Below are 69,423 nucleotides of genomic sequence, written 5' to 3' on the forward strand. Positions count from 1 at the left end.
GCAAATGAACTCGAACAAAAAGACACAAATAATTTAGATCCTTACCTGCAGGCCGTGCTCTCCTGCGTCATATTTGTTGTCGCCATCTAACTGTTCAGTTGCAACATAATCTTTGAACGACTCGAAGACTGGAAATAAACAGAAAGCAAAGATGAGATCAAGAAAAAGGCCATATTGGTAAATTCAGAAACAGGTCTTGTATACAGATGGGAGTTAACAGCAAATACAATATATATTCAAGGAATGACAAAATGTCAGAGAAAAGGAATGTTTAAACCAATTCATTATATAAAAAACTGAATCTGCTGAAGCACCACTGATTCATTGTTGGAGAAAATGAAGTGAAATGAAGGTGCTGATGTTGGTACTCACTGTTCTTCTTTCCTTTTATGCTTAGCTGGATGTCATAGTAGTCCTCTATCCGCTCTGACCGGTATTCCACATGCTTACACTGGATATATGACTAGAGAGAAACACACACGTCAGATTGTACGATACAATTGGCAAGTCAAAAATTTCTAAACAGGGTCACGTCTTGATTTAACCTCAGTCTATTCTTAAACTGGCCTTGTTCCAGGCTGCATCCTGTACTAAGTTAGACCACTTCACATCAACTAGATGTACAGCAATGTTTACATAATGCATGCTGCGCTGGCTTTACTGTGTACTCTGATAAATAAACAGCATCAGTCTCACTAAAAAGTTAACTCACGGTGGACTTTCACAACTACATAAAATGTGGCTGAAACCAGGAGGACAAGTCAGACAAGAAGAGCTGGAGACAAAGAAACATACCACCATCTTTCCTCTGAAGAGTTTGGGGATAGTTCCCTCAACACAGGTGCCTTTCATTTTGTTCTCCACATTGTCCAGGAGCTGAAACACACACACACACACAGCAAGTCAGTATCTATTCAGCATGCATACACACCCACATTCTCTAAGGGCATATGAGAGAACTCACCACTCGGCACAGCTCCTGTACGTCATGTTGCATGAAGCTATCTAGTGTTTCCCATCTTCACATAAGGAAAAAGAAAACACAACAAGGTAGTTAGATAAAATACTCACAGATCAGGAAAGATGCGAGGCTGGTAACCATTTAAAATTATACTAAAAATAACATCCAACGCCGTCTTTAAGTGTGAAAAGGCATCTGGATTTCAATGTTTATAGCATTTCAATGCCAACAAGAAAACACAGATATATTACAGCATCGATCTGTGCCCCTGTAAGATAAAGGACAGGTGAGCCGCCAACAAAGAAAGTCTACACTACCCAAAGGACTTGGTGAGTTTCTTGGTGCCGACGGGTTTGTCGCTGTGCTCCAGCTCGTAGAAAACCCTCTGCAGAGCCAGGGGAACGCTCTTGGAGGAGTCGTCTCCCTCTGTGGGCATCATGTACACCGCCTGGGGAGGAAGTCGAGAGGATTCACACTTAGCTTTGGACAATAACACTCTTATGTGGAAGTCACTCATTTTCTATATTAAAATGTGTTATTTTCATGACAAGTAAAATTCATTTCTAGAGCTCCTTCTGGAAAAAGCAATGCCGCAGCAGTGACACTACGGCTCATTAAAGGGATCCACAATGCAACCATTTGTTGCACAGTGCTCATGAATTATCTATCTATACATACATATACATACATATACATACATATACACACACACACACATCATGTGAACCACCAGGAGGGAACAAGTGTGTGTCCCGTCCAAACAAACGTGTAAAATACACAGAAACTGACACACAGATGCAGAGATCAAACCATACCCGTCGCAGCTGGTTGGTGAAGAACAGTGTCTGTAGCAGGCTGTTCATGTAGCAGGTAGCTCCCTGGTTCTTTAGTCCAACATAGCCTGTGTGTTTCTTTGAATCCCATCTGGTTACAGAGAAAAAGATGATGTTACGTTAGAAAATGAAACCTGGGACTATTGTAAAAACCCCAACCCAGAGAGAATCAGGAGCTACGTACGCCACTCCATGTGGGGCATCTGCCTGGACATAGACTTCAAATGTGACTTTGTCATCATCGACGAAGCCCCTCTCTGGATCGGTCACATCCTGAAACACAACACCACCAAAACAGTTCATATCAATATGAGTAGATGGCAGAAAACGCATTTTCTTACTCCTATTTATGAATAAGAGGTCCACAATGTGCAAATGCATTATGCTACAGCAAAGCCTCTTCTGTCCATCAAACAACAACTAAATGTATATTGTGTTTCTGCCAGTGTCTCTATCAGCATCTTCAACAAACAAGCCAATATTTCTCAGTTTCTGTACTTACACTCCAGGACATGAAGTTGGAGAAGCCCCAATCATTCTCTTTGTGGAAGAACAGGTGACTGATCCTGCGGCTGAAGGACTTCTCGTCGTCTTTGTAGTTGATGATCTTCAGCATGGCCTGAGCGTGGCACGACCATGACCTGAAACAACAGCATCCAGAAAACTAATTAGAAAACGACTATCATCTTTATTTCACGAACAAAGTAATGATGGCATCATGTATCCCATGAATGTTGATGCAGATCTGGAGCTAGTTACAGATTTAACACATTCTGTTATTGGGGAATTCTGCAGCCATGTTGTGGGAATGAGCCGTCTAAGTGAGCGTTCACTCGTTAAGATTCTGTTGAGGTTCGTGAAAAACTATAAAACATTAATAAAGATTTAATATTCCAAAAACAAAAGAACATGGAAGTGAATGGTGAGCTTGATTTATTGCATCTATGATGTAACACAAAACAAACCACCTGTGACTAAAAGGCCTTTGAGGCAAAGTACTTGACTAGAAGATCAGGTCATCAGGACCGCTGTTGGAAATGAATAAAATCGGCTCAATATAGAAATGTCTGGACTGACTGAACACCAGTTTTGTAAAAGGTGTCCTCGCAAAAAACTATTTATAACTATGGAAATAGTTCATTTAATGTTATCTAAAATAACGCTATTCGTGAACGAGTACCAGAGCAAGCGAGTTGAGTGGAGCGTAAAGTGGCAATTTAGTTTTATGGGCATTTTTTAGGGTGACGTCATCATAAAATATGACGACAGACATTTGAAGATTCATCTGAAAACCTCAATAGAAGCTTTGAATGTAAGAAATAAAAGATATCTGGTAAAGCCATAATTAAAAACACACAAAGCTTGTTTCTATGTTTGGAGCGAGTGAGATTTGAGTGCGTTGGGGTGAAAAGAGCTATTTCTCACAAGTCCCAATGTGTACCAAGAACCAGCAAATGTTTCAACTGTGCCCGTGCATCTCTGCAATGTCCCCCAAATCCCTCGTCCCACCGAGACACCTACGTGGAGTCGGACTCTGCGTTACACTGCAGGAAGAAGCCCACGCTCTTCTGGTGTGGCCGGTCGGGATAGAAGCGCGGCATCACCATTATCTTCCACGGAAGGTTCCGGACGAAGCAGGACGGGCTGAGCACGGACTCACTCAGGCGGCTAAAGCGCTCGACTACGAAGCGGAAAGTCGCCTCTGACCGCCAACTGGTGTCTGTGGAAAGATGGAGTTTTGACAGGTGGAAAGGTGGGATGGCGAACAGATTTCAAGACCAGGTGCAACCGGTCAATGGATACAACTTAATGAGAGACCAACAACCCCACAGCCAATTAGCTGACCAGTAATTCATCGGATCATGTGAAACCTGGATCATTAAAAAGGACATTTACTTCCACAGCACAAGCTTTGAAACAAGCTCTTTTCATGCAGAAGTGCTTGGAGTTTGTAATGTGTTTGTTAGTGCAAGTGCACATCATCCTCACCATCCTCCATGTCCTCCTCTGTGTTGTTGTGTCCATCTGCCATGGCCACGTTACCATTGATCACTGGGTTGGCCGGGATTCTTGGAGGGTCGTCTGTGTCTCCAGCTGTACAAAGAGAGGAACAGTCGAATAAGACTGGATGGTTCTAGCATCGATAGCAGGCTAGAGACCTTTCTTCAGTTGGAGGAAAGCTTGCCGATGCCGTCGCTGAATGTGTGACTTCAGCAGCTCAGAAACAAAAACGGATTACCTGACCAAGGTCAATACAATATGGAATGAAGACTTAAAAAATAAATAAAAAATAAATAAACAAACACTACACACACACACACACTGTAATCCATGTTTACCAGTCAACAGAAACAACCATTTAAAGTTTAAAATTGAGCTGGATTACTTTCTTACTACCATTGGAGCATTTTATTTCCAGAAATGTGAATACCGTACTTTTCGTACTATAAGCCGCTACTTTTTACCCCACGCTTTGAGGCGTCTGCTTATAGCCCGGTGCGCTTTATATACGGATTTTTCCGTAGCTTTTCTCCGCCACAACAACAACCGCAACTTCCGGTTCCGGTCTAACACAACATTTACGAGCTCCCGACACAGAACAGCTGCTACCAGCAACCCCTCTGCTACCAGCTGTTACTGACAGGGTCGAATATGAATATGAATATATATATATATATATATGAATATGAATATATATATATATATATATATATATTCGCTAATGCTAATCACGGTTAGCATTTCCCCATTGGCCGTAATGTTAAAATTAGCTTAGAAGCTAGCGACATGTTATGATGTTCATAGAAGACAACTTTAGTACCGTTAAAAGCATCTTGCTGTTCAAAGGGGACACCTGCGGCTTATAGACCAGTGCGGCTTATCTATGTACACATTCTTTTTTTTCTTTTAAAAATCAGCTGGTGCGGCCTATGTACCGGTGCGCTCTGTGGTCCGAAAAGTGCGGTATACAAATCAGAACTCTTACATCTTAAAATACCAAATGCAGTTTTGTCCCAGATTGTAAATTTTGGGAACATTTGGGATGAGATTAGACAAGAAATCTTATTTTGCCAAGTTGCTGTGAATGTGTGCACCTTTTAAAGAGCAGGACTTAAAATCTGATAATTACCATAATTTATTACATAAATACAGCATCAACCCAGATCGGACTTTTTTTTTTTTTTAAATCAACTGTCTCCATATTTATCTCCTGCATCGCCACATTTCATAGAGATCCTTCATGGCCCCTTTCATACATTTCACTGCTGAGACAGCATGGCATGTCGTCTTTCCCAGTCTGTGTGTGAGAGCGAGAGTGTGTGTGAGACAAAGACCATGGGACATTACAGTAGGCTGGGTAATTATCGACACAATGCAGGATTAGGCTGCCAGTCATCGCTCAAACAAAAACACACGCGCACAGAGGACAACAATGATCCTTCCGTATCATGAGTCGGCTCTATGTAGTCTCATCTATGGAAACGCATTGATAACAGATGAGCTTGGAGTAGACTCCAAGGAGTGATTGAAATCTGCCTGCATCCTGTGATGACAACAATAATGCAACAGAAGCCAGACTTATCCGGAACAACAACATTGATATAACTCAGGCACATGTCTCCAAACATGTTGATGTGTCAATCTGCCGCTTACACTGTATTTCACGTGTATCTGGGAGCCTCGTCTTCCTCCGAGCTGACGGCTGAAATGGTGTCAGTTGTGTGTGCGTCTCCAGGTAACGTTACTGGCCGAGTCCTCCAGGAGACTGACCTCGTTTCCTCAAGTGGATTACACGGTGCTCATGGGGTCTGTCAGTCAAATCCATGACAACTTCTTGTCCCGCCCACTGTGCCGGTCTATCCAGAAACCTCTGAGAACTACTTCCAAAATTTATCAGACCCTGCAATCTGCACAAGCCGAAGCTGGATATGGTTCCAATAATTTTATATATACGACAAAAAATGCCACACTCAAACTACACAGGTGTCTGGAAGGTGAAAATCCGAAGCATCTCAACACACTGATTTATTTTAAACACATTGATTTATTTTAAATATTTCCAAGAAGCATCTCAGTATTTTAACACTTGCTATGATTACACTACAACTTTCAATTTCAAGAGCGAAGTGCCAGCAAAGTATTCTAATCTTTCCTAATTTTTCATTAACGGTAATCATCACAGAGACAGATTTTCTCCTGTATTCTGGGCAAACAGAAAAACAACTCCAGGTGTGCGTTTAACCTACAGCAACAAGGTTATAAGAGCACAGCCGATCCTGCTACACTTCCTTGGCACGAAGATGCTGAAATGCTGTTTGATGCATTAGACTAAGTAACTTGTGTTTCTGTCTGAATGTGGACCGATGCAGTAAAGGTATGAAAACATCCCCTCAACAATCTCATGACGAACTGTATGAAGCCTCACCAAGGAAAGGTGTTGTGTTTATTATGTCAACTTGTTTTCACTGCAGTGCACTGGGAGAGAATCAAACATGGGTGAACCAGCAACTAAGGGTGAGGAAGTCTGTGAGTGCACCTGCTGCTAGGAAGACAAATATTAAAATAAACGATTGAAACATATAAATGACGCCTGGTGCTGGTTCCACTTGCTCATTTCTGCAATTATATAAGATAAGCATGCAGGAAAATAACAAGTAACAAAGTGTGTGCGAACAGATCATAAAATCACTGGGACCAAATGACGCAGTGATGCTGAAGGCTCTCGCAAGACAATATCCTGTACAGAGTTGACATTTAATTAAAAAAATGCATGAAATGGTGTTTAGGTCGGGTGTTCTGCGTGTAAAACGCGTACTAAAACGGTAACATGGGTGGCCCTGGCTACAAAAGCTTACGAACAATAACAGAGATCATTAAAAATGGCGAGCTCCATGCCGTCTGGTCGTCGTCCATACAATGAAGCAGCAAATCCCCGCGCTGCCTCTGTGCGGGCCTGGCTTACCGCAGCGGCGACTACCGTCACTAGCCACACGTTTCACCTAAAACGCTGTCAAACGTCAAAGTATAAACTAACTAAACATCAACATGATTTACATTTACGTCCGCCGGATTGTCATCTGCTCTGCTGACATAGCTAAACGTGTTATCCCCACAGTCAATTTAGTAAACCACGATCGCCGCATCTGCGTTAGCGCTAGCTACCTAGCAAACACGAGCCATTTATTCATCTGCAGGCCCTTATTAGCTGGAATCATAAGAGCTAACTAGCTACCAGAAATCCTAATTTAAAAAAATAAACACCCAAAGTATGAACTTTAAAACGGTACACAGCCATTAGAGACAAGTGGAAAAACTCGATCGCGTGAGGCAAATATTCAATGTCTAACATTTGAGCAACATCTGAATCGAACGTCGCAAAATACAAGCCGCCATTTGGAATGCCACACACCCCCTCCGTGAGTGTTGGCGGATCAGCTAACTAGCATGCTAGCCAGCGAATGAACGCAACGAGGTGGGCCTCGAAGCTAACGGACTAGCTTATAATTAGCTTGTCTCGCTAGCAATGTACATTTGCGTTTTACCAGCGTATTGAACACATAAGTGCAAGTAATACAGATACCCGGCAAACGTATTTACAACACAGATTATGCAATTAACGCATTTTTGCGGGCAAACGGACATCATTTACCGTGTAATGTTATTCACCCGGTGTCGTTAACGCACTCTGTAGGCCCACATTTGATGTACGAGCCATCAGACACGATGCTAACACACTATATTTTGGCTTAACGTTACATGCCCAACGTTAATTAACTGTCTATGTTTTCACGTCAATGACTCAATACATTTTTTTTTTTAACTCACGTTAGAATTAGTTCGATTGCATTAACGGCTACACTTTGACGAGGACCGCAGGTGCCGATAACTGTCAAGAATCAACCCACAGTAAAGTCAAAGCAGCAGGATTAATGTCCTTAGCGATGGTTCCACGTTAATGACAGACTAAGAGTCTGTCATTAACAAACGTGTTTACAAACGTGTAACGTGAGGTTATCATCAACCAGTGAGTTTCATGGACGCAATGTGGACTCACGATTGCGATGATTTGGTAAAAATGCATCTGAGAACTTGAACAAAAACAGTATATTTATTAAAAACAGTGCTCGATACTAATGAATGATTAGTGTGGCTAATATCTGACAATGTGGATAAACAGCTCATTTGGGGTTATGTTACGGAGAATTTAATATTTGGAAGCATACGGAGAGAAATACCAGCTCCAGTTCGGTTATAACGCAAACTGAGGTCAGATCCACACAAGTGTGCTGCAACGGACGCACAATCAGCAAAAAACAAATCGGCTATCCTGGCTAGCGTCGGGCCTTCGTGTTTACTGTAGAGTTGAGCATACAACTTAATGCATTTCTCGCGCCGCTGTTAAATTATGAAAAATAGGCTGTTACGTGTAAGTTCACCCTTCTTCGGACAATTTCTTACCTTCCATCTCCATGTCCTCTGGCTCGCTGAGCTGCTGCTCTCCGGCTTTCTGCTGCGTGTGGTGATGGTTCATGTCGGCAGCTGTTGTTGTTGTGGTGGTGATGCAGTGCTCCTTTCTCTTACTACCCTCGACCTTCTCCAGGGTGGGCTCGGCGGTGGACCTGGTTCTGGACTGCTGGTGAGGAGGTGTGGTGGTAGGATGCGGAGGAGGTGGGGTGCACAGGTCGAGCCTCGGCGGCCGGGCCTGCTCTGTCGCGACCTCGGCCTTGTCCGCTGTCAGCGCCGGGGAGCGAGGAGGGGAGGTCGGCGGGGGAGCGGGTAGAGAAACGCGGACGTATTTGCTCGCTATTCGCCCAATCTCGGCGCCTTTTGTGGGTGCGAAGAGTCGCTGGTTTTGACGGTGGAATGGATGGGCCGGGGCCCACTGAAATTAGTTTTAATCAATCCGGCTTTTACCACCGGAAAATGTGGGGCAAGAAGACAACGCACAACACGACTTTGCCCCTTTAAGGAACAAATACCCCGTTTATATAGCTAGTGTTTCGCTACCTGACACTAGGTAGCTAACTGGTGATATAGGTACAACAATGAAAACAACGGTTCCTTTGCTATATCGACACACATTCAACAACTTTGTCTGCGATATCCCCAGTCCGTGTGCTCCTCCGATTGTCCCTCGTCTGGGGAAGAGCGGAGGAAGAAGCTATCCATTCAAACCAGCTTCCACTACGGAATAGCACGAGTGTTGATTTGGAAGTTCGCGGAGACGAGAGTTGCAACGGCCCGATCATAAAACCCAAATCACGCACAATGGCTCCTAACACAATACACGGTAAAACGCGGCACCTCTTTGCATTTGCAGCTCGCCCTCTTGTTTCTCGTGAGGAATGTGCCCGGTCATACAACGTTAGCTGGCTCTCAAACCCCGCTCCTCCCGTGGTTTGTGATGTGTGGAGTCTGAGGTAAATCTCAAAATGGCGGTCGCGCTCTTCTCTGAAATGTCACATCCGCATGGATATCTTCTAAACACTGGCCCATCCCCGGTTCACATCCATGTAAAAGGATCGGGATCACGCGTGTGCATCGGGCACGGGGGAATAAAACATAAATACCAACAACAATTAGCAGATGAATGGAAATTATAGGAATGACAGGGCCTGGCATGCGTGAGACTGCACGTTGGAACACCTCTTATTGTTCACCACTAAACTGCAAAAATTCTTAACTTTTTTACTGAGTAATGTTGAACAGCTGCAGTTATGCCTGCGAATTAAAATGTTGTATGCAAAACATGAGCAATTACGAGTTTTATGGGCAAAAGAAACAATGGCCCTGCAGCATATTAAACTAAATATAAAAATAAACACAAATTTGACTGTAGGGTCATTCTTCAAGTAATGCACAAATGCAGGATTTCTACTCCAATGCAATATTTTTACATTGTGCTGCAGAATGTATATTAGCTACTTTCCTCTATAACGGACCTGCACCTGATGGTGGTAGCACATTGCTGCTTTTTGGCATCTCTTCTAGATTTTTCATCTTAATTTGTTCTATTTACTTATTACTTTTACTTGTAAAAAAAAAACAACTAAATTGCAAAAATACAAGCTATCATGCAAATGAATAAGGCCATACAGCAGGGGTCGCCAATTGGCGTCTGGGTCCGGATCCGGACCCAGACGCCGTTGTATCCGGACCCAGGACCTAAAATCGTTTTTATTTTGACAGAGCGCTTCTATTTTAACCGGCGCTGTGCAGCTTTTTCAGCCTTTACGGAACTCGTTCAGCGATGCAGGAAACGCACCGACCAATGCGTTGTAAATCACAACACGTGATGCAGCTCAACGAATCAAATATGGGTATTTAGAGATGTACACATGTGGAAATTGAGCCTGTTCCACAGCGAGGAGGCCTGACCACGTGCCCAGCTGCTTTGTACAGTCGACACGCTGCAACAATAAATCTACCAAAACTGGTTTACAATTAAAAGGAATTTAATCCCACTGATGCAAGTACGATTACAGTTACACAATGGCAAGGCAAGGCAAGGCAAGTTTTTGTATAGAACATTTCAACAACAAGGTAATTCAAAGTGCTTCACATAAAACCATTAAAAGCATCAAAACATAAGGCAAAAGAAAAGGAGATTTCAAAAACAATTAAAAAACAGTGTAAGAAATAAAATGCAGAAATGCAGGAAATTGATTAATATATTAATTGAACGTGGTTCAATTAAAGGCAGCAGCAAACAGAAAGGTCTTCAATCTTGATTTAAATGAGCTGAGGGTCTCAGCAGACCTGCAGCTTTCTGGGACTTTGTTCCAGATATGTGGAGCAGAAAAACTTAACGCTGCTTCTCCATGTTTAGTTCTGACTCTGGGAACAGAAAGTAGACCGGTCCCAGACGACCTGAGGGGTCGGGATGGTTCATAAGGCAGCAGCAGATCGGAGATGTATTTTGGTCCCAAACCATTCAGTGCTTTGTAAACCAACAGCAGGATTTTAAAGTCAATTCTTTGTTGGACAGGAAGCCAGTGCAAAGACCTCAGAACTGGAGTGATGTGGTCCACCCTCCTGGTCTTAGTGAGGACTCGAGCTGCAGCGTTCTGAATCAGCTGCAGCTTTCTGACGGACTTTTTACAGAGACCTGTAAACACACCGTTACAGTAGTCCAGTCTGCTGAAGATAAATGCATGGACACGTTTTTCCAAATCCTGTTGAGACATAAGTCCTCTAATCCTTGATATATTCTTCAGGTGATAGTAGGCTGATTTTGTAATTGTCTTGATATGGCTGTTCAGGTTGAGGTCTGAATCCATAACTACACCTAGATTTCTGGCTTGGTTTGTGGGTTTTAACATCAGTGACTGAAGCTGAGCGGTGATTTTCAATTGTTCGTCCTTGGTACCAAAAACAATTACTTCTGTTTTATCTTTGTTTAATTGAAGAAAATTCTGGCACATCCAGTTGTTGATTTGTTCAATGCAGTTACCCAGCCCTTGTATGGGATTATAGTCCCCTGGTGACATAGTTATGTAGATTTGTGTGTCTTCTGCATAATTATGATAACACACTTTGTTGTTTTCCATAATCTGAGCTAGTGGAAGCATGTAGATGTTGAACAGAAGAGGCCCCAGTATTGAACCTTGGGGAACACCACATGTCATTTTAGTCAGCTCTGATGTGTAATCAACTACAGACACAAAGTATTCTCGGCCCTTCAAGTAGGATTCAAACCAGTTAAGTGCGAAATGAGATGAAATGAGAAAAATATAATATTGTGTCAGTTATTCTTCAATCCAGCCCTTATTGTGCTTGTAATTAGAAGAACATTTATTCATTTCTATGTATTCTTTATAATCCATCTAGTTAAATTTGAAAATTGAGACGAGTAATTGTTAAAATATAATTGATGTGTACTTTCTTTATTTGATTTGACAGTTGTTGACTACACAGAGACGTAGGCTAGGCTTCTTGAATGTATTTATATATATATGGCACTAAATAGTGCAAGTTAGATATTATTGGAATGTTCCGGACCTTTGGCCGAGGAGATTTTCTCAATCTGGACCTTTTGGAATTTTAATTGAAGACCCCTGCTGTAGACCATGCGATTATCATACAAGCATAAAGTTATGCATTATTTATTGCTGTAACTTAGTTTTCTTTTTGCGTTTTACATGTAGCCTACATCAATCTGACAGTGGTGTTTCACCAAAGTGGCAAAAACATTATAAATGTTGCTGTTTTGCATATAATCCACACTGTAAACAGTGTCATTTTGCTTTTGACAGAAGCCATTTCACTGAATGGTGCACATTGTTTTACATATGTTTTACATGTATTATAGATGTCCACCAGTAAAATAAGCAACTCAGTAATTTTACTGTTAGTTTAAACTCCTTGGTCACTTTGTTCGCTACTATATAATCTAATACAATCCACTACAACAGCTCAGATATGAATGTTTACTTTTTGTAAAAAACTTTCACAGAGGTGTTGATTCAACGATGTGTTTATTATTGACGTTGAAGTTTGCAGTGCTGTACATGCATGCATCTATGCATGAAGCCATTCATTCACACATCGACACACACTTACGGAGTCAAACACATATTCATATCCTTTAATCCAGACCTTATTTCACTTTAAATGAGAAGAACAGTTGTTTATGTATTTCTAAGTATTATTTATAATCCATCCAGTTGAATTTGAAAACTGAGAGTAATAATTTGTTAAAATATAATTGATGTGTACTTTATTTGATTTGACAGTTGTTGACTACACAGAGACGTTGTTACTACTATTAGGCTTCTTGAATATATTTACATATATATGGCAGTAAATAGCGCGAGCTAGATATTATTGTAATGTTTCGGACCTTTGCCCGAGGAGATTTTCTCGATCTGGACCTTTTGGAATTTTAGTTGCAGACCCCTATCGGAATCAAAGATGAATTAAAACGAAGGTTTGCAATAAACACTTTACTCACTGGTGAAACGTACCAACTCTTATATAATTGGGTATTGCCACTGTGCAGGACAACCTCCGTCCAATCAGGATTTTTCCCTTCACCAGAGCAGTGTTTAGGCTCTAACACTGGTCTATGTCTGCAGTGCTGAAACCAGACCGTGGGGTCTGGTTTCAACACGTTCACGGATTTGCCTTCAGATTTGAGTAAATGGCACCATTCAGTGGATAAAAACAGAACTACAGCAGGACTCGGCCTTGAGTACCGTAGCAGTTGGGTATTTTAAAAATGACTCACGCACTTATGTGTAGTGTTCTGTATTAAATAATAGTTTGCTTGTTTTTTTAATTTAACATTTTAAAAACTCTGATCGAATGGATGGCTGGCTGTTGTCGAAAGATGTTTATAGAATAAACTTGTATGATTAATAAAGTCCATTAGTCAGCTCACAGAATATTATGACGATAAAACAATATTATATTATATTATATTGTAGTTTTCACGACAAAACTTGCAATCTCTCGCAAGCTTGAGTAATGAGGAATTTTCACTGTGGTTCTTTTGTGTCAATGCTGTGACGTACGTATATGACAGCCAATTAAATTCCGAGTAAAGCTCTGAAGCCCAGCCTGCAGTGCTCATGTGGCCAATCATAGTTGACATCTGGTCTAGTAGGCGGGATGTAGCGCAGACCAGGTTAGGCTGCGTTATATATATCTCGACGTCGGCGACTAGGAAAAATAGTTAGCTAAGCTTATCTTCACAGATGGTGGTAGAAATAGGGTCCAACGTTATACTGTAGTGCGAAATATTAAAAAAGAAAACATTATTCATGGCTTTAATCACATCCTTTTTTAATATAGTGTCCACATAGTCACATATTAACACTATTATAAGCGCATTTTAGTTGAGTTTAGGGTGCATTAAATGGAGGAGAAGAAGGAAGACGGAGACTCGGAGATACAGGAACACGGACCCGAGCACTGGTTCTCAAAATGGGAGCGGCAGTGTTTGTCCGAAGCGGAGCAAAGGGAGCCGAGCGAGGAGGAGGCCGACAACGACCAGGATAAACTGTGGCACCTCTTCCAGAACTCCGCCACCGCCGTGGCACAATTATACAAAGGTGCAAGGCAGCTTGTTCGTCTAACTATAACGTTACTTATGTAGCCTGTAACGTAAAGTGTTTGGCTTACTGTAAACTAACGTTCTCGTCACTGTCTGTTCGCTCACGAGCTAGTTAGAATGCTAACTAGCTCGTGAGCGAACTCGCTGGCCAGTACCGGGTGTAACGTTTACAGCTGATTTAGCTAATGCTAAATTTAGCTAGCTGTGTTAGCCAGTTAAAAAAAAAAAAATAGTTATGAACTCTAATCCTGTTTTATAATACACCTGGTTCGAATGTTAAGCAGCCACACATCTAGTTTCACCGACATAATTAAAGTAGCTTAAAGTTAACACGAATAGCTTTGTCAATGAGATGGGTGTTGACACAAGTTAGAGAAGCTAACGTAACGTTGGCCCGGCTAGTTACAAAATGGCGACGGTAACAACAATCGTAGCTACGCGACATTCCCAGATGACAGTCTCTTGTATACTCAGTGTTACCATATGTTACGCACTGTTGACATATGCTATACAGTTAACAACACTGAACTTGTACCTTTTAAACGCCCCGTTTGCTGCTGAGTGAGCAGTTTGTCTAGCAACGCGTAGCTAGCGTTATAATCACAAAATGGCGAGGATAGTATTGGTTCGCTGTGGAAATAATGGTTTGTGTACAATAAGATACAACTGTAGTGCCTCAAGACTTGATACATTTGTGTCCACGCTGACGGAGCGCGACGTGTTATGCTTATTCTTGCTCGACATGGCTTTGCAACTTTACTGCTGAGAGGGCAGATAAGTTGGTGTGTCGGTGCTGGCCATCTAGCGCTGGCTGACAGTTATTTTTATGCCAAACCCTGACCCTGCAATTGTAGATGCAGAAGACAAAATGGCGAATGGAAATGATCTTCACTTCAACCATATAAATCGCCATGCTGTTTGTTCCTCCCAGATTGTTGTCCCTTTTGGTGACTTTAACTTTTTAATTCCAGCCAGTTATGGTATAGAAACCAAACATTGTTTCCCTTTCTCCTCCCACAGACAGAGTATGCCATCAGCAGGGTCTGTCATTGTGGGTGCCATTTCAGAACTCTGCAACAGCAGTGACCAACCTCTACAAAGGTATCTAACCACATCCTCCTCTCCAATTGTGTGCCTTTGAACGGGGTGTATTGATCTGCAAACTACTACACCTACTGTTGTTGTTATGCTTCATTTTATTAGTACAGACTGTTGCTGTCTATCATTGTACTTGTGCTCATCCAACTAATCCATCAAATGGTAAACAGACCTAGTCCTCATTGTTATCAGCTCCATATTTAGCAGCCTGTCACAGGGCTTGTAGGGTTTTCTATGACAGTGAAAGACATGTTCACTGCAGGGTTAAAGAGAAACTATACTACACCAGGCAAAACAGAAACATTCTCAATAACAATGTCAGGAATTCACCAGTAAAACAGAGGTGGTTTGTTGTAGTAAGAATGAGATTGTACTAGACGTAACTCCTAATTTGTCAGTTTAACTCTCCAAAAACGGGGAAGTGAGTGGTGAGTAGTTGGCCCCATTTGGAAGTAATGCTGCTGTTTCAAAGCTGCCAGTCTTGTTTATTAAACATACAGAACTAAAGCTGTATACATTAGAACCCATTATACTAAGAGTCCCTGAGGATTTCTGTTCTTGGACTAAAACATTTACCCTGTTAAAAGTACCATGCCTATTTACTTCCCTTTGGACTTCATGATAATAATGAATATTTTTTATGATGTCTTTCGCCTTCACAGAGAGTGCGGAGGCCCATCAGAGAAGCTTTGATCGGGGCATCCAGATAGGCCACCAGCGCCGTAATAAGGTGGGTCTTGTTCCTCTGTTGCCCTTTTGTTAGGCACCTCCTCTCTCGTATCTGGACAAACTGTGATGTTACACCTCCCTGTCTTATTTGTCTGACATTTAGGAAGCGAGTGCTTACAGCCTACATTAGGTTTACATAACAGGGATGTTGAAGGGGAAACAACGCGTTCGGGTTGGTTGAGGGAACGTCATGTTTAACTGACGGATGATAACACTTTTATTGGCTTGCAGGACATGTTGGCCTGGGTGAAAAAGCGCAGGAGAACCATCCGTCGTGAGGATCTTATCAGCTTTCTGTGCGGCAAAGCACCACCACACAGGAGTAGCAGGGCCAACCCCCGGCTGGCCATGATGGCTCCCAGCCGGGCGAATTCACCAGCTGAGACTGGCTCATCTGTGGAAACAGACCTCCAGCCCTTCAGGGAGGCCATAGCACTTCATGGTGAGTAAAGTGCAGGCCCGGCTCTCGCCTTACACACCACAATCAGATATGTCACAACCCAGGAGGAAGCTACGTTGTTGGATAGAAAATCAGTGACAGAGTTTGTGTTTGAGGGAGCATGCTTGTCCTTCAGTCGTGGTCCTCTGCTACATGTGGCACAGAGATAAGGGTGTGTTGTGCTTTTGGCCAATGGTGAGAGAGGGCCTCACCTTCTTGGCCTCCCCCGTGTGTGTGTGTGTTGAGAGGGAACATTTCACTTAAGCAAAAGCAGAGTATTCTGTCAATGACCCTGCTTTTTAAATAAGCAGCTGTTCCTGTTTGTTATTCAGCTTCATGACAGTTCGTTGGCGTTTCTGGTGAGCTGTCGGTGCAATTGGATATTTTAAAGGGTTTCTGAGGTTAGGCTGGAGGATGTTCGGCATTTGGTGGTTTAGGTTACAGAAACACAAGTTCGGACAGTGTCATGAGGTTTCAGCACGTCCCCTTTCCCAATTATCGGATGCCATTTGCATTTCACGACTTCTGTTTGAGTGTGTTGGGACAGACAGTCATTTTTATTACATGGCCGGATTCACACTTACATGGCCGGATTCAAATATGAATCACAAATAATGAAGTCATGTCAAAGAGCTGTTTACTTGCTGTCACCTTCTGTCTCAGAGAAAGAGGAAGTGGTATGATCTTTACATCTTTAAATTATATCTAAGATTAAAGTCATTTCTTTCTGCTTTCAACCGTGAAAGGAATAAGGACAATTGCTGCTTTGTACGTGTTGTGGAGGTCCCTTAAACGTCGGAATGCCAAACGCCGTCATGTCTGGTTCATAATATTGTTCAGAGGAGCTCCGTGGATTGTATCGAGCTGTATTCACTGTGTCTAGCAAGCACCGGTCGCTGTTTACTACAGCTGTAGGAACACAAAATAAACTGATTTGGCTGTGATTCAACGGCAATAAACCGACAAAAAGGGACTCCGAAATAACGACGTAATGATGCCGATTTGTAGGCTACTGGTCTTCTCAATGGAGCTCTGATGGATCGGTGCTAGGCTATGCTAACATCGTAGCAGCTCCACCAGCACTCAATAACGTCACGTAGACGTAAATACGGCAGCGTCTATTCATTGTTTGTACCGTATGGTTTACACACACACATGCATACACATAGTTTGGTCCGGTCTCTGTTGATATGAGGTATCGTAGAGCTCTGGGTGAACACAGACGGCTACAGGATTTATTTCGTGATTCAACAACGGCAGGAAGTCAGTGATGACAGGGGGAGCAACTCAACGCTGATAGGCTATCGCGCCACAGCGTCACGCGATTATTTCACAGAAGTTGAAAAATTTCAACTCGCGCGTTGGCGATTTTGCTATTGCGTTGGACGCCGCGCCATCGCAAAATCGTAGCGCGCCAGTCTCATCGCGTCTGTGCATAGACTTTGTATGTAAACGACGCGCATCACAGAATCAACGCGACCGGTGTGAACGCAGCATTAGGCTATGGCTGTCTAGTTTTAGGTAACATTTAGCTCGTGGAAGCAGTGCTATATGCAGGTATAATGCGTATAACCACTTCTAAATCCTCTCTGATGGGCATCTTCAGTATGCATTGTTTAAAGGAAGTATGCCAGTACGTAGCTCTTCAGGGATTGAAGCTTTTATTTCTCTCATTTTAATAATGTAACTGGCAACAACACATTAGTTAAGGTTGTAATGACTGTGGTTGTGAATAGTTGTTGTTTTTTTTGTTTAAAATGTGGAATTATAAATGTATGGGTTATAATTGTCTGGTACTGATTTTTCGGCTAGTGGTAATCATGTCACATCTGACCCCTTTTCACTTTATATCTCCCCATAAAAGTTATCTCTCAAACGTATAACGCAACGCTATCAAGACCGAGACAGAGAGGAAAATAAATCATTCAACCGTTACTTTAACGTCTCCTCCAAATTATCCATCCTTGTAACGAAATGAAACTGCACACTTTAGGATCGTCTTATCATTGGAATATGCACATTACTGGTTTGTAAGAATGTCATTTAACAAAGTAATGCTGGCCAGACATGAGCCACATGACGTAGAACATATTCCAACGACGTAATCCACCAAATCACACCTCGGTATATTCTCTTACTGATGAATAAATTCAGAGGATGATTCATCAGATTAAAAGTCTTTTTTTCTGATCCAAACTATCGTTCTTATATCGGCCTTTAAAGCCCAGTGTTGACCTTTTTAATACAGATGTTGACTGTTGGATTAATGCACCAATGATGTGCTTACTTGGTTCGTCACGGTTGGTCCACTCAAAAGACCCTGTTGATGTACGTGCAGCCTTCGTTCTTGCCACATTGGTAAATAACGGAGACTGATGGTTGCAGCTGCTACCAGACTTACTGTTCATGTGATCAAGATTTTCATGCCTGCTTATATCTTAGTTCTGCATCTGATGCCCCTCTGTGTGTTTCTGCTCCCTCCTCCCGGTCCTCTCTCCTCCTCCCCCCACAGGTTTGAGTGGAGCCATGGCGAGTATCAGTGTGCGCTCTGGTGCTCCGGGGTCTCCCACACACGTGAGTGGGAGCAGCAGCAACGGAGGCGCTGCTGGCGTCGGCGGTTCCTCCGGCTCGGGGCCGGTGTGCCGCAGCCGGCGCAACGGCCTCCAAGACGTCGACCTGAACACTTTCATCTCGGAAGAGATGGCGCTGCATCTGGACTCTACAGGCTCCGCCTCCACCGGAGGGGGAGGAACCAGGAAACGAAACTCCACCCAGTGTAGTGACGTCATCACAGACTCTCCTACGCACAAACGCAACAGGATGATCTGATCTGCTGCCTGCCTATATGTATGTGTGTGTGTGTGTGTGTGTGAGGGGGTGGGGGGGAAACGCCTTCCAAGGCGAGGAGAGAGGGGGCTGGATGGGCTTATGTGGGACAGACGGACAGACGCACAGACATTCGGATGCCTGGCTGTGCAAAAGAAGCAGAGTTGAAAATGAAAACAAGGACTGAAGATCTCAGTTCGCTGTATTCAAATGTTGAATGAATTCTATTCCTTGTCTCCTTTCCCCTCACTATTACTACAAATCACTGATCTGCAATCAGAACACCTAACGAGAGAGAGTGTGTGTGCGTGTGTGACTGGGAGGTCTGGACGACATCACACGCTCCTCAGACATCGCCGCCCTGGACAGGAGACAACGAAGGAAGTCACCAGCTGATTCTGGGGCTGCGGACGGTCCTCGGAAGGAATGACGAACGCACTGTGCCGCTCGACAACCCACTTAACCCTTGACACGTGTGTGCCCCTCCCTTAACCTCACCCATCCTCACCCACCACCTTAATAAGGAAGTGAGGGCCATGATCAAACCGAGTTGCAACGCCAAATATCGGACCCAACTCTACGTCAGAGACTCAAAACAACCCACCCGCTCGTTCTGTTTCTTCATCATCGCAGCTCTCAGTGGACGTTGCCTGTCGGTGGAGTCGCCCGGTAGGAGCACAGCTGTGGCTTCATCATCTGCCGCTCGTAGCCACTCACACTCTCTGGCTATTGGTGGCATGTAACTTTACTCTGCTTCATCAGTGGCTTACTTTAGTTCAGCCAGTCGTCCCTTTTTTTTAGTTTTGTAGTTCTTCAACCACCAGTGTTACAACTCTAGGTTTGTTGCCACTGTTTGCGGCAGTGATAGCAAAGTTGATTTTGCTTCTTTCTCCACCTTTTGTTTTGTTTTTTTGAGGATAATGGAAAAGGAAATTTATTTTCTTTGTGTATACAGCTTGTCAGACAGCCCGTCTGCCGCCTCCCTCTTCACCCCTCGTCTTATTGCGAAAGCAGCTGCTGTTTCATGTGATCTTGTGATTATTCTGATGAGTTGCAATAAGGCTTTTTGCACTTAGCATTCACCTCCTAACTCGTGCAAACAAATCGGCTCTTCCATCGTGCCCCAGTTGTAGCCTCGTCCAGCCCACACATTACTCGCAGGTCGCTGCTTAGAGAAGCGAAACACTTGATGTGACCAACAGCTCTTCAGAAGCATTTGATCAGCGTTTCTGCGTGTGAGCTCTGCTCGTATCAAAGAGTCGTTCCTCGTCTGACGAATGATTTAATTTATCTGAAGATATTTGGTGCTGTAAACGAAGCATAAATCGCAGAAATGTTTACAAAAGTAGCGTTTCTCAACACCCCCACTACGCATGGCAGCCAGTGCACACGAGGCTCTGAGTGTGTGATTGGGTGTAAAGGGGTGTGTGCATTAAAGAAAACGTGGATGGGTTTGATTTTACTCGGTACAGGATGATGCAACTCGGGGCTTGTTTCATTCTTGAAATGGTTGTTTTCTTGCCATCCTTCTGTAACAGAGAGGAGGAGACACTGACATCACACGAGTCAGACATTTGGGTACATTTAGCCATTTGTAAAGTCGTATAAACCGGTGCTGCTCAGATTTAGCGAGTCTTTAACGACGGATGTAAGCGTGTTTGTGGGCGTAATAAACTCAAATTGTTGGATTATGCTTTCATTCAGCATAGGAAGCTAACAAAGTAAATCATTAAATATTATAAAATCTTGAGTTGTCTAGTCGTCAAACATGGATACCCTGCCATAGTAGTGCTGCAGTAAGCTATCAGGCTGTAAACCTGTGATAGCGGCTGTAGCTGACTCGTGAGATGGCCATGGATTCTTCCTTGTTTTTATTTCCTCTTTGTTGACTTCTTCACGTCCTCTCGCCTTCATGACCTGGAAAGTGGGTTTTCTTTAGTTGTATAAAGCATGCCAGTTTTTAACTTCTGTTACATTTTGGTCACAGATTTCATTTTTGCGTTTCGAGGTTGGTTTTTTATATTCGCACACGATTGCTGGCTTGTCGGTGAAAGAGGAGACCCGGGCTGAGATTCTATTGCGTCTGTCAAAACGAAGAGTTTAAAAGTTTGTTCTAGTATTCGAGTGAAACCACTGAATTAGACCTTTTTATATTGGAAACGGGAGACTGGATTTGCTTACAGTGAGCCTCTGATGACTGTGAAGGAGTTCACGGGGAGGATTCATGTCTCCTTTAAGTTCTGGGTAGCTTCATCTAGCGAATAATGTAACATAGGAAGGATCCATGTTTCTTTGAATAGGAACCCCCCCCCCCCCCCCCCCCCACTCTGGGACTCTGCAGAGTGCTCATGGAGGGATATAATGGAGTGAATCCTGACAGCTTGGCACTTTAATCACTGTCGTGTGTCCAACACTCAACGTCCGGAGCACTCGTGACTGAAACCAAATGGCGCTTGTTGTTACAGATTAGTAGTTCTAAAACCTCCCAGTGTTTCTGTTGCATGACAACTCGTCGGTTAAAGGGAAGATGTGAAAAATAGAGTAAAATTCAGACTATCAAAGGATCCACTGAAGAGTTGTGAGCAGGATCGAGCCGTCTTTATGATGCAGCGTTGACCCCCGATGGTTGGTTATAATATTGGGGGGGGGGGGGGGGGGGGGCACTTAGTGTTTTCTCTTTTCTTCCCCGGAGCCAATCACCGGCCTTCATCCACATTGTTTCAACAGGCTGACTCATGCCACGTGTCTCTGGAGCCAACACTATTATCAACAGTTTATTGATACTTATTTGTTTAAAAAATAATAAATGGCTAATCTATATACTTAACATTTAATTGTTGGTATGATATATGTGGTTCACATTGTAAAATAAATAAAACCATTCAGTTGAAATTGGACTGTTTCATTTAAAAAGGGAAATTTGGTTGTTTTGAAATTTGATTTGCTTAATATTTAAATATTTAGGGTTCTCTATTAATAAACTGGGATTTATATCTGTTTCTTTGCAGCTCTTTAACTTTGCAGAAGTCACATTTACTTAAATTATCAGTTGAGAATAAAACAAAGCAAACATTTTCAGGCAAAGTAAAGAAGCTTAGTTCGAGGTTGTGGTGACTTTAGAAGTGATCTTCATCGCCGCCCTGCTGTGGCTGCTTTAGGCCACTGGGTGGTGCCAGAGGACCGTGTTAGAGAAACTTATTCTACTGTCCTGAGTCTACGATGAGGACATCAGGCTGCACACTTTGTTACCCTGTTTTTATGTAAACGGCACAGGGCAGCTTTAAAGTGATAGCTAGTGATAGTCTAATAACTAGCACAGTAAGTGGAGGAAAAAGTAGAAGATGGCAGCGTTTTAGTTTTGTATTGTCTAACACAAGACAGAGCCGAGTCCACATAAGTTTGTTTTTTAAGCATTTGTATTTATTTAATTGCTGCACTGTTTCAGATGTTTGCTTTGGATATTATATGCACACAGAAAAATGACACAGGGGTCAGTTGATCATTGGAAACATAACAAAATAAAAATCCACTGTATTAAATAAGTTTTATGACAAATCCCATAAGCCAGTGAAGGAGAAAGCAAACAAGTTCATCAACATTAGGAATAAAATGACTGACTAAAACAATACATTTCACAAATCGTTGATTTAAATGTGATGCTCTGTTTCCCAAATGAAATGTGGACATGAATGACGCACATGTACAGCCAACATCCTCAATCACAGCTGCTTTTGTTTTGGTCCACGGGTGTCATACAGTATATTACAAGCTGTGTTCATACACCTGCACACACTCCTTCCTTTCATAGCTCCTCCCCTTTCTCATCTTCACCTACAGCTGCTGTCAGAGAGCGAAGATTGTGATACTTTTCAAGACTCATTGCAATCGCCTCCTGCAGCTATAAACTACTGTGAAATCATATAAATGTTCTTAAAAGGACATGTTTGTCCTCCTTGGGGCAGAGAAAGTCAGGGCCTTTGTGAGGTGAAGGACAGACGGTGAGCTCTCAGAGTCCATTTCTGGTGAGAGATCCCGACTGGCTGGAAAGGGTGTAGATCCTACTGACTGTTTGGAGGCAGGACTCAGATCTGACTGAGAGGAAGGAACTTCTGGTAATAACTCTTGGTTACATCAATCATGAGGTCCTGCGTGCACTCTGGGAGCTCTCCCGAAAAGAGACCTGAGAGAGAGAGACAGACGAACTCGGGTCAAGGACATGATGGATGAACTCGGGTCAAGGACATGATGGATGAACAGAAAGCGGAGGAGTCAGGTGCGTGTTTGGGTGCTGTAGCTGACCTGGGCATCCAGAGAAGACGGTAAAAGGCGGCACCACGGTCTCAGGAGGGAGCACGGTGTTGTCTAAGATCTTGCAGCAGTCCTTCAGCACACAGCGACGACCCTGAACACAACACCAGTAAACATCTGCGACTGAGTCTAATGCTTTAAGTGTTGTCTTCATTCTGCTTATTGCACCATGTGACTGTTTCCCCACAGGCCAGAGGAGACACTGCTTCTGTTTATGTCCTCTCTCTCACTGGGGCTTTGTCTCCGTCATGTTTCATATTTCTGCTCGGTTGTGTGTGTGTGTGCTTTCATTCCACTCACTATGACACAGTTCTTGCCAATGTGGACGTAGGAACCTATCTGTGCCGCGTTGACCACACAGTCCTCCTCGATGAAGACGTGGTCTCCGATGTGCAGCGGGAAGAACGCCACCCTGGAGGAGAGATGGAGGTGTGGAGCAGAAAGAGGTGAAGTGCAGGTGTTTGTTTAATCGGCATGAAGCAACCATAAATTGAGAACACAAAATAAATATATTACACAAAGGCAGTGCCCTGTTGTACATCAGCTGAAAGAAAATCAATCTGCTACATTTTGCCAGTAAAGAAGGATTCTTTACCCTTTGCTGAACTTTTTGAATGGTGGTCGAATGACGCTCCGGCTCTTCACCACACAGTGTCTGCCCACCCTGACGTTAGCCAGGTCTCCTCTGATGATGCAGTCATTCATGACAATAGTCTGGAGGAGAGAACACACGCATACAATGTAAGCTATCCCACAGAGGACATTGATAACAACATAATTCACTGTCACTTAGGTGTTTCTTTACCTTGCCATTGAGTACGATGTTTTGACTCCCACACAGCACTGACTGTCGGCTCACTTTGTTGCCAGAAGCCTAAAAAAAACAACGACAGCTAGGGTTAATAATTGTATAAAAGTGTGCACCAGTCGTTTAACTTTAAGCACAAACACAATGACTTCAGTCATCCAAAGCCCAACGCCCTGTTTAGCTACAGTTAGCCAAATAGCAAGCGACTAGCTAGCTAACAAGGGATTAAAATCAAACATTACCGTTTCAATGTACTCTGCTTTGTTGTAAAGTATTTCAGACAACTCCATGGCTGGCAATAAATACAATATATACTAAAATATTGAAGACAGTTGTGATAATCCAGTACTTATAACCCTCTATCTGTTTTGCTCTCTGCTCTGCTGTCAGCTCTCTCAGCTTCTTCTTCTTCTTCGGTCGATTTGAATGTCATTTCAGACAGTATGAGCTGAGTGCCGAATCGTCGATGGAATTCGTTAAGCCCAACAAATGGAAGTCCACTGGTATATTTCTTATATTTTAGTTGTATCATATAAGAGTTATACGCGTATATGAAGTGTTGAATTATTCTGTATGAATTACCTAATTACCAGCAACTATTCCGTAATGTGATTCGGTTATCGATTGTTCTCCTCTGGGCCGAATCCTCTTATTTCCTCTTCAATTTTCTGTTTTACCTTTTATAAAAGTCAATCTTAATATTTTTTTTGATAGTCTGTTTACTAAATAACATTGACGACAGAGCAAATAAAATTAAAAAAAATGCAAAAATTAAAAGACCGGCTTGAGTTGCGCGCATGCGCACTGCGGAGCCCTTGACCCGTTTCTTCTTCGCTTTGCACGCTGGGAGCGCTGCTCTTCCAGTCACTTCTTCTCCGTCATGGCGGCTCGTGTCCTGCAGCAGTGCGTCCGCACGCTCGCCCGGCCCTCGCTGAGGCTTTCCACCAGCCTGTCGGTCAGAGCCGCTGGCGCTCCGTCAGCATTCGTCCACCGACCTCTCTCTTTCTCCGCCGACAGCCGGAGAACGCGGTGGCTCGTTCCTACCCGGGTAAGAGTCTGCGGTAACATTGAACAGTCGTGGCCTAGCGTTCGCTGCTGTGACCTACCGACGCCTTTCAAACCTGTCAGGCTAACCTAGCCCGGTTAAAGTTCACGGTAACATGCGAGTAGTTTATTTAACCGTGAGTTAAAGTCTGTTGGGGTGATATCCTGCCCGACGTGCACACAACCCTGTAACGTATTTTTTGATTACACAATAGCCATGTTTTGCTTGCTGGCTAGCTAGCTAGCTAGCAGGTGAGTTCACTTAGTGAGTTCACTGACCAACGCTTGTGTTGTTGTCGTCCCTGTCTCACCTTCAGTCTAGAGCCATGTGGAGGAAACTTAAACTTAATCAACTTATAACACTAAAAGATCATTCTGGTGGAGCAATGGTTGGTGCTTTGCGACATGAAACGTGGTGCTTATAATTTAATTGTTGTGTTGTGTATGATTTTTAGCTTGTTCAATTACTGCTTTTGTTAATTATTATTGTTTATTCCAGAATACTTTCATTAACATGTGCTACTAAGTCAGTTAAAATATTTAAGAAATATAAATCATATTGCACGTTTCATTAAAGGTGATTTATACAGCATTGATATAGCAACAATCCACTACTTGTGTGAAGATAATGAAATCATAAACAGTGCATCAGTACATTCATGTTGTACTTCATTGTAAAGACACAACAAACAAAGAGGAGCTTTATTCATACTGTATGTAATGACACTGGTCAGTAGTTGTCTTGTGTAGAGCATCATTAGCAGTAATCTAGGAAGCTAGCTAGCTAGCTTAGGTAAAATCGAGTTGGTTACTTATGTTAATCTCTCAGTATGTAATTAGTAATTTGCCCCACGTTTCATCAGAGTCAAACAATAGTAAACTTATCTAGGAATTTCACGAAAAGTGAGTGAAATAGTACTTTAAACCGAATGCAGAGCTGCTGATTTGACTGAGGTCAATAAAGTTACTAGACAAAACAAGTATTTTCAAATGTAAACCACACACCTCCTGTCACACATTACAACTGCAGTCAGACCCTGAGAGACAATATAAATGCTCCTTTACCCCTTTTTAAATGGAGGCATAACAATAAAGAGAAGAATTTAAAAAACAAATGCCCACCCACCTAAAGGGAGTGATAAACTCCAGAGCCACCCCAAAGACACACACAGTAACTAATGTTAAGTTTTAGAAAATAGAAGTTTTTAATTTGTTTGAATGTGGTCAGAGTTGGTCAGGAAGTTTGCATCATAGAGAGGCAACCAAAGTAACAAAAAGCACCCACAACACGGATCATCTGAGGGATCAATACTAGACGACCGTTAAGAAGGTGAGAAATGTATTGGAGACGATTGAAGTTGGTTTTGCTTTGCATACGGGGCTAATAAAGTCATGTAAGCACTGGAGTAATGTATTCAGCTTTGCTTGTACACAAACTTCCCGTTGTTTGTCTGCTTAACCCAGGAAGCAGTGTTACCGCGGTGTAACCTGGTCCCATTCATGCAAGTGCATTGATCAATGAAGAGTGCTGAAGGAGTAAGTCCTAAAACCCAGAGTTGAGTCAGCATTTCTCACTTCCAGTTCCTTCGTCTCCAAGTCGATACGTTTTCTGAATGGGTTTCTGTTGGATGCTTAAGATGTTTTGTTCAAAATTTAATACGTCGGTAAATATCCCACTCGTTAAAATAAGCATAAATGGCTTCAAGCTAATTCAAGCGTTGTTATATTTCTCTGTGTGCGTCTCCTGACTCCTCTCCTCTTCCTCCCCAGATTTCCTCAGTGAGCGTGTTGTGCCGACAGTATGGGGATCTGCCCCCCCTCACCCTAGAAACCATCAAAGAGCGCGTCATGTATGTCCTGAAGCTCTACGACAAGATCAACCCGGAGAAGGTACGAGAGAGAGAGAGAGAGCGCCAACTGGCTGACAAACTATCAACTGTGAAATGTCAACTGTTGTGAACAATGCTGTAATGTTGGTGTTACTTCCTGCTCCACAGCTGGACACGTGCTCCCACTTCATGAAAGACCTGGGTCTGGACAGTTTGGACCAGGTGGAGATCATCATGGCCATGGAGGATGAGTTTGGTGAGTCGGCATGTTGTGTAGCTGCAGGTGTGTCTGCACACTTTCCCCCCCCCGCTCTGTGTGCAGTTTTCTAGTTACACTTACAACTGAGACTGAGACTGGCTGTGTGGCCTGTTGAATCATCATTTTTACACATTTAGTTTTCCTTTATTTTTGGTCTCTGCCTGTTTATTCCTCCACAAGCGCAAATACGACATCATGTCTGTTCTGTGAAAACCACGTGCAGTCACAGAACATGCTGGCTGATCTCTGTGGTGTGTTCAAGTGCTGCATCTCTTAACAGAAAACGTGAGCCCTTCTCTGTTCTGTGTTCCTCCTGCAGGCTTTGAGATCCCTGACGCAGAGGCAGAGAAGTTGATGAGTCCTGAGGAGATTGTACAGTACATTGCAGACAAGAAGGACGTTTATGAATAATGTGTTGGTTCACTGCAGAGGCAAGTCTCTCTTCTCAGCCCTGTTTTCTGCCTCTTCACCATCTCTCACACACACATGTGCGTGCTGCTGTTTGCTCTTTTGTTCCCGTTGAGTCGCTCATCAGTATTGTGTTTCTTACAGAGGTTGACCCCAGCGTGACATCACAGGAAGTACATTTCCTACTTCCTCCCCGTCGGCTCTTCTGTCCACTGTTGCATCGTTGACGTCAAGCTGCCGTGTCTCGTGTTTGACTGTATTTAAATGAACATGTTATTTCGGAGCTCGGCGATAAACAAAATATCAAAAATGGCTATAACACAGGTTTGACCTTTTTTGTTTCCAGCTCCACAATGCGTTTCCGATGTATAATTTCTCACAAATAAATACACATGCTGTATAGTTCTGTGAGCATCTGCTGTGATATTTATTCCCGTATTACAGGAGAAGCATGAACATGTCGTTGAGTTACGATTAATATCAAAATGCCAAGTTTAGAAATAAAGACTGTTTTCATATGAAACGTGTAGAAGAGTTAAAACAAGCAAGTTTCAGTGTGAAGGTCTGAAAAGAGCATTTAGTCCTTTCAAGATGTCATGCTGTTGGCTGTGCTGAGACTTCTGGGATATGTAGTAAAATACAAGAGCCACAATAGTTTAATAATTCATTTAATTTACCAAAATCTGACTGATATGTTTTATCTAGTGCTGGGCAACGATTAAAATATTTAATCGCATGGATTTTTTGTGATTAATCGCATTGTTATGGCAAAGTTCAATAATTAATTTAAAAGTGTATTGTGCACTTTTATATGAACAAAAGGGCAATAACATTTGGTTCACGAGATGCAGGTAGCATGGTTCATACTTAATGTGAATATAATTCATAATTTGTTGGAATCTTATTCTGAAAACCGGATGTTCGTCTGAAGAAACCGGATGTTGTCTCACGTTAATGTTTCCGCTAACTTTCAAAGTCCTTCGCTCGCTCCCGATCTGTGAATTTTAAATGAGTTTACCGTGAATGTCAGCATATAGGTGCACTAACATGTAAGTGTCTGCTGAGTGGACCACGGAGAGCGGAGTGTCTGCTGACTTTACCAGCGATGTCCAGTAGAGCAGCGCAAGTCGCCTTTTCTCTACGGCAACCCTGAAGGGACATATCTCCAATACAAAACGATAAACATGAGACAGTCTGACTACATGGATGTTTGCTGGCTTTTATCCCACTGTTCTTGTCATCTTATGTATAGTCTCTTGTCTTTCAATTAAAAAAAGAAAATTATAATTATAATACCGGTACATTTTTAAAATGCGTTAACTTGCCCAGCACTAGTTTTATCATAAAACGGACAAAAGAAACTATGAGAAGCTGTAATGCTATTTTTTAACAGGGTTAGCTGCACTATAACTACCATATTCAAACAGGATAAACATGGAAGATTTTTATTCCACATACACTATTTTTTATTTTATTTTTTAAAAGTGTATGACTTTCTATGAAATACTATAAAATGTATTTTTTTTTACGACGTACTACGTTGTTTTTATTTCATACTATAACTTTATTTTTATGACATGTTTAAAATATATTTTACGATGACTTATGACTTTTGAAAGACATACTAGTAATGAAGATAGTCATTAGTAATATTTCTTCGCAGTTTGTAGTGTTGCTATAAGAAATAAGTCAAACACTCAAAGGGTTAAATTATTTGACATGTTATTGGGGTGGCTGTGGAGAAAGCAGCTCATCTTTGAATCAGAAGTTTGTAGGTTCAATCCCCGGCTCCTCCAGTCCATGTATACGTGTCCTTGGGCAAGACACTTAAGCCCCATTTGAACCCGAGTGCTGTCCCTTCATTGTGTGAGTGTGAATGAAGTCAGTATAGTATGCTGAAAAAGTCATTGTATGTAGAAATGTGTATGTAGTATAGTATGTCGGAAAGTGTGATAAGTCATAGCATAGTATGCCGACCATACTGATAAAGCCATTGTAAGACCTGTCGAAAAATGTCATAAGTCACTGTATAGTACTTCGAAAAAAAGTTACTGTAAAGTCACTGTAGTATATAAAAAAAAGTCCTTGTACAATGTCACAAAAAGTCAGTATATTTAAAAACAAATCATAAAAAGGTCAAATAAATATTTCTTCCTTTTACTTCAAATATGTAACTTGAAGTCTTTTTTTGCTTTAAACATAAATCATTAGGTCACCCAAAAAAAATGGAAGGAAATTGCACAGAAGCAATTGGATTTCATTGGTTGGAGAAATAAGGAGTCCAGGTGAAGCAGCAGAGTCATCGTTAGTCTTTTATTGAGGGTTGTACCCAAGTTTTACAGCTTTGTATGACGGCTGCAGGAGCCAGAGGGTTACAAACAGTAATCAGTATACGAGTACAGCCAACAGAAGACCTACTACTTACTACTCTACACCGTAGCACAGATTCTCTTAAGAGCACTAAAACCCAGAAACGCAGGAGAGAGAAAAATAATACAGAACAAACCAAGCAACAAAGGAGAATAAAACGGATTAAATGAAACCAAACAGAGACAGCATCAGAGGAGACATTCATTATTAGAGCACACTGGAGTTGGTTTTCTATACCTTGTAATATCAGGCGACTTCGTTTTTTGTCAATTTTTATACCCATACAAATAAAGATTGTCCTTCAAAAAGTGCAGTTTCCCCCGAAAGTTTTACGATAAAATCCTTTGATGACCCGACGAAGACGTTTGGAAATAAAAAGGTACTTCCTGTTTTTGTTTGTAAGAGAGGAAGACGTCCCTCTCGTTGATTATAGACACTGTACGTTTATATTCTCATATATATCTATATATTATATATAGCTTCAACAGTCTCCCCAAAGCAATGTGCATAATAGGTTTACAGGTGATCCAACTACACACTGTGGATTGATAGAATCTCTATAAAAAACATTGTAGTCGTGTAAAATTTGCAGTTTTCACCGGCCTCACTCCCCTCGGCCTGTCGAGGAGACACGCTGTGAAAATAAAGAAATGGACTTTTGCAAATCTTAACCTGTCCTCTCCTGCTACAACTGGCCCGACGGTTGGTAGGTAATAAAGGTTTTTTTTTTTCTCAGTTATTATTAGTAGTAGTACGATTCAACGATGGCACGACATGTTTGAGGAATATTATTGGGAATCCCATCGAAACGCTGTTTTTAAAACATTTTTTTCTTGTTTTTTTATTTTTAAAGAAAGCAAAAGAAACCCCACGGTAGACATGGAAACCTGGGTTCAAACACTCCACTGCATAGTCTCTCTGAGCGACCCCACCCCCCACCCACATCTTTGTGCTGGTTAGACTAAAGCTTTTCAGGGTTTTGTTTGTTGTGTATTCATTTAAAATGTAAAATGACAAAAAGACAGCAGATTCTCACAGTTTGTGTGTTTTTTTTCTTCTTTTGTGGTTTTTGTGTCAGATAAAGTAGATAAAGTAGCCTTATAGCGCTTTTGATCGACAGTAAGGAGCCGTTGGGTGTGTTATGATATAATATTATAGCATCTGCTCACAGGATAGTTAAGAGAAAAAACAGCATCACATTATTTTTCTTAAACATTTAAAAAGTAGTAGAGCATCACCAGCCAGCTTCCCTCCTTTCCTTCCTTCCTTTCCTCCCCTCTTCTGGCCCTGTCGGCTAGCTGCTTGGCAGCTCTGGGGATTGTACGTTGCTCGTGGTGGTTTTCACTGACTGAAAAGGTTTTCCTCACATCATCCTTTTGCAAATGACATTTTTTCTTCAAGCATTTAACATTGTCCAGCTTTTTAAATATACACACACACACACACACTAACAACACCCCGCCCCCATCCCTTTCCTTCCCTCTCGCCCCCCCTCCTCGATTTGGCATGATGATGTGTTCAAGCATTCACACACCGTTTCTGTACGAGACTGGGTTTTTACACACACACAAACACACACACACACACACACACACACACACGCACACACACACACAGTAGAGCGAGATTAAGCTGGGAACCAAACAGTAACATCAACACAAATGAGCGTTTTACAGACGTGTCCCTTCTCTTACAGCGGCGCAACGCTGCCTCCCGAGCTGCTGATCGGGGGTCAGTTTTTTGTCCCACTAATTTGTGAATGTAAGGATACTGAGGGGCAAAAACTGCTCCCAGATCAGTGGTGGGAGAGAAGCATTGGCAAAAATCAGAATGAACGAAGTGTACAATAATTAAAGAGCAGAAGGGGAATACAGACTATCCAGAGCTCACTTGCAGCCGGACTTCATGTCAGTTTTTGCGTTCTCCTCTCCTGTAGTTAAGCTTAGGAGTTGGAGAGGGAGAGCTGATCCTGGATGAGTCAGCAGAGAGGCAAGTGTTACCCGAGTCCCTGAAAAGCCAGAAGAAGAACCAGCCAATCACAAGTCACATCCCTGTGCCTGAGTCACGACAAGGCCAACGGGAAGCCCCGCCTCTTTTCAGTCTAGCTCGCTCGTGGTCAGACCAGTAGTCCAATACTGATTGGAATACATACAGCGATGAGCGGCGGTCGCTGTATTTGATATATTTCCGAGTTTGAGGCTGATCAGCTGCCAGAGAAGGCAGATCGAGGCTCCGGACGCCATTTTTATACTTTTCTTTTAAACCGTGTTTTTTAAGCTACATTCTGGCTCGGTTCAGGCGGCGTGGCGAGAAGGTCGCCGCTCTGAACCGGCCGGCCCAGTGAACAGGGAGGTAAACCGTCTCTCACTGGGGACAACAAAGCACCATCTTCTCCAGTCGCAGCGCGCACACACACACACACACACACACACTACCCGGTCACTATACTCTCAGACGCACCACCTCCCTCAGACGGACCTGAACATCCAAACTACACGAGCTAAGCAGTCAGTCAGTCTTTCCGACCGGCCGTCCGTCCTCTAAATCCACCCAAGTGCAAAATCCAACGCTCCTCAGTTCAACTCGTCAGATTAACTGAACTCAAAAATAAATGACAAGCATGGTTCAGATGTTCCACTCGATAACATTTGTTAAACAAGACAAATAAAGAGATATAGTTTCAGCAAAGAGATCTGGAATTAAGTAAACTAATATTTTGTTTATGATTGAATTATTTGGTACAGAGCAGTTCAATACTGGCACACACACACACACCACTGTCAAGTCTGGCTAATACTCAAGGATTTCACTAGTATCGCTTTGAAGTTGTTAAATATTCACAACTGAACTTAAAAATACAACTTAAGCCAACGTACTTCTGAAATTAAAACTTATATTGGAGGGGAAACAAACACACACACACACACACACACACACAGGCTTAACACAGAATAATTACGCGATGAAGAAAAGAAATTAAGGTCCATGGCTTCGCTAATGCTGACCTCTCGTTCGGGCACTCTGAAGCTTTTGTTTCACCCCGATAATTGTGCATCATAGTAACTAAACAATCACTGGTATGGATTTACATTCACGCTGTACACGCACACACACACACACACACCATTCATCAGGTCAGGAACTTATAATGACTACGACCCCCCCACTCAAAGGAAAACAGTACAACAATACAATCATATTCTATTTGTAAACAGGTAGAAGCCACTTGACTTGTTGCATCTTCGGACACAATTAGGATCAAGGCAATGAAATGTGGACGACTTTTGCACTGTTAAAATATTATCTTCAACCAAAACGAACAGCTTTTATGTTTAAGTTTTTCTTCTTTCCTTTTTTTCAAAACACCTTTTGTGGCAATGAGAGCAATTAAAAAAAAAAGAAAGTCATATTTCGCATTTGTGTTGTCCTTAATGAAACATTTAAAACATTGTGTGAGACACGGGGAGAAAGAAAAGCGCCTCAGTGGGCCGTGTGAGAGGCTCAGTATGCATAGAGACAGAGTCGCCTTTCTCTTGGTTTAAGTCCGACTAGACTGACCGTCTCACACAATAAACACTCCCCACGTGTGATCCTTACATCAGTGGAGTGGAGGAAGAGGAGGAGAGAGGGCGCGTTGGGTTTTCCGTCCTCCACCCCCCCCACATTAGGACCCCCCCCCCCCCCCAAAGACAGCATATTGAAAGCAGTGTGTTGAGCTTCTCCAGCTTAAAGCAGTTATTTGGCAGAGAAAATAAAACTTACAGACCTATACATAGTTTTCAGTGCTAGAAGTTGGATTTTCCTTTCCTACAAGGAGTAGTAGTTTTTTGTTTTTTAATTCACCTACACGGGGGGGAAAACTGGCTTGATTTCCTGAGAACCATTGCTGGTTATTTAGCAGACAAAGAGGAATAGTTCAAATAACCAACGCCATGGCCAAAAACACTGATCCGAATTCCCAGAGTTACAAAGCATTGTCTTCATCCTCAATAAGAGTTTACATTTTTTGTAGTTTTTCTATTTCTTTTATACTTTTTTTTTTAAAAGGTTTTTCTGTTTTTTAAATTTTTTTTATTGAGTATTTTCTATTTTTATTCTATCTTCTCTTTAAAATGAAGAATGAACACACGTTCCGCCTCCTAAGTCTTGTAAACAAGAGGTTGCAGTGTGGCACCTCCAAACATTGAAAGCCTATTCTGAAAGTGCTGTTTCCCCCCTGCCCACTAGGGGGCTAGTGGGAGGGCTTGCTAGATAGACCCCGCCCCCTACCCTGGGGTGGGCGGGGCTTGCTAGTCCCAGCTGCGGCTACAGTCCTTTGCACTGCAGAGCTCAACGTTCTTTAGTTTTGAAACAAAATTGGTGCAATACTTTTTAATGTCACTTTTTCTATCACCAGATAATCCTCCAGTCAGCTTTTATTCTTCGTTAACTATCTGTTGATCTTGAACTCCACGACAACGCAGTAAGGTAGGCGTGCCAAGGCAGAGAGGAGCGCACACACACTCATCCACGCACGCAGTCTCACACACACACACAAAGCACTTCCACACACATACGTGCATGTGCATACACACATACGGTAAGGACCTCAATGAGTAAACAGCTACACTGGAAAAACTGGCTGCTCCCTCTATATTGCAGATTATATATACTGAGAAAAAACCACATTCAGTGCAAAGTTAAAAAAGCTCATACTCCAACATTGTCAGCAAACAAATGCAAAAAAAAACAAAAAGAAAACGTTAAAAATGAAAAGAATTGGAATTCAAATAAACATGACGAATGAAACAAAAAATATATATATAATAATGAGCTCGATTGAAGCTTTTTTCGGTCTGAAAGAGCACTACCTGGAAGCAAATATCCATCCGTTCACATTATAGAATTGGCCTGCATGATTCAAGTATTCCGACTGATATGTTTTTGGGCGAAAACAAAGTGGACATATGTGCAGAGAGAGAAACGTAACTTGTTTTCCACAGGGCGACCCCGTTTGTTGTACATCTTGTAAGTGAGAAAGAGTCCGACGAGTGCCATTGCGGTTTTTTTTTTTAACTTTGTTTTCTTTTTTCTTCTGCTGATTATTGATAATTCTCTACTGACCCTTCCTCGAGCCTGTTTGATTGGCAGGCGGTTCACATGGAGTCCCCGCCGCCCGTCAGGTGCTCCACCGGGAGGAAGGAGCTGATTGGAGAAGGGCTGCTGATCCTCCCCGCCTCGGTGCCACTGGGGTTCCCCCACAGGCTACTGGAATAGTTGGGCCCGCCCCAGAGGGAGGAGCTGTGGAGATCGCTGCTGTTCCACTGGTTGGGTTCAGGAGCGCGGCTGGGAAAGCTGTGGGACTGATCCATTCTGCTCTGAGAGGAGCCGACGGTCTGCCAGCTGGAGGAGGGAGTGGCCAATGACTGCCCTTGTGCAAAGAAACGGTTGATTTCCTCCTCGCTGGCAAACTCGGCCAGAATAGTAGTGTTCCCCAAAACACACCTGCAGAGAGACAACAGGTGAGATACACAGCGGGCGCTAGAACATCTGGTGGCTGAGACGTGTTCACATGCACTGTAGTAACCTGGTTAAAGTTAGCCCGTTTACATGCAGTAGGGCAATGATTAAATCCCTCCCACAACCCCGACCTTATTCTGGGAGCATTACTTTTCAAAATGAACTTTTAAAGTGGTGCAATATGCTGCTACCTGTTTATATTCATGTATTTGTGCATGTCAGACGATCAGTGAGAGGTTTTATTGAATAGAATAAACCATAAACTTATAGAGGTAACTTCTGAGAAAGCATCAGTCAGATTTGGATGGATTTATTTAAAATAACGTGTCATGATCCCACTGCTGTGCAGTCGCAGCGATATTTTCCCTTTAAGCGTTAACTTGCAAGAAATTTAAGAAATGAACTTGCCTGTAATAGCCAAGTGTAGCACGGTTACCTTAGTGCATCTACAGCCACTGAATGTATCAGGAAGTGAGATTACGTGCGTGTGTGTGTGTGTGTGTGAGACATCCTTACATGTGCAGGCTCTTCTGGGCCTTTGCGGCCTCGTCCTTGGAGCTGTAGCATACCACGGCGTTACCGTGCGGCAGGTTGAGGTGGAATGTGATCAGAGGGCCGTGCTGCATGCACAAGGTCCTCAGGGTGGAGCCGTCAATCTGTGAGGCAAACAGAACACACACACACACAGATGAAAACGATGACGCACGAAACTCTCCCGTTTCAATCACGAGTCCAAAACATCAACAGAACCCCGTCAGAAAATACAGGTTATTTTTTCAAAGGTTTAAAGAATAAATTTAAATGATAAAATAAGAGTGGAAAACACCTCCAGATCAAATGACTCATCCCACTTTGCAACTCTATACAGAATGACAGAAACAAAATGAACACAAATGAACGGTTACATCTATGTACGCGCGAGTACCTGAGGTGTGAGATTTTTCAGAACAAGCCATTGGCTTCTCCCTGAGCTGCTGCTGCTGTCGCCCCAACTGGAACCTGCCAATACAAGCGGAAGGGCAGCGGTTAGATGTGCCCGTCACAAATACAACATGTCCAATGCGTACAGTACTTCATATAGAATGCATTGTATGTATGGAAGAGAGTTATTGACTCACACTGAATAGCTGACAGCGAGTTGTGATGCATATTTCTCTTTTCTGCCACACAACCACTGATATTAAAAGAATAATGACAAACACGTATCCTGGCTACAGGTAGTTTAGTACATGAGCTCTCACCAGGTGTGTATCTGGACTCAGTGGAGCCCCACCCTCCCAGCCTCAGGGCAGAGCCGTCCCAGCCGGAGGAGGCAGAGCTGGGCTTCTGGCTGGTGAGGCCGGGTGGTGGTCTGGAGGGGGCCGCCACAGAGAGAGCCTTGGGAGGCAGGGGGACCTTCCACAGCTCGTGGGCCAGGGAGGAGTTGGACACAGAACCGCCGCCGGGGGACCACTTTGACTCACCGTTTCTGGCTGCAAGGAGACAACAACGTGAACCTTTCTGTCCATTTGCACGCAGCTGCTAGCCGTCTTTGTCATATTATCCAACAGCAAAACAACGCAGGTTCCTAAAGGCTGAATTACCAACACGTGTACAGACTCATACCTGAAGTGCTTTGTGCTGTACTGGTGAGGGAACCGCTGTGGCTGGAGGCACGAATGGATGACCAGGCACTGTTAGAAGGCATCGTGGTGTTCAGTGATGAGGATGGCCCTGAGAAGACAGAGAGGAGGGTTAGTGCCGGTGGAAGCGTTTGATCAAATCTGAATCTAGCGTCATCTAAAACGGATGAAAAGCTGACAACCATTGGTGTGGCTTATTTGAGTTCTACGATCGATCAAATCTGCCCGCTGACGGCTGTCTTTAAAACAGACAGTTGTTGGCTTAAAACGAAGCAGATACTTCCTAAAACTTGAACACATAGTTCATCGCTAATGAAAGAAAGAAAAGTGACCAAAAAACCTGAAAGATGTAAAATGGACCTCTATCAAAAATGCACCCTAGTTTGTGTGTGAGAGACCGACCGTTGTTCCTGTCCCTGAGGTGGTCTGTGTCACGGACGGTGTTGATGGAGAGGGAGTTGATGACACTGCCGGGGGTCATATAAGGGTCGGTCTCAGGGTCAATGTTGGGGTAACCTTTCCAGGGCTCCCCGGGCCGGAACTCTGCACACACACACAGACGGGGATTAGCAGTTTTCACCGCAAACATTTTGTGTTTGTTTGTTTTGTGCTCGTGAAAGCTCGCGTACCTGGAGGCCAGGTGACAGTGTTTCCATGGGGCGGGGGGGAGTTGGCACGGGGCGGCCAGCCATCGCCCACCGAGCCCATTGATTGGCCGGGAGGACTCAGGGGAGACGGGCCAGGAGACAGGAAGTCATAGAAGGGAGAGTCCTCCAGACGCAGCCCAGACGACATAGCACCTGTGGGACGAACGCAGAGAAACATTAGGACGCAATCGACTAAAACTCGTCCGTTTGACTTTACATCATGGAGCCATCAGAGCATTACACAATCTAACTTTAGCGCTTCTGTACCAGGTTTGCTGTTCTGCTCCAGAGGGTCAGTAGCCCAAAGCTTCTTCAGTCTGGACTGGGGCGGCTCTTTGTAGCTCACAGCTCCACCTATGTCCATGGGTACATTCAGGTTAGAGTTCAAGCCTGACGGAGGAAGAGACACAACAGCAGGGAGAGAAGAAGGTTAGTCATTTTGAAGCTAAACATATGAAGTAATTCAACAGAAGGTCATTTACATATTATAATATAGACAGACAAATATCTACACCTCTTTAAAATGTGGGGGAATGTACCGATTTTAAATAGCTAACTTACTTAAAGGGAAGTTGCTGAAGGATCCGAGAGAAGTAGTGTCCTTCTGCATCTCGGGGGTGTTGTGGGACATGTAGTTATCCAGGTACGGTTTGTGGGACGGGGCCTGTTTCAGCAGGGAGGGGTCCAGGTGCCGCGGCGGCTGCATCATCGATGGAGACGAACCAATAGGACGCGTCTAATCGCCGGAGGTTAGAGAAACCAATCAATGAGGAAACATCACGGAGACACCTCTGCGTTATTAAATTGTGGGTGTGATGATGATGCAGGATTCAGATCGAGACACACACCTGTTCAGTCGGCCGTCCCACAGGCATGGGTCTCTGGCTCTGAGCTTTCTGCTGTTGCTGCTGCTGCTGGAATAGAAGTCGCTGCAGACAGACAAGGGGAAACAAAAAAGTTTAAAATAGTTTGCTGATGATTTGGCATCTCTGAGAATCAGTTTTGCGAGACATTTGCTGCATAGCACTGTATACTTTAAATGCATTTGTAGACGGTTTGATGGAGTTACATCACGAAAGCCAGTGTGACTGGCTGCAGGGGAACATTATACAAGGCTCACATACAACATGTATGTGCATTGAATGTTTGCTCACTCTACCTGTAACTGGTTGATCTGGTTGAGCTGTGACAGCTGGTTGAGCTGGGAGAGTTGGTTGAGCACAGCCACCTGCTGAGGGCCAAACAGAGGGCTCAGACCTCCGTTACCTCCCGGGTACTTCAACAGGGATGGAGGCACCTGAACACAAACACAATTTGGGTTTTTAGTTTATTATAGTGCCACTCACATTGTCCTGTGAATTAGATGTGAAACACAAATCAGACCATGGAGGGAAAAAACCCTCTTACAGGCATGAAAACATAAGCAGCAGATGCAAAAGCATCCGATTGAACATTGTTGGATGAGGGTTTTCTACCTGAGAGGGCAGGATGGGTGGAGGCACTTGGTTACGGAGGTTGGGTTGGGGGGGGACCTGGGACTGGGGGCCGCCTCGGCCCTGTGCTACGCCGCTGCCCATCATAGGGTTTACATTCTGAGCAGGGAAGACACAAACACACAATCAAACTTTGTCATTCATCATGTCATGCATAAAGACAGAATCTGTCAATCAAATGTTTTAAGTGGCCGACCAGCAGCCACAGAAATGGTCCTCACCGGTCCACAATAAGGATATTCAATTATCAAACACTTGTCTTTCTCTGTATGCTCCACTGCATTGTTGTTGCATCTTTTTTTTAAGTATTCATATCTCTCTCTAAGATCATTTTGTATATTAGATCTAGATCCTTCCACACTCACCTGCCGAGAGCCCCCGGGACTAGAGTGAGCAGGAGACGGCCCCGAGTCGAGACGGGGGACAGGCTGAGCAGAATTGGAAGGGGAAAAGCTCATGCTTTGATTGGAGGAGAGCTCATCAGAAGCTTGGTTATTGTAAGCAGAGGGGGAAACGGACAGCTGCAGAAGCAAGGCCAGGTGCACAGCAGACGGACGGCAAGCACAGAGGGACACAGGAAGCACATCAGCAGCCAGCGAAGTGCAGGGAGAGAAGAAGGAAAAGAGTTAATTTTGCAAAAGAAGGAGAGGGAGAAGGTGACGCGAGAGTGAGGACAGAGGAAACGACGGGTGGAAGAGTAAAAGAAATGGAACGAGGAGAGAAGAAAGCGATGGGGAGGAAGGGAGTGGAAAGAAGGTGGCACCAGAGGATTGGAGTCAGAAAGATAGAAACAAAGATGAGTCGAGCAGCTGAACGTGAAGAAGGAAAGCAGCTTCATACAGAACTACGAAAGGGAATGAATCATTATTGCATAATTACAAAAATGATTTTTATTACCATTAAGCATTCAAGTGTGCATATTTAATTTGGTTGCTCATAAGTGAAAGAGCCTCACTAATAATTCATAATGATGAGATACAACATGCAAAAAGAAAGTATCAAATGAAACTCCCCTTTCGACAGTTCAGAACTCAAATGCAGTGCGTTAGAACCACCACTGTGGGGCACAACAGGTCTGAGAGAGCGCTCCAGACGCCACGCCTCCCTCATGATCACCACGACGGCAGAGCGCGCGCGTCAACAAACCTCTCTAGTTGTGTCGTTTTTCCACAGCAGAGCTGATACATTACCGGCCCATTTAGTGCCGACGCAGCACAACAACACACCCGCTGTATTCTCAAGAAGGTAAACTTTGATGTTTGCGCATACCTTTTCATAGTAAGGGCTGCGATCCATGGCAGACTCCTTGTGGAGCTGGTGTCGAGGCCCAGGGTTCTTCCCCATTACGCCATTGTAGTCTCCCATACTGCCCATGTCCATACGCTTGTCCTGCACCATCCCTGCTCCGCTCTTCATGGAGTCGTCGGGAGAGTCTCTCTGCAAGGGGGAAGTCAAGAAAACGATTAGAGACAGAAAAGCATAATATTGCATTAATACACGTTGAAAAATAGAGAAAACGGGGTTGAATCGCATCGCTGCACATGAAGAAAGTTGTTTACAACCGCAGCTGTAAAATGGACAGGTGCTTCCTGCCACACAACCGTTTAAAGATACTAAAATTAAAGTGAAAGAGAGCGAGAGCAACACTGAGGAATGGTACTTACAGAGAAGCTCATGCTGTTGAACTGGCTGATGAAGGGTTTCATCCAGGGTTCCTCCTGTTTGTTGACTGGTTTGTTCATCTAAAAACATAGCAGACCAAATAAGTATCAACTGGAGACACTTCAAGCATTAGCAGAGTCACCTTTTTAACCTTTTTAAGAGTTTCTGTAGGAGAAAAAAACAACTCCAGACTTAAACCCCTGACGTGGTTCAATGTTTACCCAGAGACGAGGCGAACAAACCTTGTTGGGGCATTTATGCTTGTAAGTCCAGGTGTTTTGGTCGTAAGACCGGTTGTCCTGTTGGCTGTTGTTCCACATGCCGATCTCCACCTCCTCTTCCTGGTCCCAGCTGTTGCCCATGGCCGCCTCCTCTCCACCCCATGTCTCCATGGGCTTGGGTCCTGGAGCTACTAAGAAGGTCAGTAGAGAAGAAGAAACTGAATACCAACAAGTGATTGTATACACTTCTAATGCACATTTCATGACTTGCGACAGGGGAATTCTCTCTTGCCAGTTTGTTCACGGTCAGCTAGGACTTCTTTTAGTTTTAACATGATCATACTCTTCAGATGCAGGTTTTTTTGCTTAATATTCATGTTCATGTGTGCACCTACCAGGCTTATGCTGCCCGCTCCATCCAGGCCCAGGCCCAGGCTCTCGGTTATCCCTGCCGGGGTCTTCCCAGGTGGAGCTGGTGTCCATGGGCTTCCCCCAGGCAGACGTCCCATTGTCCACTTTAACGGGCGGAGCGGGGGGAGGTTCCCATGTCGAGGACTCCTTCTGGGGGAAAGACTCACCCCAAGCTGGAGGAAAAGAGGGAGGTACCCATTAGAATGAGGATATACCTTCTGTGGTGTAGTCTTTTATCTTCATTTATATTATCATTAGACTCGAACAAATAGGAAGCTCAACGACACAGAAAAGGAGAGCAGTCTCCGTTTCTCTACCCTATTCGTTGATGCTGCAGGTTCACGTTGTTTTTCTCTGTTGGAGTCAGAGAACAGAGCCGGGGGAGAGAGCCCTGCTCATGTCCCTGGGGAACCCCACATCGACTTGCTTATGCAAGTGTTGTTTACTTTAACTCCTGTGGGTTTGTAGATGTGTGCCAATCTGCACTTTCAAAATGCGAGACGCCATGTGTTCAAGTCAATGCGCAAGTATGAGTTCAAAAGGCTCCCATTACAGCGGACTGCCCAGAGTGTGCTTTCTCCCCACACCGGAGGCGCTTGGGGAGATGCCAGGGATTCCTCCCCCGTAAAAATAGGACAGATCATCGGGTGGCCTCAGGCTCCAGTGTCCCTCATGTGACTGGACATGCTCACACACAAGCACATAACACTAAGAGACATGAGCCAGACGGACAAACTGGCACATGCATGCATGTTACAAGGCAGATTTAAATGTTTGCTGTACACTCGCACACAAACGAGGGCATTTAAAAACACAGGACAAACTGTAACCCTAGCCTGCATCTATTGATCCTGCGGTGTAGGTGCGTCAGTTGATACAATAAAAGGGGGATGGGAAACAATGTGTGTGTGTGAGTGTGTGCACATGATTATGTGTGTTTGACAAGTTGTAGATTTTAAGACTGAAAAATATTTCTTGGCCAATGTTCAGTTTTGTTTTGACCATTCTTTAGTTACACATCTATTGTATTGACCTACTTTTACATTTTTTCTTCTTGCAATCGTTTTTTTTTTTGCACTTCGTTGTCCACACAAATAAAACCACAATCATCTAAAATGAATCAAAATGTCATTACAGTAGCTGGCTGGTCTGCCCCACCCTACCCAGCCGTCCAGCTAGCTCGCTAGGCAGCAACCCTGAATAACAGCAACAACCCCCCCCCCCCCCCTCTCAGCCCACTTCCACAGAATAGCTCGTTATGTTTTCCCATCTTGCATTGGAACCATTCCTATTACTGAGTCAACAGACATCCTCCTCCACCAGTCACGGTCTCTCTCAAACCCAACAAAAGCCAGTGTTTCTGCAGCAGAATTGGCAGGTGAGAGAGAAAGGGAGGAGTGGAAAAAGGCAAAGGAGAGAAGAGGAAAAAAAGAAATCGATGCTCTTAGCATTCCAAAGGGATGACTCAACCGGCTTCACAAAAAGCCTTCAACATGGACAGCACCGTGGGGAGGTGGGGGAGGACGGCTGTAGGCGTTTGTTTTCTCTCCGTGCTTCTGTACACATTGTGTACCCTTTTGAACACGTTTGTGAATGTGAATATGCAAACTCTTTGTGTTTACACTGTGTAAATCCTTTTAAGACCTTATTTCAGCGATGTAACAATCAAAGTATCCCTGCAGGCTAAAACCCACTGCACATGTACAAGATCTGCCACATCTATCTATCTACACTATTCTCATCTTGATTTACATGCATGTGTTAGAGGTGTGCAGGAATGTGCAATATTAGTGTTTGAAACGGTTCAAGTTTAGCGTATACATCATTTATTTAGTCTATGTATACCATAGGTTTCTAATGTACTTTAGAATAAAGAGTGATAGTTATTTTGGCTTCCTTTGCCTCTGTCTGAATTATGTGTGCATACGTACTAGAACTGCAGCTTTTGTCTTGGGCCACTGGCTGCATGGGCTGAGGAGGATGCATGGAGTTGCGTGCAGGGTGGTTCTGGTGCTGAGCGGACGGGCCCACAGCCTCCTTATCCGATTGGCCAGGCCTGTTCCACATGGTGGAAGCCCCAACGCTGTTTTTAGCTGGGAAGAAAGTTGAATTACACTTTGAGAAGCCTGGACTTTCGTATGCTTTCGTCTCGGTTTTGCACAGCTCTCTTTGAAGTGTTTACCAGGTTTTCCAGGTTCTCCCCAAGCTGCTGTGCCATCATCGATCTCATTCCTTCGACGAACAGACTCCGGAGACGGCTCTTCCCACCCAGTTGACACTTCCTCCTTCGTACCTACTGCGGGTACGGGGCCTCCCAGCCAGCCTGATGGAACAATGCAAGCGAGGTATAAATTGTATTTCCTCCTGCGTAACTTTCTTAACTCTTCTTATCAGATAGAATTCAGTTTTTGGTGCTAAAGCATTCCTTATTTAACACCTAAACAGCCATGCAACTAATAGACTTGCTCATGAACAAAAGGCAAAACATCTTAAGAAAAGATTCTGATGAATAATCTTAACAGGTACCTGAGGGCTTGTTAGGGGCTGGATTGCCTCTAGACATGTTGGATTCAGGACCTTTCCCCCACTCGTTAGAGGGCTTGGGATTCGGCTCAGCCCAGTTCTGGGCTCCGCGGTTGTTCTTCATTGGCTCGCCCCAGCCCTGGCTGTTACTCTGAGGATTGGGTTTGTGGACCGAGTCGCCCCAGTTGGAGCCAGGGTTCTGGTTCGGAGTGCTCTGGTCCGGGGTATTTGATCCTCCGCTCCCTACCCAGGTGTTGCCGCCGCCGCCGCCGCTGCTGGTGGTGTTGGTTCGGCTTGGCTCGTTCCAACATCCAGAGCCGGACCGGTCGCTGTCGCTGTCCCAGCTGGCACCTTTTTGAGGCTCCCAGTGGTTTTTGCCCCCTGCTCTGGCGCCATCTCCACCATTACCCCAGCGTTCACTGCCATTTCCACCTTTAGAATCCCAGCCCTGCTGAGGTTTGGGCGCATTAGTCCACGTATTGGACCTAAACAAAAACAACGAAGGTGATCAGTGAGGCATAACTACATTTAATAAAAATAGTTCTGCGATGGTATTATCAGAATTTCTATAAACGCCCAAACATCAATTACCTGTCATCTTTGTTTATGTTATTGCTCCAGGTGTTACTGTTGCTCCCCCTATAGCTGGATCCATCGTTCCAGCTGCTCTGTCCACCTCCTGCACTCACTGGGGCTTTGTTGTCCCACCCAGAGGACGGCCGGTCTCCCCAGCCAGAACCTCCTGGGCCTGAGCTGCCCGGCCCATTCCCCCAACCTGCGAATACATAAAAGGAAGATCAAGCTTTTGCCTACTTTTGTGTTCTAAGATGGAAATGTGTGCTCTAAATCTTAATATTTTAGTTCACTAGAATGTATTTTTTTTAAAGTATCATAGACATTGAAGTTCTACCTCCAGAGGTCTGGGAGGGAGCTGCCGGTGTCCCTGTGCCCCATCCGGAGCCTCCGCTGCTCTGCTTTCTTTCATCTCCTCTGGGTGCTTGGAGTCGTTTGTTAGCAGAAGAATTGACATCCCAGGAGGTGTTCTGCCGTACGGGCGTCTGTCCCCATCCAGTGTTGGACAGGACCCTCGGGTCCACGTCGGTCTGGGCCACCGCTGGCACAGCTGGTACTGCTGTTGCAGGACTGATAACTTTTCTGCGATTTCCTGCTTTTGGCTGGCTGCCGTCTCTGTCTGAGCTGGATCGGCCTCCGGAACTCTCTCCGCTTCCTTCACTTCCTCCAGTGCGACCCCAGCCTGCGGCGACACTCCCCAGGCCATGGCTTCCACCTCCACCTCCACCTCCTCCCCCTCCTCCCCCTCCCCCTCCTCCTCCTCCCATGCCCATGGCGTCATCCTCCAGGCTCTTCCAGCCATTGTTGGCAGAGCTTCCTTTATGACTTCCAGGATCTAAATGGTTGTTACCGGGAGGTACTGATCCCCATTCTCCATTTGACGTCTTGTTGGATGTGGAAGAGGACGATGATGACGAGGAAGAGGACGACGTGCTGCTCCCCCAAGGGCGAGGGATCCCTGCTGGAGGGCCCATCGGAGTTTGGCTGCCATTTCCTGGTGTTTGGCCTGCAGAGCCTGGGATTTGATTTGAGCCGATACCCCAGGACATGTTGCTCTGAGGCTGGTTTGGATTACTGGCGGGCCCCTGGTCCCAGCGTGGGGCCCCAGTGTTATTGTGGTTATTATTACTCTTGTAAGCAGCAGTGGAGGATATTTTGGGGTTCCCAGCCTGCATTAAGGCAGGGTTTTGGGCATTCACAGTGTCTGCATTTGGGTTGCCCTTGTCTCCAGGGTAGGTAGTTGCACCCCAAGGTGTACCGAAGGCCCCAGGACTGCCCAGCTCTCCTTGGGGGTGCTGGGGGGCTGATGAGGGGTTTCCATTGGCCAGCGGAACCCCATTCCCTCCTCCAACAGAGCCCCAGGAGCAATCCCCGCTGAGTTGGGGTGAGGCGGTAGAGTTTGGTGGACTAGAGGTCATTGTGGCGTTAGTAGTAGTAGTTGTAGTAGTATTCATCATAATAGTGTTATTTGGTCCATTGGATTCAGTGTTAAGGTTGGTAGGCTGGAGGCCACCGTTTCCACTGTTGCTGCTTCCTAACACCTTGCTGCTTGCCGTACCATTATTCGCCTCAGTGTCTTCCATCATACTGCTGTTTGGAGCTGCCATGCCACCCCAGCCCAGCCCGGGGCCCTGTTGGGGAGCTATACCCAGTTTGGAACTCATCCCCTGAGCCTGTGGAGGCCGTTGGCCCTGGGACACTGGGCTTGGATTCTGCGGCCAGGCACCGTGGTTGGCATTTGGGTTTAACGTGTTTGGATTTAACCCTCCATTGATGCAGGGGGTGCTTCCGCCTGTGGTGATCATGTTGGTGCCCCATACACCACTATTATTGATGGGCTTGTTGTTGTGGTTATTGCTGCCAATACTGCTGGATCCAGCCACAGAGTAGTGGGAGGACCCGGTGATGCTGTTTCCATTATTTGCACCGCTGGTGGTTCCCATCCCTCCACCGATTACCTGACGACTGTTGCCGTTGCTGTCTCCATTTACTGAAACGCCGACCATCATGGCAGAAGTCACTATAGAAGAGGAGGGAGAAGAAGCCGTAGAAGACACAGAGGAAGAAGCATTTGCTGACATCATCATCACCGTTGTCACAGCGGCGAGGTTTTTCTCTGAGCCGATCGAGGAGTTAGAGTCTCCGTCCATGCATTCTGATGCCAACTCGGGGTCTGATCCTGACCCGCAGCCAGAAGAGGAGGACGACGAGGAGCAAGAGAATGAAGAAGAGGAGGGAGGCCAAACGGACGAGTTGGTTGAAGAAGGGTTGTTGGGTTTGTCGGCGCTGCCGTCCACTATGACTTTGCTCCAGTTGCTGTTGCCGTCACCGCTGCAGGGTGAGCCAGAGGACCAGGGGGAAGGCTCATACTGCGAGTCCAAGCCAGGATGCTCCAGACCTGGAGAGAGGCAGGGGACAGTGTTGGATTTGAGATTTAAAAGAAATATATATATATATCTATATATCCATATATAGATATATATATAGATATATATAGATATATATATCTCGCATTCATTTACCGAAGGTGCAGTTTCAACATTGTGAAGAAATTACACGACAGTAAAATGTACTTTAGTGAATAAAACAACAGATGTGGTTTAAATTCCCTTCATTCACTGTGAGATTTTTTTATTCCATCCAACCTACAGCTGCCCAACGGTGGTTAATCAGTGCCAGGCCGAAGCCACCATTTTGTCACCACAGCAGGACCCAAAAGCATGCCAAAGCTATAAACTAGGAGGGCAGGGGGGCAGAGGACGACCATCAGCAGGAGGAAGGATGGAGGGCAATAGAGTGTGAGAAGAGGGAGGAGGATGTGCCGTCAGCCGAAAAGATTCAGACTAGGATTAAACTTTGATATTTTTCTGAGATCATCCGCACTCAGAGCTGGCGTGTCTGTAACATTAGACACAGAAACACGCGAGTGCTACATCACCGTATTCATCAGCCAGCAATGTTTGTCACTCAATCAGCATTACTGCAGTGGGAGCTCACGTTCAGTTGCAGTGGTGGTGAATTATGGTACCGTCAATACTAACGCTCAATGAAAGCATTGTAATTTGAAGGCAGTGTAGTAGTGAAGTAATTAACGAATGTGTTCATTACAATACACAGGTGATTGTTGGTGCTTTGAGACATTGCAAAGACGACGAAGATTTTCTGGAAACATATGAAAGGTGAAGATCTATAAAATCAATTATAGTTGACAATCCAGACTTCTTCGTCATCTTCCTTCAATCACAACATCCGCTTATTTCTTTTCCCGTTTTAATCGAGTCCTTCTCTCACTTTCTATATTTCACATAAACTTGTGTTTGTCTGCCAAGTCTCCTCACATGTCTAAACCCACTTTCTAACTCACTCTCTCTCACATCTCCTCCTCTGCCGTGAATAAAACGAATCTGTCGAGGTCAGGTGAGACTGGGTGTAGCTAATCCGTCGATCACAAAGCAGAGAGCCAAAGTAGGACATTGGGAGGAAGAATGAACCACGAGAAGAACGGGGAAGGAAGAAGGCAATGTGTAGTCACCTGTTTGATTAGGGGAGTGGCTGACGGAATCCCGAATGGGAGCCATGCCTAGAAACAGAGAGAGAGAGAGGAAAGACTGTCAAACAGACTCAGGGGAAGTTAGCGATAGAGCCACAGTACAAACACAGTGGGGAGGTGTTAGAAAGAGCTGGGACAGATCGGACATTCAAAGCAAACAGAACGGAAAACAAACAAAAGTACGAAGGGCTTGCAAGTGCTGAGCATTAGTGGACAGACCCTGCTAGTTAGTAGTTACAACTGCTTATCCAAATTATAATGCAGAGGAATTAAGCAGCACGTAATAAGTTGGAATTCTCAGTGATTTGTCGGAGCTATTGGTGCTTTGTTAGTTTGTATTTCCCTTTTAGCACAACCTGCTTTAAATCCACATGCTCTCGTTATTTCGATTAATATCGCGGTTGTGATATAAATTCTGAGAAAACTAACTCATTTCTACATATTTCAAAAACCTCAGAAAACTAGAAAGTTAAATTTTTTCTGAGTCGATGCTGCACAAAAGCAGCATGTTAAAGACGCCATTTAGAGCAGCCAGCATGGAATTTAGAGCCCCTTTATGCAAATCTGTTACTATTTATGACTCGATAAGTTTGTTTCCAAATATTTCCAGGATAGAAGTACAAGCAGAAACTCGTCAGAGGCTATGAGCAAGAACACACCTACATTCTAACATTTCAATTTCTTGCTTATCCAAGAATATGATGAACAGATGGAGCGCTTGTGTCGGCTGGTGTCTGTGAGGATGCACCTCTGTTATGTTGCATTCTTTTCTTATTTCATAGTTTACCTGTGAGTGCGGCGAAAGGCTGCGGCTCCTGGAGGAGGCCGTCCCCGGGTTGAGCGGAGAAAAAGTGACCTCTGGTTCCCAGGTCGGCGAAGGGAGGGGCGTATAAGGTCAAAGCTCGGAGGGCGCTGCCTCAAGGGTCCGCGGTGAAGAGGCGGGGCTTGTCAGAGCGGGCGGCAGGCTGTTCGGGCCCTCTTGGCATTGCTGAAGACTGAATGTGTGTGTGTGTGTACGTGAATACGTGGGGAGGGGGAAGGGGGGGGATGTGGTTTAGATTGAGGACTCTGCTTTGACTTGGTACGATCCGGCACTGCAGAGAGAGACGAGAGGAGAGAGAGATGGTTAGGTCAACACAACGTCCGCATGCATTATGAAAACAAACCACTCAGTCATAACATCCATCACCAGTCCACGGCAATGAATTTAACCCACAGCGAGTGTGTGTCACGCATGATCAAACAATCACACATTCATTTATGACGGAGCAACAACAGGAGGGTTTGAAAACTGTTGTTCACTTATTAATCGCCAAATGAATTGTGGTTACAGTTGCTAGTGACCGCCTCTTCAACTGTACCAATACAATGATGTGAGGGAAATATATTAGTTGCATTTTTGACAAAGGGAACGCAGCCTCATCCTCTCGCTGGTGTCCTGTTGATGACTAAGTATTCACATCTCTCTGGTACACTGGAGCAGAGGTCTGCAAGACGAGCCTCATTCAACTCTTCTCCTTCCATTGTGGTCACATGTACGCTTCAGTGTACGAACAGGCCACTGTATGAAATACTTACATTGACTATATTATAAATATTACATTTTATTTACACGTGACTTTACACGCATCTTAGTAGCATGTTTTCTGCGTGTATCACAGTGCGTGCAACAGCGACAGCTTAAAGTGATTTGTTTCCGCGTCTGAACTGGAATGTGGGACAAGTATACGAGTCTGCCAGTTTAGTCAGAATGGTAATAGGAAGGGCGAGTGACCACCAAGCACACCTTTTCTTCTTGAAGGATGAATGTGTATGGGTTGGACTAGATTAGGGTTATACAACAAGCTTAAAGCTGGCAGCCATGGCAAGCAAAACCTCTTATCTCAAACCAGAGAAAGCAAAGAAGTAAAGGGGACAAAGACGGGAAAAGGAAAACTAAAAGGAGGAAGAAGGTAGAAGCACAAAACAGAGAGGACACACATCCTTCAGTAAAAGTGGACCAGTGCATTTGACAGCAAGTAGTGTGTGTGTGCGTGTGTCCTGACCTTTTCCTAGTGCAGGTTAGGAAAGTGTGTGAGCTCTCTCTGCCTGCTGCAGCAGTACACAGGTCTATTTATAAACCTCCAGTTCAAATAGCAACCACTCTGTCCACTGGCCAATATGATAAAAGAACAAACAAACCCATGTGTGGACAATGAGCAAGTTTGCTAATGCAATGACGCATGCATGCGTTCCAACTGTGGAGGGGCCTGTTTATTGTAATAAGAATAACCTTATTGCAAAAAAGACTAAATAATCCTACTACAGAAATTCATGTAGAGCAAAATGTTTCTTTCAGACACGTGAACCATCCACCGATGTTATGAACACTGAACAGAGGACAACCTCCACCTTCATTTACTCACAGCTCGCTAAAACGTGGGCACACCGCCCGCATCTCAACATGTACGCTCTGCCAGAAGATGTTTCTGGAACCAATCAAAAAACAGACTATTATTACAAGACTCCCCAAAGAAAGTTGCTCAAAAGTATTATACTTGCTATACTAAGCAAACAGAGCATAAAGAGGTAGAGCATTGCCCTTTTCCCTCCGGCAGCCGGAGCACTAAGAAGGGAGGCGGCTCATTCCTGCAAACTGAGTTGTTTACTTTCATGGATCTTGACTCAACCTTCCCACATGGAAAGACATTTGTCAACCCCGAAGCATCCGATTCAAAGAGGCTACCCTCCTCTCCTTATAAGGCAGTGCAAATCAAAATAATGTAGAAAGATGGCCAACACTTCACTTCACGGTGCTCATCATACACTAAGTCCCTTCGGGTTAGTTATGAAGGATTTGGGGATTTTTCTGACCAGTCTTTCAACCTAATATGAAGTAAGTGTTGTTTTTGTAAACACCTAGCCTGTATTGGCTATCTACATAATAGTGTGCGTGTCTACAAGCGATCAATCAATAAGTCAACAGAACAATATTCACAAACTATTTAGAAAATTGTTTTAAGTCACGTTTCAAGCTAAAATGCCTCAGGATGTGGTTATTTTCCGTTATGTGATCGTAAACTCAAAGTACCTTTAAAATGATGCTAATATTATAAAATAATTATCTGTTATTGTTTATTAGACGGCCTGTTTATTTGTTTAGCTAGTTACAAGCAAGCGAGCTTGTTTGCATTTTGTTGTGCAACCCTGTGTTGTAGAACGACAGTAGATAAACCTCGACAACACGCAACGCCATTTTTATTGAATGTGAAATGTTTTCTCTTGAGTACAAGCGTGTTCTTTGCCGCTGCTCAGCACAGAGGACAGTTTGTTCCCCGTTCTCCCGTATCAAAGCAGCTTTCATTAGGCCCCCGGAGTTGGCAGCAGCTCGACTGCTGCTGCTGCTGCTGCTGCTATCACCTTACAGACAGAGAGGGTTGGGTAGAGGGAATATAAGGACAACACACAAACAGAGTGCCGTAGAGAGAGAGAGAGAGAGAGAGAGAGAGAGAAACAAGATGTCAAGGTAAGGAGGAGGGAAGAAAGGAGACGGAGAGAGAAGTGGAATGTGAAAAAGGAGGGACAGAGAAGAAAAAGAGGCTGTCGCTGAGGTTGATGCGAGAGGAATGCAGCTGCAGCTTCCAACATGTATAAAAAGCAAAAAGGTCAACTTCCTAAAGTCGACAGTACATGAAACCAACATGTGCTCAGTTTAACAGAGCAAGAAGCAAAGAATCTGAAGAGGCAAAGTGGAAAAAGATCAATGGAACCGACCAAGAAAGTGTTGTGGCCCCGTTCATTTTACCGGTTACATAACCTGACCTGGAGAGAAGGAGTAGAACAGAGGTGGATCTAAACAAAGCTGCATCATGAAAGAGTGATGACAGAACGCACACATACAAACACAAAGACAGAACCTGTGAGAAGTAGACGTACATTTGAAGATAAATGAGTACATGAGAACTCTATACTGCTCAAACGAAGGTGGGCTGATACAAAAGGACAAAGGGTTTTTTGAAGCTAAAAGGCACTTTTCACGTCCTGCTGTTGCTAAGAAATCTATTTGAAGCACGGTGCCGACATATTCTGTCAAATCATTTGCAAGCCAGTAAAAGACATCGGTACCTAAGCAACAGACCTCGGTGTGCAAAATGAAAGAGCTGGTAGCAGTCAGAGTGGGCGGTTTAAGAGGTACAAAGAGCACACGCAGGTACAGAGGTCCTTCTCTAGATCGGCTACACAGTCGGAATACATTTCATTTCATAGTCATATTACTTGGAGTGCAGCTCATGCATTAGTGCACACTGATAAGGGTTCTGTTGGAGGAAACATTCCTCGTACGTGGACACGTTTCCTCATTCTCAAATAGCAACTCTGTAGCACCGTGTTTTAAAACCTGCTCCGACACAAGTCGACCATTTCTCATCCTTGTGGACACGTTTAATTTTGAGGGGTTTGCATGGCTGCCTTTTGGCGGTATACACCGTATACTATAAACATACAGTGGATCATTATGTTTAAACTCAAATGAATCCTTGTAGGGGCAACCCATTACAAATCTGTTCTACGGGCCGAGATAAACAGAAACAAAGAGATCTGGTTTGGGAAGATCCTGTTGTGAAAAATTCCTAAACACTCCCAATTCCTCTGGGCTTGTCCGAGCACGATGACATCAGCGCTAGAGTCACACGTCTCTCTATCTAAAATATGCAAAAACTCATTAATCAACAGCTACACAGCAAGCGGTCTGCATCTTCTTCAGCTGACCGGACGACACGAGAAGGTATTTATAAAAATAAAAAAAAAGGGAAAAAAACAAGCCGACATTTACATGAATGAATCAACAAAACAGCATGCAGTGCATGAGATCGCATGTGCAGTGAGAGTGTGTTGAGGGAGCAGATAAGCACACTCGTCAACTCTGGGAGGAGATTGGAGGGGCGGCCCACACGTATGTCACTCAAACCAAGGGGCAGTGTGTGCGAAAAGCACAACAAGCTTTTGGCGTTTGTGAATGACTCACTGGCCGGTTTGTCCATTATTCAGTCTACTGTGTCCACCCACACCCAACGTTGGTAGTGGTGGCCACCAGTTATGCGTTTGTGTACTATAGTTGCTGGTGCTCGAGTACAGCAATGAGTGGACTTTAATGAGTAACTGGGAGTTGAGCCAGAGAGTGAAAAACGTCCATCACAAGGTCCAAAACACAATATTTAATGTATTGTCATATAGGTCAAAGACCGGCTGGAAAACCTCACATTTCAGAAGCTGGAGCCAGACAATTTGAGCATTTTTGCTCAACTTACTCAACTGGTGCATGCTAAAGAGCTGCTGACGACACCAGCATTGAGACTCCAGCTCTGGTGACACACCGTTCAGTGTCAGTATACACACTGTTCAGTATACACACTTGAGTCTTTCAGAGGTACAATGATCACACTCTTGTTATTGTACACGCATTATCTGGGGATAGGAGCTTCTATGGCGATAAATGTCTGTGTCAGCTCACAGTTTGGTACAACAGAGACGACTTAAACTCTCAACTACTTCTCCGTTTGTACCGGGACAGACAAATATAACAATAAAAGTAAGGAGGGCGAGACTATAAACACAGCAGGACCACAGCGGAGACAAGTGAAAACAAAACCAAAAAGACAAGCAACTGAAACACAAAAGACACACTCAAGGTCAGAGATAGACGCTATCAGACTTCCTGCCCACACTCGCCATGACAGTAGTTTCAGCTGCAACAGTAGCTCGTACAAACAGCACTCGATGGAAACTGCAACGGCAATTCAAATGGAAACAACGCGGCGACGTCACAGAGCAAAGTACACTGCACTGCAGGAGACAGACGGACCACGCAAGGACGGAAAGAAATGTTGGAAAAACAAATATTTTGAAACGCATGAAGACGTCATAGCTGAAATGGACAAGTACTTCTGGGTGTTCAGCATGCTTTGCACTCATTTCGATCACGTATTGCCAGAATCGTGTCTTGACTGCAGCGCTGAAGCTTGTGAAACTATTTTTACTACCTAGAGTACAATTCTGCAGGTACCGCAGTATTAATCACATCCTTTGCTTACTGTGCAGAATTGCATTTGGCGTTCATAAAAGCGGGCTTATTGAACACTGGACTGTTCTGGCGACACATCGCTCATTTCGAGATAAATAGTTCCGTGTAAGGTGAACGGAAGCCGGGTGACCTAGAAGCAGCGGATGCCGATAAACCACAAAGACTCAAGAGGACAACACTTTCAAAGGCAAATCAATACCAACAGTTGGACCAAGCGCTGCAATTTATCTTTCATCCACAACTACACAACTACCCCACAGCTCCAGACGGAAGACATCACTCTCACCTTTTGACCAGTCCTGTGTCTTCTTATCCTCCGTCCTCGTCACAATCTCCGTCTCTCTCTCTCTTCCATCCACTGTTCGTCCCTCTATGGGTTTATTCCCTGTGAACAAACAGGAGGAAATACCATTACTGTCCTCGTCGTCGCTGATGCCTTTTGGGTTTTATGGGACACGATTAAAGTGCGTCGATAACTTCAAAGATGTCGGAGTGGGCTCTGGGAATTTGTCAAGATTGTGACGTTTTAGAGATCAAACCATTAACTGATTTAATTGAAAAACATTTAACAAACTAATCTATAATTTAAAAAAATAAATAAATCTTTTTTGGTACTGTGCTTTGAGCATGTTGTGCTTTCTTCATAACTTACCACTTATACTGAAAAGTAATAGTCGTAGTATTACACCAGTGTATATTGCCTGATACCATGAAACCAGATGATAACACCTGGCCTCAAAATACCCAAAAAGTGTGTAAAACCACAACTTTTGACTGATACTACTCTTCCTAGTTGTAGTCTAACTGTGTCCTCTCCCTCGGTGAGTGTCGAGTTTAGCCGCACTGGTCGCAGTGGGTTCGCCATTTAGGCAACAAGAGAAAGCTGCAGGCTACTGTCTAATCCCATAATGGGATTACAACACAGCACTTACTTCAGCTATAAACAGACAGATGTACAGAGATGCTCAAACAACTCAGACAGAAACCACGGCTGCACCATTAAACACGTAGTCATTTCAATGGTGCATTTAATGGTTTAGTTTGATAATTGCACAGAAGCTCACAGGAATAGGGAAATTAGCAAAACTGCATTTAAAATGCAATGTGTGATATGTTGGCAACATTTACGGAATGAAAGAACTAAGATACTTAAAAACAGTAGCAATTCAGTAGCTAAGACTGGTTTTCACACACACACGCTGCTGTGAGCAGCAATGATCGGAGCGGATGTTACAGCATCTTTATAAGAGAATTGAACATCTTTATTACATGATGGACGTTTAAGAAGTACATGCGGAACTACGGTTGCAGTTTGCCTGATCTGTTATAATCTAACTGAATACAGTTGCACCTTATTTTTTGTTCTGCCACCTTCAGTCACCCTCCTCTCTACCCCCCCTCCAAGTGCTTCAACAGATGGTTCAGGGTTCAACAAGCATGGTGGGGGCCCTCCTGGAGAGCACATATATACACAGCATCTGTTTATGAATGGACCGACAATTGCCCATCCCCCGACAGCTACAGCTGACAGGGGGGGGGGGGGCACCATGAGTCACCGAAAGTAAAAGAAGGGATGAAGAACAAGGCCTTGGGAAGGCCTTTTCTCCTCTACTAGTCACAGGTGGGACTGAAACAGGGCCGGTGACCCCCACATAGCCTCCATTTAAACAGTAACAATTAACAGCAGAGTTATACAACCAACTATAAAGACTCTTCCTCCTGTCAGCACTTTCCATAGCCGTGCAGTGATAATACAAGCTAAACCTGCTAAAGTCCGTCCTCCACCATCTAGGTCACCTGACGAGTACAACCATGTGCTTTTTATTATTGTTCTTTAATGAGTTTGTTAAAGAAGAACCGCGGTTAACTAATCCTAATATAATTGTCTTTCCTTGTTCGCCTGAACGACTACGGATACTTATGGAAAACATATTCTTCAATGAGTTTAGCGTGTCGAACACTTTTCATGCAAAAAACACCAAACACGCGCCAATAAAATGTCTCTAAAATAAAATGTAAAATTCCCTGCGTTATATATGGACGAAATTAAATCTTATATCATCGACGAAACACACTTTAAAACTGCTGTTATAGTGTTGAAAACGGGCAGCCATTTTCACCATTACATACAAATCACCAACTGATGAAAAGAAATTGCTTTCCAAAAATATCTCATCTCTAAATATGGTCTTTGTTGAGTTTAAAGTGGATAAAACAACAGTGCGGACAGCTGATTCCACTATCAATTACATACTTTGTAGAGCTGAGAAGGATAAAGAGCAGCAGACAGATAAAAGATGAAGAAAATAGATTTAAAAAGGTCACTAGAGACGTTACGTACGTCTCTGTAGCACAATAGATTAGAGTCCAATTAGTACAGTAGATACACATTTCATTTGGCCATTAAACCACGTGTACGGTAGTCATGACTGTGTCCCGGTAAACAAAGTGAATCTCTGTCTGCTACATTCTCATCTTGTGGGATTCACAGTGGAGCTCAGATTTCTCTGCCACCCACTCGCCACTTTTTTCCTGTGTGAACCCTTTTCTGCTGGCTGTCAAATAAAGCTGAAAGACTTTAAAAATAATCACACTATACTTGGGTTTCTGAGGAGGTAGAGATCAAAAATCTGAGGTTTTAGACTACTGCATACGGAGACCCTGTGGGAGTGTGTGTTTTTTTTTTTTTCACTCCCAGAAGTGAGTCATGCAGTGAAGCCAGCGAGGCTTTTCAAATTTACAGGAGACGGAGTATTGATTGCATCTGCAGCCTTGTGGATGTAGCCACACCAGACATCCACCCAAACATAAAACCGGCAAGACACGAGCATCCACAAAAACACTTGCAAGAGTTCGTCTGTCCCCGGAGAACAAACGCCAGAGGGTAGTCGCGTGGCTAATTTGCATGTACAACACCAGAGTATTTGCATCAACCCGCATTAGCATGTTCTCAGAGGCTTAACACTGGAGGCTCGGTTCAGGGAAGCCATCACTCAATTAGTGAATGACAAAGAGTGTCGCCTCATCACACGCAGCCCGACGGGGAAGGCTGAAAACCACGGTTCAATGTTGCTGATAGCAAAGGAGGGAGGGGCAAGTTGTGATTCAAAGTATTTTCTACCTCAAGAATGTCTTAGACGAGTACAGTTTACTTTGTTGTTGTCTGCAGTTAAATATATCTAACTATAAGTGGGCCGTTAACAACTGAGGACATACGCGGTTATAAGCAGATGTGAAATTGGAGTCAATGGTTTGTGTGCAAGCTTCACTAATTTGATTCAAATCTCAAAGCCAAAGACATTGTTGTCCATCTACGCTGCTCAACAACTTCCTTTAACTATAATTGCCTTTGTGTCGATTGTATCCCGTCTGAGCCCACATGGGTCAAAAGCACCAAATGTTCCATTTCAGCTCCTCGCTCGTCTTTCCAGTCTCACGTCCATCTGCAGGTGTGGCTTTACTGCTCGGGGGGGCAACGGTCAACTACCCGATCCCCAACAAACGGAGCAATGTCGCAACACCGTAGGAATCCATAGCACTGCTGTATTAAATTCCAAACACGATGCTCTCAAGTTAACTATGACAGCACGGAGACATTTTTATACAAGTGCACATCGCTACGGCTTCCACATTAACCAGCTGTGAAAAATCAAGATATTTTTAGACAAGGATGAAAACCTGCCATTTCAGAATGTATTTCTTAAATTGGGAGAAACATAATTTAGGCTCATATAAAAGGATTAGATTAAGTTGATTGTGTGTGTACCGTGTTTATTTTGTTAAATTCCCACAAGACAAATCATTTGAATGTTAGTGTGAGAAAGCAATAAAACTGCAAATGAAACATCTAATGTGGAGAAAATTATTAGATTACCATAATAATTAGTGTTTCTATACACAGAAGGGTATTAATATCTATTAATATAGTTTCCCCTTGTATTGCTTCAGCAGCAGCACACCCACATACACACAGATGGAAAAAGTGTCCCAAGACGGAGAAGATGTGAAACACTGTCAACTGGATTTACTAACTAATTCTAAACTAACCAGCAAATTGAAATACCTCACAAAGCCATTCACTAAATATTATTTTCACAGTAAATACATAAGATAGAAACTGGACTAAATCTGCATTAAAAACAAGGCAGTTGACATGTTTTATGTTTAAAACATCCTCAAAAACTGACACGAGAGTTGACGCTCTGAGTCTCTACAAACAATCAAAAGCCATTTCAGGAAATCGTGCATGACAACAAGATTCATGAACAGATTGAGGATCTAGAAAACGTACTATAAGCGCTGCCCTTAGAGCCGGTTAATGAACCAGCAGTTGTCCACGGCGCTATTGTGCATCTGCAACTGTATGGACACAATGAGCTGCACAAACACCTCTCCACACACAAAACACCAGCACCCGGGCTTCTCATTTAACCGTTTTTTAAAACAGCAAAGCTTACTCAGCACAATGCGGCCTAGACCAACCCAGACCCTCCAAATCAAACCAAACGGAACTGCATGTGCTTGCATAAGCAGCAGCAGCAGCAGCCTAAGCAGGAACCCCCCCCCCCCCCCACACACACACACACATTTAGTAGCCCACCCCACACAGGTCATGCCATCATCTACAGAGAAGTGACCAGAACGGTGACATAATGTTGGAACGTATGCTCTTAAAATGAGTGCGCGTGAATATTTTTACGGTGGCACACTCACCTGCTTCGATGCTTCAGCTTCTTTGGTGGCAACAGCTTTCAATTCCAAATCTCTGAAAGACACGGAAGAGATATGACGGTTAATCTCAGTTATAAAAGACCAGATTAACTGAAACAAACCTCAATTAACAAATAAAAAGGTACCCTTCATGTGACTGTTACAGTTTTATTGATTTACGGTGATAAACAACAACACAAAAACACGTGAGCGCGTTACACAGACAGATGCTAAACCTGAAATGGTAAACGGGACTCCCTTACAGTGTCTCAAATTAATTATTGACTGTGCACGGGTCAAAAGGCATGCACCTCACCCACTAAATCTATGCAAGGACAAGCCTACACTAACAAACAATAGGACTCATCAGCAATTCCTTGAATGAAAAGTATTTCAACTAGCTAGTCGATGTGGAAATGCAGGTTGAACTACATAACAGGTCATTTGCATGGATCAGAGTCCCCCAAATTCAGGCTCCACAAGGTGAAAAGAAACAGGGTGGTGTGTGTGTTGTGTGTGTGCGTGCGTGTATGTGTGCATGTCTGACAATTACAGCTAACGACAGGGAGTGTGTAGGTCAGAGTTACAGCTCGGGTCCTGATCGGCCATTATCTCAGCTGTCGCCTGATTTACAGCTTAACCAACATGGCTTCTTCTCTCGGAGCCTGGTGTTTTTCCAGCAGCAGCCAGAGACCCAAACATGCCATAACATAGCATCCGATTGCAATTAAAATGAGTATGTGATCTGCCCTCGTTTTGCAGCAGCGTCGTCGGGTCTATGTAAACAGTGAATACGGCTGTAAAAACCAGCAGAGTGGAGGTCTAGTGTTACGTTAACCAGCCTCTCTATCTGACCGCCGACAGAGGGTGTTAAAATACAACTATGCACCGAAATATACAACTATACAGCTTCACAATTTCACCATCAAAGTTCCTTCCGTCACATATTGTTTAAGGACATTTGAAGAGATGTGTGCCCCCTTTGCGTGTCACCAAACAGCCGGGAAATCAGTCGCACTAACCGCAGAGCGGACCTGCGTCGTCAAATTAGCATTAGCTGCTAATGCTAAAAGCTAATGTTACGAAGCAGCTAACGTTAGTTAACTTACCCAATCTAGCCATGACGGCCTTTTAACAAATGCAGATATACATTATAACCACCCACAATGATAGTTTACAGATTACAAAATACATTGATGCAATTATATTTAACGAAATACATACATTTATCTTTTTTACAGATATCTACGCACAACCAGTGAGCAGAGGTTAACCGATGCTCGTACTAGTTAGCGTTAGCGTAAAGGTTTAACTGCCAACAAATCCCTCGAATGACCAGACATCTGCAGACAAACACTATCAGTCGATGCGTTTACATTTACGTTTGCAAACCACAATGCAACCGAGCAAACAGCTGGCCGAACAGGAAGCTAGCTTCAGTCATTGCTAACTAAACAACAGCTAAACTTATCAAACGCTACACCAGTCCCCGGGTCTCTCCCTCCCTGCGCACATTAGCTCACCACAAAGAAATGGTCCCTCTGGTCAATAAAACGTCGTAAACCAACCTCACCTCATTGAAGTATAAAGTGCAACCGAGTGGAAAGGAAAAGCCGGTTGTAAGGCTACAAGAATTTCAACGCGTTTTGCAGCATCTACGAGGGGAGGCATTCGTCCTGCATGATCGCCATTTTCTTAACTCACTGCTGGCTAACCTTCTTCTCTCGCTTGAGCTCAGCTTTCCCCTCCTCTCGCTCTCTCTCTCTCTCTCTCTCTCTTTCTCTCTCGCTCACTTCAGCTCTGACTGTTTCTGCAAGGGGGGAGGAGAGAGGAGACAGTGGAGGAAACACGTTCACCACTTCCTCTGACTGAGAAAAAACACAGCCCTGAAGGTAGACAAATGTTTAGAGAGAAGAGCAAAAAGTATGTTTAAGCAAAGCAGGTCCGCCATTATTTATATATGTATATGAGAGGTACAGATACACAATGTTCTATACCAGGGTCAAATGTACCCCTCACCATCCTTTATATTATGGCTGGAAACCAAGAATACCCTTTTTAATGTAGATTCTTCAATGTAAGCATTATGTAATGTGTGTATTCTCGGTTGATGACTGTTTTGAATTTTATTTGCACTCTGTGATTTGTCCCGTGCAGCAGACAACTCTATTAATTGTTCAGTAAAAAGTCTTTTTACTGTGTGTTTTATGTGTGCTATGACTCAGCAATGTTGAAACATCACAAACGAATCAAACAGAAATATAATATTGACTCATGTTGTTCGCTAACACGTCTTTTTACAAAATCACAGTTTACTTTTTATGCTTTTTTAAAGAATGTTTAAAATGTTGTAGCGACTGTTATTACTGGTGAAATCAGCACTCGTGCCTGAAGTGGTAGTAGGACTATCACTGCTGCAAATGTTATCAGCTCCAGCGCTTCAGGTTCTCCTGGACTGAAAACAGACACGAGCAGAATTTCCGCGTCTCTCGACTGTTTTCACAACCTTGTTTTAGCCCTCCATGCATGGCTTTGGTTTTTAAAAAACAACGCTAAAAAGATTTTTTTTGAAAGAGACAAGAGAGGAGAGAGGAGAGAGATGCCTCAACAGCAGAGAAACAAACACAGAGTGGAATCTGCCAACTGCTACGTTTCACCAAACGAGACAAAGGCTGTTGCTGCTTACAGGAGAGACCGGCGGCAATACATGTGTGCAAAGCAGTGGCCATTGACCCACCAATGGCAAAAACAACCCCCATCCTTGTGCATAGATTACCTCCCTTATCTGTGTGTATTTGACTGTGAGGGGGGAAGAGAGAGAGAGGTAGAGTTCATCTACTGCCAAGTAATGATTTTATCTGACCAGGCATCAAAGGGAGATTAGATTTGACAGCATATAAACAAGTTGGCAGCCTCTCAGCGCTGGGGGATCATGGCAATTGCTGCTCATATCTGGGTTTCCTGGTAGATTCCTGATACCGATGATGTGGTTGTGACGGATAGAATTGGCCTCCAAAATGGGAACATTTTGAATTTGTTTGTCTGATATTTGGGATTCTTCCCGCCTTCATGTACTTGTTTGAAGTTACTTTGCAGCTGTCAAGTTCTAATTACAAAGTCCGGCACATTGATAAACAGCTTCATGAAAGAAGCAATAAAACAGACCTTCTCTGACACTTGAATCACAGTTGCTTTCAAAGCTCCCACTTGTAACTATTGTACATCACAGCCGACGTTGATGTGCGTCTCCGTAGTTGCATTTCAATATTTCCAGTTGCATTTGAATTCACATGGAGTCACTCACATGTCGTTCTTTGATGCCGTGTACAGTTTGTCTGGATTATCATGGCGGCTTTGACAAGTGAATGGTAAGACTGCAGCTTTGAGCTGAACGCTAATGTCAGCGCGCTAACATGCTCGTAATGACACGGTGATGTTAAGCAGGTATGATGTCTACCATGTTCACATGTCAATAATATAGAATGTCTCTCACAAAGAAATGCCACAATTCAACCACAGGGGGATTGTGAGGACAGCAGGGACGCTACAGGACACACTGACATGAAAGCAGATAGTTCGGAGCACTCTGACACACGCACGCAAACAGAACCCCAGAGGTCACGTGCCTGTCGTTTAGCAATAACGTGTTCGGATGGTGTTGTTTGGTGCCGAGAGACACTACATTTAGACGGAATGTCTCAAGGGCTCTGAATCTTGCGAGTTCAAGAAGTCAAAAGTTAGGTCAACCACCAAAGATCTGGGTGTCGGTCTGTCTTGTTCAGGGAGAGTCCAACATACGGAGGCAAACTAGCGTTAGATTAAGCTGGTAGACTGTGACAAAACAGAAAAGTCCAGAGACAGCCAGTGTAAAAACACCCGAACAAAGCAAGACAGAGAAGAATAGAACAGCACAGAAAAGAGCAGCTCGAGTCAGGTCACCAGCTCCAGTAACACATAGAGCCAAAGTCATTATATTTCTACTTCTGTGGAGCACAAAAGCTCCACTTTTATATCTTAAAATGGCGCAGAAACCAATACCCGATAGTAACCGGTGTGTGTTTTTGGCTGCTTGACAGAATAAATGAATGAATCTACAGTTTCGAAACCCAGCTAAGTGTACGCATGAATGGGTTTACTGCTGGAGAAGAGCAGGGCAGGGAAGTCACAGAGTGTTGTAATAGTCTGTGACAAGGCAGTCACCTTGACAGGCAGAGCAGGCCAAGGTAAAATCATTCACTCACACACACACACACACACACATGTTCAGGAAACGAGCACATGTACACGTGTGTCCACATTTACTGACCTTAGCACTGGCTGTGATAAAGATATGCAATGGCGTACTTGTGCACACACCACCACCTCAAAAGCTGCACATTCATGAACAAGTGTGTTCTTTTAGGGGGATGTGATGTTTTATATGTTGTTTTGTGGGTTGGGTTCAACCACAGCCACACACACACAGACTTGCGGGAACACGTATGTCGGTTACAGTGATCGGTTGCAGTTGCAGGTGTTCGGGAGCGTGTCAAACAAATGGGAAGACCATTGTATTGTGCTGCGAGAGAGAAAGAGGCATTGAAAATTAGACTGAAATGTGAATGTGCTCGAGGAAAAAGGAGAGCGAGCGGGCAGGAGAAGGGAACAGGAAGTTAGGGAGGAGAGAGAGAGGGAGAGAGAGAGAGGGAGAGAGAGAGAGCAAGAGAGAGAGAGAGAGAGAGAGAGAGAGGGAGAGAGGGATTATGGGAAAGGAGTTGAGAGTGCGAGAGAGAGACGGAGAGACAGACAGACAGACGGACAGAAGAGGGGCAGAAAAGAGATTTGCATGTCAAGTAGTAATAGGCTTGTCCTGAGCACAGACACGCACACTACTAAGCTGCAGTGTGTGTGTGTGTGTGTTTGTGTGCACGTGTACACAGTGCATGTTTTTCCTCCTGTGGGGCGCCACTGCACCAATCAGAAGGACATTACTTCAGTCTGACTACTGTGCATCTAAAACCTGTAAAACAAACATACAGTATATACAAATGTACTGTATGTATTGTGTTTGTGTCGGTCACTTTGATGCTGCTCGGCTTCTTCTTCTTCTTCTTCTTCCTTAATGTCCCTCTGAGTCAGATTCTAATCATTCACCACTCATTTTCAAACCGCCTCCCCCATTCAGTCCACACTGATCACCACAACCCCTTCATTTTTCATGTTCTCCCTCTCAAACCTCATTATCTCCTCTCTGCCTCCACCCTCCTCCCCCACTTTCTATCATCACAAACACACACAGATACACAATAGCAGCCAGCGGGCACACGCACGCACGCACACACACACACACACACACACACGCACACACACACACACAGAGACTCATGAGCTGTCTGTCTCTTATTCTTCTTCTCTATTTATTTTCTCTCTGCACTCTTTTACATCGATGGGTTTCCTTTGAGCTAGTCAGATGAAATTCATCCATTGTTCATTTTCTATCTTTGGACTCTAAAGTAATGAACTGGCTTTGTGAATTAAAAAAGGTGATTCCACCAGCAGAAGAACCCACAGCCAGTGAGCGCTTGTTGACTGAAATTACATTTTAGACGAGCCCAGATTTTTAAAAAGCCTCTTTCGCTTTTGATTTCCTGTCATCTCTCTGTTCTCATCTCCATAATAACGACTTTGAAATGCCCTGCTCAATAGTAATCAATTAGCATGCGGTATTACTGTTGCTGCCCGTCCAGTTGGCCACACAGAGAATCTACCAAAATGAGCTATTTTCTGTATTCAGCACAGAGCTCTCTCACCTGTTACCTGGTCTCTCTTTCTTCTCCTCCTCTTTGCCTCAGCTTTGAAATGGATTTGTCGAGGCTAAAATTACACCTGCTCCTCAACCAATTACCTGAACATTCGTCCTCTCGGTGCATTCACACACACACACACACACACACACACACACACACCTACACACACACACACACACACACACACACAAGCAGAATGTCAACCTGGTCCATCAACTTGATTGTGAGTTCTTATGACTTTCATTCACCCTTGCAGACTTTGCACACAACACGTACACACACACACACACACACACAGGTTATTCAATATAAACAGGTACTATTTGCCATCTTCCCCTTTCTGTCACTGTAATCCATCACAAGGCCTTGAATATGCAGATAGTCTTGATAAGTGTGCAGCGTGACAGTATAACATATTTAAATGTGCCCCGATATTTAAATTCACCCTCATTTGTATTCATATCACTGATCCAATGCCGGGCTTGCTCCTCTATTACCACAGGAACTCATGCAGATCGGTGGTCACACGGTGCAGTGATTGGCTGGTCTGGTTCTCATATCTCTGGCAGACGTGTTTATAGCTGCACGTGCAGAGGAAGGTGACACCGGGTTGAGAAACAAACACACAGACATTGATGCACACAGTTGCACCACCAATCACAGAGACACATCAAATCACACACATGGAGTCGCAAGCTAACACTCTGCAGCCCACAAGGTGCTAACATCAGGCCATGGAAGTGGCAAAGACAGTGTTGGCACCCTTTTATTGTTCCTTCAGTGAAGTGCATGTAGCCGTAGGGGGGGAAGGGAAGAAGAGGTAAAAGAAGAATGTCCTTGTGGCTCAGTCGTCTACATACAAAGGCTGGTCACACCATCAACGTAACGACACGCTCACTAACAGTTCCAGTCACCAACAGAGTCACTGTGTTCCTTTGTTTGGTCAAGAGTTGTTCGACTTTGACTTACAAATTGACTTTCTGATGGGCCACCTACACCAAAGAAATGGTTGGAAAAGACTCCTTCCTGCTATCATGGAGAACACTTACAGCTTGGGTAACATTGAAGAACCAGCAAGAGAAAGCTTGATTAAAAAAGCAGCGCTCGCTCCAAAAGTTGTGAAACCTAACGAGAAAGTCACAAAGTTGGCAACACTGACATCCCGTCCCTTCCATAGATGCATGTAATATATAATAGGATGTAAAAAGTGAACGTAGTGGACATTGGTTTGTGGGCGTTCTGGGCATGGATATCTTGGTTTTTGTAACCAGAAGTGACACGAGAGGGTGGAGCTCAATACCTACGAACACGAAATAAAATAATTTTAGTCGACCAAAAAGGTAATAATTAACTTTCATGAACTGAAAACACACTATAAAAGGGTTAAAGTTCTAACGCCGTGGTAGCGACCTGTCTATCACAATGTAGCCCCGCCTTGAAGCAAACCCTGCTTTATGGTCTGTTTGACTCTAAATGGACCATAGTTTACTCAATGAACATCGTGCTGGATTGAAGAAGACTTGACACGAGAGATTGAGACCAGTGAAGTCACTGTGAATAAGTCCATTTCTTATAAGCAGGCTGTGGCTAAACATTAAGACTGCTATCATGGCTGTTGACTGTTAGTCATGTATAAATATTTAACTTTAAGTAATAACGTTTTTGTCAGTACATAACATAAAACAGCTGCTGGGATGTCGGCCAAACTAAATAGAGTTTGGAGCAACATCCATGTGTTCATTGCTGGAGTTCTTACCACTTCAATGTTCTGAAGTTTTAATTGCTGTAGATGTTCTGTTTAAAATCTAGTTTATCATTTGTATTTATCAGAAAAAGGGCTTTTTGAGATTACAAAAAGCATTTGATTCATGGAGGGTTGATATTTTAAATGATAGCAGTGGATAGTGTGCCGGACAGTAAATACAATAGAGTTTTTAAAGCCCCGTTGAGTGTCTCTGCTGGGCCTTGATGCAATGTGTGGCACGCAGGCTGACCTGAGAGCCATTGTCATGGACGGAGCCACTGCTGGCCTTTTGTTGAGGCCGGACAGGCCAGCAGACCTCTAGTAGAGAGAGAGCGTGTGTGTAACTGCAGTTCACAGTGTGAATGACAAAGAGGGGGATGATGTGACGGGGGGGGGGGGGGGGGGGGACAGTGGCCGACACAGGAGATGAGCGGGGGGGCGGGGATTTCATCACATTACACACTCCCTTAAAGTAGCCATCACAGAAGACTCATCAGTGACCATCCTTTATTCCAACGCCACTATCCTGCTGTCTGTTGTAGCAAACAGGTCAATTCAGTGCAATGACATTGAAGGTCATTTTCAATCGAGAAAAAGAGAGGATGGAATTAAAATGATTCCTTTTTACATTCTTCTTTTTCATTCAAGGGAATTTAACTTATTTCCTCTTGTCGCTTTAAACGCTGCCCCAACCCCCATGCCAGTCCCAGCAGCCCAGAACGAAGTGTGTGTGCTCAGAATGTTCTAGTGCATGGGGGGAAGGGGTGTGTGTGTGTGTGAGACTGTGTGTAGATTGTCCTGGCATACTGCCAGTCTCTCCATCTCTCATTACCACTTTGTGTGTACAAGTGTGTGGGTGTGTGTGTGTGTGTGTGTGTGTGTGTGTGTGTCCGTGTGTGCGTGCGTGTGCGTGTGCATGTTCGAGTGCACGACGGGGGCCCGCCAGCGTGACGGGCGTCACCATGGCAACCCCAGTGCAGGTTCCAGATGCAATGAATCATATTTCTACAGGAAGGTGCATGCACACACACGCGCGCGCACACACACACACACACACACACACACACACACACACACACACACACACACACACACACACACACACACACACACACACACACACACACACACACACACACACACACACACACACACCTTAAATGGGCAGCAGGGTTAGTCGTGCAGATTAGTTTTATCAAGATGGACTGACTCATTTAAATATTCATTCTTTCTTTTATTCTCCTGATGATTGGCTGCCTGGATCCAGCAACCATTCTGGACACACAAGCAGGTACACACACACGCGCACACACACACGTAAATACACGTATACATGGCCACACACATACAGTTAAGCATCCATTTGTAAAACCTTTGCAGAAGGAAACCGTTCTTTTTACTCGCTCTACCTTTATGTTGAAAGAATAGTTTGTCAATTTTGGAAAAAATGTACTTATTTATTTTCTTGGCAAGACTTATATGACACTATTGATCCCACTTTCATATTTGTCTGTTAGATATGAGGCTGGAGCTAGCAGCCAATGAGCTTCGCAGGAGTGCTGGCTGGTGGATTTTGTTACCATCTAGCGATACGTTCGCAGATCGCAACCAACTGAAACTTCTTCCTCGTATAGGAGAACTATGACGGCCAAGTGAAAACGCAAAGGTCCTTATCTCGAGCCAGTGTTTGGTTTGTCCGCTCTGGGCTACCGTAGAAACATGGAGAAAAGGACCCACTCTTTATGTAGACACAAACGGCTCATTCTAAGGTAACAAACACACAATTATTGTTATTTTCAGGTTATTATACAGCAAATAAAATATACTTATTAATATTATGTTCCATTTATGCAGATAGATTTCCCTAAATACTACACACAGTTCATTTAAGAAAGTCCCGCTATGAGAAGCATCTAAACTTGACCTCCTACATTGCAAATGGTGGTCAAATGTAGAAGTTTGGCTTTGAATTCAGTTGAGTTCAACGTTTTTAGATTCTGGTTAAAAATGTGGACATTCAGCAGCTACATATAGTGTAACATGTCATATCCTGTCCCACTTTTCTACTGTTTCAACTGAATGAACATTTGAAACCAGTTTGTTTTTATTCAGATTCTTGCTGTTTTTACACACTTTAGGTGAGATCCTAAAAATACCTTCATTACCCTAAAATGTTCCTCCCCTTCTCCATCTCCATCTCCACACTGACTCACAGCAGTCAAAGCCCCCGACAGTGAAGAGGACCCCGTGTGTGTGTGATAAAAGAAAGATAAAAGAATAGGAATTATTCTGCGTGTGTGTGTGTGTGTGTGTGTGTAGAGTTTCTGTCTGCATGACTTATTCATAACTTTACAGAGTTACAGTCGGCCCACACACAAACATTTCCACAGCTAGGTTCCCTCGGACTAACCTGAGAAAACATGTTCTAAACCACACAAAGACATTACCCGAAGAGAACACTGTGGGGAACTCTATTATCACTGCTCTACTGCACTAAAGCTTTCATTCTATCGCGGGCCTCCAAAGACGACACGCACAAAACCACAGAGGGATGTACGAACACAGTATTCTGTGAAGAAGCCGCTCAGTCGCTCAGTCAGACTCAGGTCTCCACCTGGTCGGTAAAAACGAATGCGTGGGAGGTGTTGTGACACTGAAGCTGCAGGTCCATCAGACAGACCCGTGTTTATTGATAATGCTTGCTCTCTTTTCTCATTATTGTCAGAGTAAAGCTGGCTCACAGCTATAAAGTGCTGCAGGGACGAAGGCCGGCCAGCAAAGTCAGCTACGACAACAAGCCCGCGGGATTTTTACAATTCGATTTTGGATTATTGCAGAAAATAAGCTCTTTGGGAAACACAAGTTTACGATTAGTTTTGTTCAGCAAGATAGTCTTCACAAATAAACAACGCTTCAATGATTTTTGAAGCGAGAATGCAATCAGCAGACGAGAA

The 69,423-nt window shown here is 44.0% G+C and overlaps 5 protein-coding genes across 9 annotated transcripts in view; 2 read left to right on the forward strand and 3 right to left on the reverse strand.

Annotated features, from left to right (window-relative positions):
* usp7 (ubiquitin specific peptidase 7 (herpes virus-associated)) overlaps nucleotides 1-8,669 on the reverse strand; it is a 21,103-nt gene extending 12,434 nt beyond the window's left edge. Inside the window, exons 1-11 of one of the 2 annotated variants that reach the window (XM_079282378.1) lie at nucleotides 8,254-8,669; nucleotides 3,784-3,888; nucleotides 3,316-3,514; nucleotides 2,297-2,435; nucleotides 1,979-2,067; nucleotides 1,777-1,885; nucleotides 1,279-1,409; nucleotides 965-1,019; nucleotides 796-876; nucleotides 373-463; nucleotides 46-128 (exon numbers count right to left, since the gene is read on the reverse strand). In XM_079282378.1, the coding sequence (XP_079138504.1) occupies nucleotides 46-128; nucleotides 373-463; nucleotides 796-876; nucleotides 965-1,019; nucleotides 1,279-1,409; nucleotides 1,777-1,885; nucleotides 1,979-2,067; nucleotides 2,297-2,435; nucleotides 3,316-3,514; nucleotides 3,784-3,888; nucleotides 8,254-8,326 (1,155 nt within the window). In that variant the 5' untranslated portion in view covers nucleotides 8,327-8,669. The remainder of the gene's footprint in view (nucleotides 1-45; nucleotides 129-372; nucleotides 464-795; nucleotides 877-964; nucleotides 1,020-1,278; nucleotides 1,410-1,776; nucleotides 1,886-1,978; nucleotides 2,068-2,296; nucleotides 2,436-3,315; nucleotides 3,515-3,783; nucleotides 3,889-8,253) is intronic. The other variant, XM_079282377.1, reaches the window with a different exon arrangement.
* Nucleotides 8,670-13,458: 4,789 nt separating this feature from the next.
* On the forward strand, nucleotides 13,459-18,978 carry hapstr1a (HUWE1 associated protein modifying stress responses a). Its single transcript, XM_079281240.1, has 5 exons — nucleotides 13,459-13,850; nucleotides 14,873-14,953; nucleotides 15,613-15,680; nucleotides 15,911-16,121; nucleotides 18,631-18,978. The coding sequence occupies exons 1-5, from the start codon at nucleotides 13,655-13,657 to the stop codon at nucleotides 18,945-18,947; spliced, it is 873 nt and encodes a 290-aa protein (XP_079137366.1). The 5' UTR covers nucleotides 13,459-13,654; the 3' UTR covers nucleotides 18,948-18,978.
* Nucleotides 18,979-22,379: 3,401 nt separating this feature from the next.
* On the reverse strand, nucleotides 22,380-24,463 carry dctn5 (dynactin 5). Its single transcript, XM_079282384.1, has 6 exons — nucleotides 24,303-24,463; nucleotides 24,058-24,126; nucleotides 23,848-23,966; nucleotides 23,553-23,664; nucleotides 23,244-23,346; nucleotides 22,380-23,124 (listed from the first exon to the last, which is right to left on the reverse strand). Exons 1-6 carry the CDS (start codon nucleotides 24,348-24,350, stop codon nucleotides 23,027-23,029), a joined length of 549 nt encoding a protein of 182 aa, XP_079138510.1. The 5' UTR covers nucleotides 24,351-24,463; the 3' UTR covers nucleotides 22,380-23,026.
* A 450-nt stretch (nucleotides 24,464-24,913) lies between these two features.
* On the forward strand, nucleotides 24,914-28,006 carry ndufab1b (NADH:ubiquinone oxidoreductase subunit AB1b). The gene is made up of 5 exons (XM_079281822.1): nucleotides 24,914-25,108; nucleotides 26,875-26,994; nucleotides 27,102-27,189; nucleotides 27,512-27,623; nucleotides 27,745-28,006. The coding sequence occupies exons 1-4, from the start codon at nucleotides 24,941-24,943 to the stop codon at nucleotides 27,601-27,603; spliced, it is 468 nt and encodes a 155-aa protein (XP_079137948.1). The 5' UTR covers nucleotides 24,914-24,940; the 3' UTR covers nucleotides 27,604-27,623; nucleotides 27,745-28,006.
* Nucleotides 28,007-29,899: 1,893 nt separating this feature from the next.
* LOC306786382 (trinucleotide repeat-containing gene 6A protein-like) lies at nucleotides 29,900-60,643 on the reverse strand. Of its 4 annotated transcripts, none has more exons than XM_079281136.1 (27): nucleotides 60,513-60,643; nucleotides 58,943-58,994; nucleotides 54,516-54,614; nucleotides 48,959-49,265; nucleotides 48,154-48,201; nucleotides 44,959-47,019; nucleotides 44,640-44,823; nucleotides 44,052-44,533; nucleotides 43,708-43,848; nucleotides 43,457-43,618; nucleotides 41,510-41,698; nucleotides 41,136-41,302; nucleotides 40,896-40,973; nucleotides 40,501-40,668; nucleotides 39,597-39,752; nucleotides 39,214-39,330; nucleotides 38,898-39,035; nucleotides 38,587-38,667; nucleotides 38,300-38,474; nucleotides 38,006-38,128; nucleotides 37,721-37,891; nucleotides 37,494-37,634; nucleotides 37,075-37,182; nucleotides 36,711-36,941; nucleotides 36,395-36,468; nucleotides 35,986-36,125; nucleotides 29,900-35,454 (listed from the first exon to the last, which is right to left on the reverse strand). In XM_079281136.1, the coding sequence occupies exons 5-27, from the start codon at nucleotides 48,197-48,199 to the stop codon at nucleotides 35,106-35,108; spliced, it is 5,682 nt and encodes a 1,893-aa protein (XP_079137262.1). In that variant the 5' UTR covers nucleotides 48,200-48,201; nucleotides 48,959-49,265; nucleotides 54,516-54,614; nucleotides 58,943-58,994; nucleotides 60,513-60,643; the 3' UTR covers nucleotides 29,900-35,105. The 4 variants fall into 4 exon arrangements, with proteins under 4 accessions (XP_079137262.1, XP_079137261.1, XP_079137264.1 ...); XM_079281135.1 differs by having other exon boundaries at nucleotides 41,136-41,305; XM_079281138.1 differs by lacking the exon at nucleotides 39,597-39,752.
* Between the last annotated feature and the right edge of the window lie 8,780 nt (nucleotides 60,644-69,423).

The sequence above is a fragment of the Melanostigma gelatinosum genome, assembly GCF_949748355.1.
Source record: "Melanostigma gelatinosum genome assembly, chromosome: 13".
NCBI classification, from domain to species: domain Eukaryota; kingdom Metazoa; phylum Chordata; class Actinopteri; order Perciformes; family Zoarcidae; genus Melanostigma; species Melanostigma gelatinosum.

Bases quoted from the DNA above. Each gene is read 5' to 3' on its own strand.
- hapstr1a (XM_079281240.1), top strand. From the start codon at position 13,655: ATGGAGGAGAAGAAGGAAGACGGAGACTCGGAGATACAGGAACACGGA. The intron at 13,851-14,872 runs GTGCAAGGCAGC...CTCCTCCCACAG, and splicing joins CGTGGCACAATTATACAAAG to ACAGAGTATGCCATCAGCAG. The intron at 14,954-15,612 runs GTATCTAACCAC...TCGCCTTCACAG, and splicing joins AGTGACCAACCTCTACAAAG to AGAGTGCGGAGGCCCATCAG.
- dctn5 (XM_079282384.1), bottom strand. From the start codon at position 24,350: ATGGAGTTGTCTGAAATACTTTACAACAAAGCAGAGTACATTGAAACG. The intron at 24,127-24,302 runs GTAATGTTTGAT...TGTTTTTTTTAG, and splicing joins AAGCAGAGTACATTGAAACG to GCTTCTGGCAACAAAGTGAG. The intron at 23,967-24,057 runs GTAAAGAAACAC...TCTCTCCTCCAG, and splicing joins ACATCGTACTCAATGGCAAG to ACTATTGTCATGAATGACTG.
- ndufab1b (XM_079281822.1), top strand. From the start codon at position 24,941: ATGGCGGCTCGTGTCCTGCAGCAGTGCGTCCGCACGCTCGCCCGGCCC. The intron at 25,109-26,874 runs GTAAGAGTCTGC...CTTCCTCCCCAG, and splicing joins GGTGGCTCGTTCCTACCCGG to ATTTCCTCAGTGAGCGTGTT. The intron at 26,995-27,101 runs GTACGAGAGAGA...CCTGCTCCACAG, and splicing joins ACAAGATCAACCCGGAGAAG to CTGGACACGTGCTCCCACTT.
- LOC306786382 (XM_079281135.1), bottom strand. From the start codon at position 48,199: ATGGCTCCCATTCGGGATTCCGTCAGCCACTCCCCTAATCAAACAG. The intron at 41,306-41,509 runs GTAGGTGCACAC...TGACCTTCTTAG, and splicing joins GAGCGGGCAGCATAAGCCTG to TAGCTCCAGGACCCAAGCCC. The intron at 36,942-37,074 runs GTATGAGTCTGT...GTCTCCTTGCAG, and splicing joins TACAGCACAAAGCACTTCAG to CCAGAAACGGTGAGTCAAAG.